General features: G+C 36.0%; 7 protein-coding genes across 9 annotated transcripts in view; all 7 read left to right on the forward strand.

Annotated features, from left to right (window-relative positions):
- The first annotated feature begins 14,152 nt into the window (after positions 1-14,152).
- Positions 14,153-18,682, forward strand: LOC121257703 (NAC domain-containing protein 62-like). Its single transcript, XM_041158865.1, has 7 exons — positions 14,153-14,589; positions 15,122-15,399; positions 16,145-16,441; positions 16,562-16,885; positions 17,087-17,473; positions 17,673-18,059; positions 18,145-18,682. Exons 1-7 carry the CDS (start codon positions 14,424-14,426, stop codon positions 18,436-18,438), a joined length of 2,133 nt encoding a protein of 710 aa, XP_041014799.1. The 5' UTR covers positions 14,153-14,423; the 3' UTR covers positions 18,439-18,682.
- A 5,016-nt stretch (positions 18,683-23,698) lies between these two features.
- LOC121258642 (NAC domain-containing protein 91-like) lies at positions 23,699-35,832 on the forward strand. The gene is made up of 7 exons (XM_041160185.1): positions 23,699-23,791; positions 32,932-33,150; positions 33,255-33,532; positions 33,860-34,132; positions 34,231-34,530; positions 34,630-34,962; positions 35,159-35,832. Exons 2-7 carry the CDS (start codon positions 32,985-32,987, stop codon positions 35,309-35,311), a joined length of 1,503 nt encoding a protein of 500 aa, XP_041016119.1. The 5' UTR covers positions 23,699-23,791; positions 32,932-32,984; the 3' UTR covers positions 35,312-35,832.
- Positions 23,783-27,372, forward strand: LOC121257588 (NAC domain-containing protein 91-like). The gene is made up of 5 exons (XM_041158655.1): positions 23,783-24,010; positions 24,115-24,392; positions 24,720-24,992; positions 25,091-25,390; positions 25,506-27,372. The coding sequence occupies exons 1-5, from the start codon at positions 23,845-23,847 to the stop codon at positions 25,920-25,922; spliced, it is 1,434 nt and encodes a 477-aa protein (XP_041014589.1). The 5' UTR covers positions 23,783-23,844; the 3' UTR covers positions 25,923-27,372.
- Positions 35,833-38,227: 2,395 nt separating the features above from the next.
- LOC121257589 (IAA-amino acid hydrolase ILR1-like 5) lies at positions 38,228-41,788 on the forward strand. Its single transcript, XM_041158656.1, has 5 exons — positions 38,228-38,722; positions 38,835-38,960; positions 39,666-39,980; positions 40,376-40,504; positions 41,040-41,788. Exons 1-5 carry the CDS (start codon positions 38,360-38,362, stop codon positions 41,415-41,417), a joined length of 1,311 nt encoding a protein of 436 aa, XP_041014590.1. The 5' UTR covers positions 38,228-38,359; the 3' UTR covers positions 41,418-41,788.
- A 3,858-nt stretch (positions 41,789-45,646) lies between these two features.
- LOC121258857 (heavy metal-associated isoprenylated plant protein 9-like) lies at positions 45,647-47,842 on the forward strand. The gene is made up of 5 exons (XM_041160384.1): positions 45,647-46,030; positions 46,148-46,331; positions 46,407-46,579; positions 46,706-46,796; positions 47,154-47,842. Exons 2-5 carry the CDS (start codon positions 46,319-46,321, stop codon positions 47,594-47,596), a joined length of 720 nt encoding a protein of 239 aa, XP_041016318.1. The 5' UTR covers positions 45,647-46,030; positions 46,148-46,318; the 3' UTR covers positions 47,597-47,842.
- Positions 47,843-50,664: 2,822 nt separating this feature from the next.
- On the forward strand, positions 50,665-52,319 carry LOC121257082 (heavy metal-associated isoprenylated plant protein 36). The gene is made up of 2 exons (XM_041157958.1): positions 50,665-50,928; positions 51,772-52,319. Exons 1-2 carry the CDS (start codon positions 50,805-50,807, stop codon positions 52,077-52,079), a joined length of 432 nt encoding a protein of 143 aa, XP_041013892.1. The 5' UTR covers positions 50,665-50,804; the 3' UTR covers positions 52,080-52,319.
- Positions 52,320-67,833: 15,514 nt separating this feature from the next.
- Positions 67,834-71,224, forward strand: part of LOC121256918 — a 6,766-nt gene continuing 3,375 nt past the window's right edge. The window contains exons 1-3 of one of the 3 annotated variants that reach the window (XM_041157712.1): positions 67,834-67,947; positions 68,217-68,855; positions 70,407-71,224. The exon at positions 70,407-71,224 is cut by the window's right edge and continues 996 nt beyond it. In XM_041157712.1, the coding sequence (XP_041013646.1) occupies positions 68,249-68,855; positions 70,407-71,224 (1,425 nt within the window). In that variant the 5' untranslated portion in view covers positions 67,834-67,947; positions 68,217-68,248. Of the gene's footprint in view, positions 68,025-68,216; positions 68,856-70,406 lie in introns of all 3 variants that reach the window. The other 2 variants (XM_041157710.1, XM_041157711.1) reach the window with 2 other exon arrangements.

The following is a 71,224-nucleotide window of genomic DNA, read 5'->3' on the forward strand; positions in this document are numbered from 1 at the left end:
CAAAATCATGAAGGCTCCATTTTCTCTGTAACTATACAGCCAAAATACACTGGGCCACATCCCAATTCCAAAATACATCAGAAACCAGTAAGTTAGTAACCACTAACCACAAACTAAGTCACTGACAATCGGCAATAAAAACCAAAATCAACACTCAAGCAACACCATCAAAATTGAAAATAAAAACCAGAGAGAGAGAGAGAGAGAGAATACCAAAATACACGACGGAGGAAGGCGTCTGAGGGGCTGGAGGAGGGGGGATGTGACGGAGAGGGGCTAGGGTTTTCCCACTTCGCAAAATCGCCATTCGAGGAGAGGGGGGGCGAACTGGGGAAGTGAAGGAGGGATCAAAAGTCTAAAACTAATGTTGAAAGGCACCGTTTGGATTGAAATTGGACCCAAACGACATTGTTTCAACAGACGGTGTATTAAAAAAAAAAACTGAGTTGCGCCATTTCACGCAACTCAGTTTCAAAATTCTCCCCCTCCTAGACTTAAATGGCGCTGTTTTGGTCCTGTTTTATACTAAACAACACCGTTTTGGCTTCTTGGCCTTGGCTTCTTAGTTCTTAGTGTTTATTATTGTTTTATTATTTTATACTAAATTTGCTTTATACTAAATATTTGTAATTGCTTAATTTGCTTTAGACTAAATAACTAATAACTATAGATTATACCAATATTAATAGTGATACTAATACATTAATAATTCAACAAAAGTAATATTAATAATACTAATTTAATACTATAGACTTATACATTAATGTTAATAATACATTAATAATACCCATGATTCATACTAATACATTAATATTTGTAATTGCTTAATTTGCTTTATACTAAATAACTAACAACTATAGATTATACCAATATTAATAGTGATACTAATACATTAATAATTTAAAACATTAATATTAATAATACTAATTTAATACTATAGACTTATACATTAATATTAATAATTGCTTAATTACAAATATTTGTAATTGCTTAATTTGCTTTATACTAAATAACTAATAACTATAGATTGTACCAATTTAATAGTGATACTAATACATTAATAATTTAATACATTAATATTAATAATACTAATTTAATACTATAGACTTATACATTAATATTAATAATACATTAATAATACTCATGATTCATACTAATACATTAATATTAATAATATATTAATAATTTAATACTATAGACTTATAGTGATTAGTTATTATGAATCATGATTAATATAAGTTATAACTATATAATAGATTAATAGTATTAGTATTAGACTATTAGTATATATATATATTTTTTTAATACCATATTAGAGTCTAGAAGTAGAGTCTAGACTATTAATATAATACTTGTAATAGTATAAATATTAGTATTACACTATTAGTCTATTACTATAAAATTATAAATATTACTATTAGTATAAAATTATAAATATTAGTATTAGTTAATAATTACTTAATGGTAAGTTAGTGATAGGATTAGGTTAATTGGTCAAATGAAAATTATATACTTAATATATAAATAAATTCTATATATATATATATATATTTTTTAATTAGGTCCATGTCCGAAAAACCACTGGACCGTGGACCGGACCGAATTCATTCGGTCCTACGAAATTCGGACCGCACCGGACCTGAAGCACTCTCGATTCGGTCCGGTTTGGACCGAATTGGCCAGTCCGATCTGTTTTTCTGGTCCGGACCGCCCGATTCTCACCCTTAGGTAAAGGTCTAAAGCTGCAGTTTTACAATCGTAGAACAAAAGCCACAAATTCAGTGTGACACCTAATCTATTTCTCGCCGCAACCCTAACTATCGAAGGTTACCGACAAATTATCTTTCTTTAAACTTTTGAAGAAAAAACCACTCAAATACATTAGTTCTCTCTGCGAATTGAAAAAAAATATATCAAATGAAGATGTGTGATGTTATAAGTGATCTTGGGTATTTAACCAAAGTCTAAAATTTTTAAACTTATTATGGCGACAAAATGTCTTTGTAACAAGTTCCTTGAATTGAAACGTCGTCTTCCCAATTAAAACAACGCTTATTATGGCAAAAAAAATTGTTGTTCGAACCCCTCACATTTATGTTCGAATGTGAAAATATTTTTAGCGTGGAATTTTTTCCACTAAAAAAATTTTCATGACACTGTTTGAACTCTAGAAATGTACCGTTTGAACTTTAATTCGATGCTCAAGGATTGGTGGGAGAAATTCCTGCCACCATTTCAACAAGTGCCAAAAACCCTAGCCATCGTTCAAACATGACTCACCATTGGAAAAGACATTCAAATGTTCATCTCCAATTCGAATGTAAGGTACTACCGTTCGAACAGTAGTATATCATAATATATACTATATACTATCATATTTTTTTATATGATAGTATATATTATAGTATATATTATAGTATATATACTACCATATACTATCATGCTATACAGTATAGTTTAGTATTGTATAGTATCGTATAATTTAATATTTTATTGTTTGATAGTGTTATATAGTTTAGTATATTAATTAAGGTATTTTGTTCATATGTAGTAGTATGAGTCGGCACATTTGGGAGTCATACTATCATTTTCTAAGTTTTATTGTGTGTAGTATATTAGTATATACGAGGTATCATTCGAATGGTAAATATCGATGTTCGAACAGAACCTCATATGAAACATCGGTTGAACGTTTCACTTTAACATTTGAACACATACGTTTGAAAAGTATAACACATCTAAACAATGTCTAAACTTCCCGATTGATCGCATTCTCTCTCTCTCTCTCTCTTTCTCTTTCTCTAAACATTCCATGTACACTGTCAAGTGCTCCTCTGCCTTTGAACCACAATCATCACTATTGTGTCACCGCTACCATCAAATACCACTTACAGTAAAGAAGTACACAACTTAATAACTTTTAATAGGTTTATTTCATATGATTTTCATTGATTTTATTTATTTATTTATTTATAGAAAATAGGAAAATGAATAGTTGTCATCGATATATCTCGTAGGTGGTTCGAAAATAGAAGGCCAGGATGCCTCTATGCACATCCCGACCTTGTATGTGTATTATTTGTGGAAAAGTGAAAGGAATCCATGGATTTTTTTCGTTCCAATGGTCACCGAATTGACTTAGTCATTACTGAGCTTGATCTAGAAACCGTTCGAACGATGGTTTATTTGTTTCACTCAACCGTTGAGTGATCGATCAAAAGCATTTGAACACATATGTTTAACATTCAAAAGCTTTTATGCTTTCAATAACGTTTGAGAGGTTGTGTAACCATTTGAACTTTTTTGTAACATTCGAACGCTTAATTATTTGTTCGAACGGTATAACAAAAAATAGTTTTAAATTATATTAATTAGTATATAATTTTTTGAGATTTATGTATGATATTTTATAACTAATTTTCTTAATTTTATTTTTTAAATTTTAGGTTGACAATGTCTTATAGGGGCCGAAAGCATGGCAGACCAGGATAACCCTCCAACGAAGCTATTCAAGAGAAGACTATTTTGTTGGAACGAGGTGAAGATCTTCGACTTTCAGGATCTTCTCTAGGAGGGTCGTTCCTTGCCAGCTATCTTCCTTGAGCATGGTTGGACACCAATCCTCAACCAGAAGGACAAAACATGAGACCTTGTTTCATATATCGACATCATCTTAGAGTTTTATAGAAAGATTGGTCGTTCCAGCTAAGATGACAATGATGCATACATTTTATCGGTTTAGTGAAAATTAAGGGCAATGTGCTTCAACTATGCATGGAAGACATGGTTAACAGATGAATGTAAGGCACTGGCATTGTCACAGTGAAGCACAGGTGGATGACGAAGAGGGATGCAGAGGTCTCGAAGGAGGAATGTGAGCCACGTGAGTTCAACAACAGTGGATGCCATGGAGCAATACTCAGCTTCAACACTTGAGCGAGCAACCGTGGATTGCTTTTTGGCACTCCATGAGATTTAATTAGCACTAAGAAAGGTGCAGAAGTCGGTAGTGAAGTGACGAGTGAGGAGGCAGTTAGCCTAGTTGGCGTCAAAAAGCATATAAGTAGAGGGTGTTGGATGCTAGGATACGAAGGCCAATTGAAATGGTCCCATGGACATATTGTAGGATGCGTTTGACAAGCTAAAAGTGAGCAACAGTGGGTGCATGCATGAATTGACATACAAAATTGACATTGTAGGAGATGTCTGGCCTAGTGAAGGTCAAGTACTGCAAACCACCAACTAGACTACGATAGTGAGTGGGATCGACATAGAGTTCAGTAAAGTGTGTAGTTCGATCCTTGAAAGGCATGTGAGTGGCAATGGGTTTTGCATTCACCCATGGAAGCTCGATCTAAGAGTTCACAGGCATAATGGGCCTGAGAGGGTAGGAGGCTGTGAGGAGATCAATGGACTTCGATGCCAAGGAAATGGTGGAGGAAGCGAAGATCTTTAAGAGAGAGCTCTGCTACTAGTTGTGAAATGAGCCATTAAATTCGGAAGGGATTATTACCTGTGACCACCATGTTGTCGACATATAGAAGCAAAACAAGAAGTCCATGGTTGGAGTGATTGATGAAGAGGCTAGAATCAGAGGACTTGTAGTAGAAACCAAGTTGGAGAAGGTAGGTGCCAAGTCAATCAAACCATGCACAAGGTGCCTATTTTAACCCGCAGAGTGCACGACTTAGTTTGCAAACATGGGATGGGGGGTTTGGATCGATGAAACCAGGTGGTTGTTAAATGTAGATAGAGGTGGTGAGAAAACCATGTAGGAATGCATTTTGTACATCAAGTTGCAGATTTCCCACCATTTAACCACGACTATAGTAAAAACAAGGCAGATTCTGGCTGGTTTAATAACAGGGGAAAAACTTTCATGAAAATCAAGGCCATCGACTTGATGAAAGCCCTTGGCGACTAAGCGTGCCTTAAGGTGTTCCACGGTACCTTCAGGCTAGAGCTTCACCTTGTAAACCCACTTAAAACCTACAACATTCATGTGTGGTTGATGGGGTACAAATAGGTGTTATTTTTTGCAAGAGCATCTAGCTCTTCATGCATGGCCACAAGCCATCCTGGATGATTTTGGGTAGCAATGATTGATCGAGGCACTGTAGGAATATCTGGGTGAGCAACATGAAAATGTATTTCAAGTTTGGTTTGTAGACCCCAGCTTGAGCACGAGTGAGCATGTTATGTCGTGGAGCAAGAGCTGGTGTAGCAGGTGGTGCAGATGAGACCACACGGTTTGGAGTCATAGGTTGATCAAATGGCACAACAGGAGTTGAAGATTCAAGTGCGGGGAATGTAGGAGCAAACATGTTGAGTTGAGGATCCATAGGTGCCATCAAGGGAAGAGCATGAGCAGAGAATGGAATGGCGAGCACATGTAAGCAGTTTGTGCTTGTGGAAGGAGAGGAAGGCTCCCAATCCAGAAGTGATGAGAGCTCTCCAGTGACTGTGTCATGGCCATAGAAATGTGCAGGAGATGCATAAGGGAGAACAAACTCATCGAAAACTACATGCCGAGAAAAGTAAATTCTGCCTGTGGGGGTATAGACATTTGTACCCTTTGTGTTTGATGTTGTACCCTATGAAAATACGGGGCAGTGACTTAGGCTCCAGCTTGTGAACACAATAATCACCAAGAAAAGGGAAGCAATGAGAGTCCAAAACTCTGAGATGGGTGTAGTCCCAAATGACGACCATGAAGGCGAAAAAAATGAAACTCCATGTCCAAGGCCTTGGAAGGCAAACAGTTGATAAGGAACATAGCAGTGGAGAAACAATCTACCCAAAACCGAGCTGGAAGATGGGTATGGAACATCATGGTCAGTCCAATTTCAGTACATGTGAAGTTAGTGAATTCATCCACAAAAATGGTGTAAAAGTAAAATTTTCTCTAGAATTCATAAGGGCTGGTCCCCATGCATCACTGTGAACCTTTTGGAAGGGAGTTGTTATTTTATTATCTTTTGACAAAAAGGGTGGCCTACATGACTTGCCTAATTGACAACTAACATAGATAGAAGAAATAGAAGGTTGTGACACATTGAAGAAAATCATCTTATTTGAGTGCAGTACATCCAAAATTTCTAGTGAGAGTGGCCAAGACGGGAGTGCAACAATGAGGTTCAGCCTTGCAAAACTGAGAAGAGAAGCAAGCTGATGGTGCTCCATCACAGGAATATAAGCAACCAAGTCTATGCCCCTTTGCTAGAATGTGTTGCGTCTCTTTGTCCTTAATTACAAAACCATCACCATCAAATGCAACCATGAGAGGATAGTCAGTGATAAGTTTGCTAATAGAAAGTAACTCAATGGTGGTTGAAGGGACAACACGTACATAATTGAATATGGGAGCCAATAGAATCTTTATTAGTGTGAGTGATGGGAAGAGTGGTGCCATCACCTACCATAAGGCCATCGAATCCATGATAGATTTGAAGATCATGAAGATTACCTAAATTGTTGGTGACGTGGTCAGTAGATGCTGTATCAGGAAACCAGATTGAATTCTAAGACTTAGCAATCTTCATGGCAGCAAGTACTTGTGGCACACTCTCAGCTTGGATGGAATAATTGAAGTTGTTGAAGCACTTAAGGGCAGTATGATTGCACTCATTGCATATTTAAAAAATAGGGAGATCATTCTTGGAGGGTTTGTGTGTAGAGGAGGAGCCAGAGGTGCCTTAAGTATGTTTGGAGTTTGAAGAATGGTTGGGGTGGAAACTGCGACCTTTGGAGTTAAAAGACTAGCCATGTTTCTTATGCTTGTGATTTTTCTAAGTGTAGTATACAATTTGAGGGGTAGATGGGGTATCAGGATTGTGACGTTCAATGTAGCTTTCTAAGAGGGTGACAATGTCTGATAGAGCATGGGTGGACGCATCTTGGTAGTAGTAAACATGACAATCTTTGCCCAATCCATTGAGGAGCCATCATGATTTTTTGTGGTCCAAGATAGGTTTCCAAATGGCGGAGAGGTCATCTCAGATAGATTTAAAATGTTGGAGATATGCTGATAAATAATCAGTACCTTGGGATATGAAGGTGAGCCTTTGCTTAAGAGCAAGACTGTGATTTGAAGAGTCAGGAGCAAATCCATGTAGCAGAGCATGCCAAACTTTAGCAACAGAGTCAAGCCAAGAACTTCCTTCGAGAGAGTGGCGGTGATACAGCCTTTAACAAGCCGATCAGATTTACGCCATTGAACAAAATTAGGGTTGTAAATGGACCCAATTGTGTCATTCTCAATAGAGATCGATGGTGGTTGAATTTCACCATTAACAAACCCTTGGAGATCATAGCTCTCTAGGATGTTGAGCATCTGCGTCTTCCATAAAAGGAAGTTCGTAGGTGTGAGATGGAGAGAAATGAAGTTGGTAACATTCTGATTGATAGGATAGGGATAAGCAATAGCGGTTGTGGGTGGGGTAAAGGAAAGGGAAGGGGAATGGGTGGCCATAAAAAAAAAAAAAAAATCTCTCTCTGACAATCACCGTAAGGCTCTAATTACCATGTAGAAGTTGAGAGTTTGATAATTCTGTCTCACGATGAGAACAAAGAGAGATATTGTATTGCATATATAGAGAAGATACAAGGTTGACTCTACATGCAAAAGAAACAAATAAAGAAAGAGTGTTGTACATGCATAGAATAAGAGATTATAGAGGATTTCTAGGGATACAATGAGCAGAGTATGGAAGTTATGTAATAATCATGTGGTTAGTGGTTCTCTTGACTTGCTGTCTTCGAATGCAAGGTTTTCAAGTAGTACTTGACCAATTTGAGTTCTCGAAATTGTAGTACTACTTGAACCTCAAGCTGGGTATATAGCTAGGGCTACAAACGAACTGAGTCGAGTCGGATTCGAACAAGGGTACTGATCTCGATTAACATGTTTACTCATTCGAACTCAAATAAAACTCAAATATTCTTATTTGAACTCGGCTCATTAACCATTAATGTTATTCGAATTCGACTCGAGCTTGAGCTCTAACTAGATTTTTGTTTTTTTTTTTTTTTTTTTGTTTTAATTTTTGAATCTTATCTTATGGTATAACTTTTTACAAAATAACTTATAGTTCTAAATTAAAAAAAATAATGCAAAAGATAAATGTAATAAACTAAAGTATTTAATACAAATAGATAATATCATAAATCAAAAGTTCTAGTTATATGATATATTATTATACAAATTATTCTATACACTTTGGGAATATAATATATCTACATATATATATATATATTAAATAAGGTAAACTATAAATAATTTAATAAGATATAATTAAGTATGTAAAATATAACTAACATGTAATAAATATAATATATACATATATAAAACTTATTACTAGCTTCAAAATAAGGTCAAATGAGTTAAGTCGAGCTTACACGAGTTTTGTTCTTGAGTCTAAATCAAGTCGAGTTGAGTTTATACGAGTTTTACTTATATAATATTTGAAACTATGTTAGTGTTTATGAACTCCTCATTTATTAAAAGAACAGAGTTTAACCCGAGTATACATGAGCCTAGTTGGAGCTGTTCACGAACTGCTCTGTTAATTTGCAACCCTATATAAAGCAATATTGGAAAATTACAATTATGATAGAAATACAACCCTAACCAATGAGGGTTGTAATCGAGCCGAGCTGAGCTAGTCTTTGGATTGCCGAACTTGGCTCAACTAAAAAAACTTGTGCTTGAGCTCGAGCTCGAGATTCTTATCTAATCTTTGTTTAAACTCAGCTTGGTGAGCTAAGTTTTCAACTCGAACTCGATCCAAAAAGGTGCTCAAGTCAAGCTAATCTGAGCTAGAATTGTTTATTTTTCAATTTTTGAATAAAATCTAATAATTAAGTGATTAGATAAAAATAAATAAATAATAAATAATTTTCTTGGAATTTTTACAACTAACAAGTAGACTTTTTATTGAATTAGAAAAGTGTAAAAGTTTATAAATAATTAATATGTAACTAGTTGATATTTATCCATAATAACCATATATTATATGTCTACATAAATTACCAATACATATAGATAATATGATAGTATATATCAACATTTCATATCGACTAACTATTGTACAAATTATAAAATAACTATGAAGTATATTCAATATATAGGCATAAGTAATTAGGTTACATACTATATATATTTAATTATAAAAGATCCTATGAAGTATTGACACGGGAAAAGCGTTGTTCAAGGCAGGCCACCTTAAACTTAGGTCGGGACATGAAAATACACACGTTGCCCTCACGACCCTATATTCGATAGGTATGAAAAACCCCAAGCTGTCAGGTTAGGATATTCTTCACCCCCATTGTGCAACACCCTATGCCAAACAACGCAACAAGATATCAGTATCCTCTAAGCGTTGGGGTGAAGTTGCGATTGCGACAGGACGAGGCTAGCCTGATGAAATCCGAAACATCTCGAACAGGGCAGCAAAAAGGAAGTCGCAACCCGTTCCAGAATATCATGGGATACAAGGCCACCTTCTTAGTGAACCCCTCCGAGTCCATGACACTCTAACTAGGTCCTAGCACCTCCGAATTAATGTTGTTTGATATCCCAAATGAGTTATGAACGACGTTCAGGTCTAAGCGAGAGGTGGATGTAGTCCAATGGTACCTATCAAAATACTGCAAAGCGTCATGGGGCGTGCATCCCAAATCTTAAAGGGGAGCTTCGGGACGTGGTAGATGTGATTCTAGGGAGGAGACATGAGAATCATTTTTGGGGCTATTCCCTAGGGTTTGAATGTCGTTGAAGAGTGAGTGAGTAGGAAGAAATGACGATGCAGAAAGGGAAGGATTGCCAGCCTGGGTCAAGGATATAAATAGGTCTTTTGAGCCAATTGGATGGCTTCCGAGGGAAGGATGACAAGTATCAAACAAGGTGGGGTGCCAGGAACGAGGCCTATAACTTCCGCTGCATGATGGGACATGGAAGACGAATCGTTGCATGTTACCCTAGGCGTAGGAGTGTGAGTTAGTGCAAGCAACAAATGTGAGGGTATGGAAACGTCGCAGGACTGAAAGGGTAATTCCCATCGCTTACATGGTAAGAATTAGCGAGATAACTAGAAATGATATCTCTCCCCTCATGACTGGGCTTATGTGCGTAGTGTCTCTGGTCCTGGGATCGTGAGGATAAAATACGGCCCAATATTTTGAGGAGAAGGCCCCAGCCCAAGTAAAACTCGATAAGTCCTGCTACATTAAATGCGCTGGCATGGAGTGCGAACATGGAATCCCCACAAAAGAACCCATTGCCGACAAGTGATTATCGCATGTAATGTGGTAGTATGGCAGTCTGAGCAGACAAGACCCTAACGAGGAGGATATAAATAGCCTGAAGCTAGTAATGGAAAAGTTGAATTACTCTGAACTCACTCTCTGCTCTTTCTGTGTTATCTCTAGTACTGAATATATTCTGACTTTGACATTGAAGGTGTCGTGGATACATCCGACCACCACATTCTTCTCTTTCACAGGCACACAGTGCGGTTTGAAACTCGTGGTTACAAAACACGCTTTAACATGATTGTTTCATATGGAAAGCAAATGGATGATGCAAAGATATTTGGGCTTCATTTTCAATGTTGATGGCGATGTACACTATGCACGTATTTAAACAAAAAACCAACTACACACAACCCAACAATATTGTTTTGTAGGATTAGTTTCTTTGAGTTTAAACATAGCTTTGTTTGTTTTTACAATTCCTTTCAATTTATCTCATCTCATCTAAATATTATAACTTTTCTAATTTCACACTAAATAAAATAATTCAACCTTTTCAAATCTCAAAAAAAAAAAATTAAAAAATATATTCTAACAATATTTTATTCAACTTGTAATCTTAACTCATCTCATCTGCAAAAACTTCTAAATTAAGACAATTTATTGCATTTTTGTCTTTTATATATGTGATCTTCTTCTAATTCTATGTGTGCAGATTTAAAATTCATGGTCGAGTGCTTATATTGTTTTTTTTTTTTCAAAATAATTCATGATCCATCCGAAAAAACTTTTTTTTTAATTTATTTTTTTATCAATGGAGAGAAAAAAATATATATTTTGACATAGAAAGTACCTTTTAACAATTCAAGAGATTAATTAACTATCGTGTATATATATATACACACACACATAAATATTATAACTATGTGACACTAAAGGGTTTATATATTAGTTACTTATAAGTTATTATGAAAATTATCGTTTTATAATTAGCTAGGTATTTATTATGAAAAAGTTATTAAACAATTCAATATGGTAATTAAATTAATACCAAAATTTTAAATATTATGTGGACTATACAACAGAAGGTGTATTAAGAAAAACTAACAAATACTTTTAAAATTTTTATTTTTTTTAACTCTATCTATTCACTTTCGCAATCTCTTTTAAAAGAGGCAGCTTCAACGTCATGATTCGATCGATACCTTTATCAAGGCTTCCAAAAGATCATCATATAATTTACATAAAATCAAATTCTACCTAACTAATTATTTAAAAGATTCCAAATATTAATGTACCATTAATTTATTCAAATAATAGATAATATAAACTCCTAACAAATAATTAATTAATCTAAAATTATCCTAACTAGATCTTCAAGAGTACCAATATATATATACTAGCGCATGAAACTCGCGCATGATCAGTACCTTGGCCGAGCGTACGTCATGATCAGTGTGCGTCACATACCGACTCAACTCTACCAATATTTGATGATCATGATCATGAAATCCTTGGCAGCTAGCTTTAGCCTTAGATTTCTCAAATCAGCCCCAGTACCCCACCCACCATATTGCAGTACCATTGTTGGCATAGGCATGCATGCATGGTCCTGCGCTCTGGCCGGCCAGTACTACGTTCACACGAAATACTACTTGGAATCGACTCTACAATAATACACATCTCGAGGCTGTGCTTCAAATTACAACATATATATAGCATTTTTTGTGCTAGTGATAAATTAATTATCCTTTATTCACTATAAAATAAACGAATATTTGTAATAAATTATTTATGATAAAAATAGATTTATTTTAACATAAAATAATTATTTTTATAAAAAATAATTGACCGCAAATAAAAAATTTCTTCTGGTAATTGGAAGGTGAAATCATGCATATATGCAGGTCAAGCACCATATATAATTTCTTGGTCAAAAGTGATAATTAACAGATTATTATGGGTCAGCTAGGGTTAGACTGTTAGTGCAGCTCATGGTAACAGATTATTATGACTTGAATAATGTTATATTACATCATGACAAATCGCAGTATTTGGAGAAGATTATATATATATTCTTTGTGGAATATGGATTATTCTTCTAATGGCCGGAGGGACCCATATATAATTATCTGCTGGTTATATTCCCTCACCTCTAAAAGACAAATCAAGAGTCATTTGAATCTTGAACTCCTCGAGATATTGATACTCGACACTATTTAAAAGAAAAAAAAAATCAATCAAGTTATATAAAAATTAATTGCTAAAGACAAGGGGTTTAAAAGGTATATTAACCAACTTGGTATTTTTATTTACATGAACTTTTTAACTTTTTCTAGAGTAATTTGATAGAATAATTAATGCAACTTGCAGTTAAAGCTGGAGACCAACTTTACATATTAAATAATATTTTAGCCAATGAAATTGTGTCACATAAGTACTTACTGAAGTAGAAAATAGGATGATCAATTGCCTAACTTTCTTTGTTTAAAGTAGAAAAAGCTCTAGCTAGTTGATGATTGAATTTTGTATAATGCTTCATTTACTTTTACATTCTTTTCAATTCATCTATCTAATTATTATAATTTTTTTTTAAATTTTTATATAAAATAAAATAAAAAATTTTATTTTTTAAAATCTTAAAATAAAAATAATATTAAAAAATATATATTTTAATAATATTTTATTCAATTTTTAATTTTTCTTTCATCCTATTTATAAAAATAGACGATGTGCAAATTTTATAATGAAAGACCCCAAGATGGTTAGAAAGTGCTAGCTTTAGAGCATAAACGACAATGAACCCCATTGAAACAAACCACCCCATGGTACAGATGGGTCCTCCCTCATGTCCTCCCCAACCTGATTTAAAGCGGAAAAAGATTCTTAATTTATTGCTAGCTCTTTTTTTTTTTATTGAGAGTACTCAACCTCTTTTACACTTTTCTTTTTGCGTGTTCACACTGTAAATTCCCACAATAACAAAAGAATGTTTGAGTATGAATGAACCCTAAAATAAATATTTGAGTCTTTGATCATCTCTTTCTGAATTGAATTATCTAATTTAATTAAAAAAACAAATAAAAGAATCAGATGATCTCAATCACTTAAAATTAATTATTCAGAAGCTTCCATTAATACTACCATGCATTAATATGTATGCATGTACGTATGTACCAAAATGCATGCATGGTTTTCATTGTTATTTTTACCCATATTTCTCACAGTAAGTAAATAATATTTCACAATTTTTTTAAAAAAATTATGTTTTTCTCTTGATATTTTATATCTATTTTTCATATTATTATATAAATCTCAAACTGCAAATTATTTTTCTTACTTCTTTTCTTATTTTGCCAAAGATTGTATTAAAAAAAAGAAGAAGAAGAAAGAACAAAGAAAGAGCGCGCGGACACGGGGAGCGAGAGCGATGTTCGGTTTCCTGTTTTATTTTATTTTTTTTAACTCGAAAAACCAAGTCGGGGCACCTCGGACGCGTCGCATTCCTGCTCAGATCCCACCACCATAGCAGACACCACTCTATTACGTGGCGGAATATTATTCGCTGAGTTGCAGAATCCTCATCCCCGAGCCCCCCTCCGAACTCGGGGCACCTCGGACGCGTTGAATTCCTGGGCGGGCCCCATTTCTGCAGCTGTACCACGTGGCGAGATCTCATTTGTTTGTTGACAAGCCGCATACGCAAACTTTCTTGCCACGCCTTCCCACTCTACCCCCTACCAGTCGACACTCTGACACACAATCCTCCACCCTCACTACTTCAGCATTATCGTAGTTATCTGTAATTATCAGGGCAATCATTCTCACGCGGTATATACGAACCAACGGCGAACGCAGTCAAGTGTGTATAAAATTTTATTGCTGGGGTCGAGCTAGAGTCACCTACTCTCTCTCTCTCTCTCTCTATCTCTCTCTCTGTCTGCTCAGTGCTTTGCTTAACCCGCAAAGCAAAGGCCAATTGCCCAGACCGCCCTCCAGGCTCCAACCCCGAATTGAATCTCTCTGATTCCTCCGATACCCTCTTTTCTTTTTCACTTTCTTGTGGTTTGTTACAAAAAAGAGCTCGCTTTTCATTCTCTGCTCTCCCTCCTTCCCTCCCCTCTCTCTCTCTCTCTCTCTCTCTCTCTCTGTGCGCGCGCGCGTATGCGATGGCTGTGATCTCGTTGAACTCGCTGCCACTGGGGTTCCGATTTAGGCCGACGGACGAGGAGCTGGTTGATTACTACTTGAGGTCCAAGATTAATGGGAACAATGAAAATGTTTCGGTTATTCGTGAGTTAGATGTTTGCAAATGCGAGCCTTGGGATTTGCCTGGTAAAATTCTTGTCCTCTGTTGCTATGATGGCACGCCAATGTTCTTTTATTTTTAATATTTCTGATATTTTCATTTTTGGGTTGGTTAAAAGTCTTGGAGTTCTTGAATAAGAGACTGTATCGATCGAATTTGGTATTCTTTCTTTTTTCCTTAGGAGTGAAGACATAATTATTGTCTACGTGAGAACCTTTGTGTGAGTAACATATCGGAACAATCTGGTACTTTAAAAAATAGTGGGGGATTTCGAAGAGTTATTAAGTCATTTGTCAACAGTTCGTCCGACAATTTATTTTTTTCTTTCTGGACCTTAAATTTCGACAAATTTAGAGTTTTCTACAACATTATTATGCTATGTGAGCTTAATTTGTATTTGATGAACGAATTTAAGTCTTTTTTTTTAATGAAATTCAATTCACTAGTTTTTGGTATATTAAGGTGTTGCAGGACTGGTTATTAATTCAGTGTTTATAATTTTTCCTTTTGATTTTCTCTTTCTGGGTATTGATTTGGTGCTTAAATTCTTTGGGCTAGATTTATCGGTGGTAAAGTCAAAGGATCTGGAGTGGTTCTTCTTCTGTCCACAAGACCTGAAATACCCGAATGGACGTCGATTGAACAGGGCAACGGTTGCTGGGTACTGGAAGGCGACTGGCAAGGATCGGAATATCAAATCCAGAAAGAAGTTGATCGGAATGAAGAAGACCTTGGTTTTCTACACAGGTCGTGCTCCTAAGGGAAAAAGGACAAATTGGGTTATGCATGAGTACCGTACTACTCTGAAGGAGCTTGATGGCACAAACCCTGGTCAGGTTAGTGATATTGACTTGAGATTTCTTCTTGAGTAAACTCTCAACTGAATTTTTTGTAAGTTGTTTCTCGGGATTTTTAAAACCGTTCGTGTGGTTAGTGGATTTCAGTCTTGCAGACACTAATGCGATTTCATTTGTGATTTGTGACTGAATCTGTAGAATTCCCTTTTTGTCAACCGAGAGAAGGACTTCCTAATTGTTGTTAATTGATGATTTAATCGAGGTTTTCTGATTTTCTAAGAGGGAGTCTGTTAGTGCACGTCCCGTAAAAAGTGGTATCAGCTATTTTCGTATGATCTCAGAATACTCAATTGCTAGTGTGACTTGGATGGATGATCCATCTAACCTTTAAAATGTGAAACAGATAATTTGCAAGGAAGCACGTGGTTTGGATCTAGATTTTGTGCATATGACCAACAAATGACAATTAAAAAGCATGCACTGGTTCCTTTTTCTTTTTCCATTTCTTTCTTTGTTATTATTATCTCCTTAATGTTTTGTATGATTCTTTTTATTGAAATTTAAGTGTGCCTTTATTATGAGTCGGCTTTATAAAAGGTGCTTCCTTAAACACCTACTATACGTCAAATGGCTTTGGTGAACAACCTCCTGCATTTTTTTTTCCCGTCTTCAGAGTTCTTTTAGTTGTCTGTCAACGCACATTCTCATATACTAGTCAATTAGAATTTTGCCTAGACAATTAGTTACATTCCCCTAACTCAGTTTGTCGATGCAATTTATGCAGAGTGCCTATGTCCTCTGTCGTTTATTCAAGAAATTGGATGAGCGTCTTGAAGGTTCAAATGGTGATGAAGCTGAACCAGCTGTTTCAACTCCTACTGCAGCCAAATCTTCTCCTGCAGATACACAGTCTGAAATAGCATCTCCATCAGTGGGAGGGCAAGTTGAAAACCATCCTGCAATTATTGACTGTTGTCCTGCTGAGAATTCGGATGCAACAACGTCTGACACCATCCCACCTATCAATTGTAACAGCAACAATGGTGCAGAAAATTATTTTACAGACTCACCTGTTTCTGAGGTGAGAAAGAAATTGAGAACCTGAATTGCAGTGTTAAAAATTGTACATTTTGTTTTCTTGGAAAATGAGACATGAGGGTAACTAAGTATTAATCCTTTTTGCTCATGTTTTTTACATCAGGCTGATCATCTGCTGGAGCGCCTTAATATGTTCTATGATCCACCAGGGCTACTAGATGACAAAATCTTCTCCCCGATACATTCACAAATGCAATATGGGCTAGGATCTTCTTGCACATATTATGCTACCCCCAATGATCTGAAGAATAATTATACTGGGGTGCAGTCTCAGTATGGCCCTAGTGAGCCAGATGCCTATACGGATGAGTTCCTGGCTTCTGTGCTTAATCATCTGGCTTATGAAGACCAGACTCCACTAAAAACAGAACCGGTTAATTACAATGGATCATACAGTGGGTCAGATACAGACGGGGTTAATGCAATGGTAAGTGGAAGCTCTCAAGATACAATTTATTAATTGGTCTTGCAATTTTATCCACTATATTTTGATTAGTATCAATTATGGCTACATGCCGTGAGTTGCTGTGGTTCTGTTTGGATACATTTGTATTCAAAATGGTTTTTAGCGTCTTAATTTTCAACTAAGCTGGTTTTTTCATAATAACATTGAATTTGGGCATGACAGCTTGACCTTCAAAGTTCTCTATGCTGTGAAGAGATCGTCGAGAGAGAGGCTCCTTTACAGGTGGGAACAACACCGGAATATTACAGTAATGCACCTTTTGAGCATGATGTTGATGAGAACAGGGGATACGTGGCTTTGTCACATAATGAGTCTTATGAGCAGATAGCTTTCTCATCTGGCGGCACAGGTGGTGAGGTTAGTACTGGTATCAGGATAAGGACTCGCCAACCGCAGAATCAACCATCTATTGCAAACTCTGCACAGGGAAGTGCTCCAAGAAGATTGCGATTGCAGTGTAAACTTCAAGTGCAGCCACTTCATTGCGGCCCCATGTCTCAGGATCGGAGCAGACCAGAAGACCATGAATTAAAAATAGCTGCAACTGAGGTAAGGAGCTTGTTATATGAAACTACTGTGCATCTCTGATGTTATATGCACGGATTGTGAAGTTGATTAAAAGGCCAACATGCAGGTCATAATTTGCTGTGGTTCTATTTGGATACATTTGTATTCAAAACAATTTTTAGTGTCTTAATTTTTAACCAAGTCTGTTTCTCCATAATGACGATGAATTTGTGTATGACAGCTAGAGCCTCAAGATTATCTGTGCTCTGAAGAGATCATCAAGAGAGAGGCTCCTTTACCAGTCGGAACAACGCCAGAGGATTATGGTAATGTATCCTTCGAGCATGATGTTGAAGAGAACAGGGGAAATGTGGCTTTGCCACAGAATGAGTCTATCGAGCAGGGAGCTCTCTCAGCTGGTGGCGCAAGTGGCGAGGTTAGTACTGGCATCAGGATAAGGACTCGCCAACCTCAAAATCAACCATCTATCGGAAACTCTGCACAGGGAAGTGCTCCAAGAAGATTGCGATTGCAGTGTAAACTTCAAGTGCAGCCACTTCATTGCGGCCCCATGTCTGAAGAGTGGAGCACACCAGAAGACCATGAATTAAAAGGTGCTGCTACAGAGGTGAGGAGCTAGTTATGTAAAGCTACTGTAAATCTCTGATGTTATATGCACGGATTGTGAAGTTAATTAAAAGGCTGATGTGCAGGAGGGAAAGGCTTCAGAAAAGCATGGTCCTGCTGGTGGTTCTGCTGCTGCTGCTACTGTCTGTTCTACGAGTGAACCGCAAAGAGTCCTTCCTGATTCTAGTAAGATCTCTCAAGAGGAGCCACTTCTATTGAAGTCGAAAGGCAAAACTTTGGCAGGCATTAATGACCTTTCTGTGTTTTCGGAGACCCCTTCTCGTCGCTCAATCTGGTCATTTGCTTTGGTGTTCAGGGTAGTGGCGGTTGTAGTATTGTTCGGAATCTTTGCCAGCGTATGGAAATGTCTTAAATTTTGATGCTACTTTGGGGACATTTCTTTCTGGGGCTGGGGTAACTATATAGACTTATCTCGGGATAGTTTGTTAGACTTGTTGATATTAGTAATTAGTAGTTAAAAAGAAAAAAGAAAAAAGAGGGAAAAAAAAAGAAAAAGAAAGTTGATGTATGCTTAAACTATGTCCTTCTTTGTATATATATAAACCTTCGCGCGCGGCTTTTTTCTTGGTATTATATGATATGAAAGTTTACTTTGCATGTGGACATGCAGAGAATTGTTTTGCTTTCTTGATGAGGATGTGCTTTTAAACATGTCAATGACTCAATGTAGTGCGGCTAACTACAATTATGGTACTTAACCAAAAAAAAGGGTACAATTGTGGGGATGTTTACAGATTGCTCATGGTGGAGATTGTTGGATGGTCTGTGGGCATGGCCAGACATCGTTTATGTTGGGAGAAGGTGTGTATTCAGTTAAAAAGACAGATTTAAGTGATAAAAGGGTTTGGGTATTGGTGGTACTCTCTTCGGGTCTAATGTTCAAATCCTTAATGCAGATAATGTTTAGAGCCGGTTGGGATTTGTGTGATGATAATGCAAATATGTTCTACTTGCATGATGTCCGGAATTTTTTGTGAGAGAAAAAGTATCATTTGCAAGGTAAAAAAAAAGGACCAACACAGGCATTAATGGGATCAGGACATGGTTTTGAGGGTGCGGTGCTGCTAAAATGAGTGGTGTACGGCTTATATTAAATGATAAGAAAGAGGAAGGAAAGGGTTGAAGAAGAGAGAATAAAGGGTCATTAAAAGTGGGGAGAGAGGGAATGGTAGTCATAAAAGTTGACAGAATCTTTATAGTTATAATTCTTGAAGCAAAGTAAGGGTTTCAATGCTATCTCGTTTGTTTTTACAGATGAGATGAGTTGAAATTAAAATAAAAAATTAAATAAAATATTGTTAAAATATTTTTTTAATATTATTTTTATTTTAGAATTTAAAAAAATTAAATTATTTATTTTATTTTATGTGAAAATTTGAAAAAATTATAATAATAATATGAGTTGAGTTGAGAGGAGTTTTAAAAACAAACGAGGCAATCTTAATGGTGTCACAAGACTATGATAATCTGTTTAAACTAGTTAGATTTTGTTAATATTAATAAAAAAAATCTATTTATCATTATTTTTACTATCATATTCTCAGCATCCTTAATCTAATATTCAATGATTAGTCTATGAATAAAATATAATAAATAGTTTCTAATTATTTAATACCACATCATAAGTGGTATGAGAGTAAGAAGGAAGTGTGGTTTGTAATATTACTAAAATAAAAAAGCGATAAATATTGATAACAAAGCAATAAGAGATGGGAGAATTCCAAAGAAAAAAAAAAGGAAAATATATTGAAAACAGTGAAAATTGAAAACAATAAAGAACAGAAAAATGATAAAGGGGGAAGGAAAAATAAACAAGAATGCTTTAAAAAAAAGGGTAGGTACTATGTGCATTCTACTCGATTCGAATTCTTCTATCCCCTTGAATTCTCTCGGTTGCTACTTTTCCTTTTCTGTCATTCTTCCCTTTTAACAACTAAATATAAAAATAAAATAAAAGCTGCTGTTACAAATATAAAAAGAATATGCCGACAATACATTTGAAATTTCGGTATTTTTCTGTCATGAATTTGAGTTTTAGACTGTTAAGTGCCGAAACCCTAGTCTTCATCTGTCAAGTGTCGAAACCCTAATACTCTTAGATCTACTCTTAGATCTAAGACGTGACTTTGAGTTGTTTTTGCTTTTTTGTTCTAGATCTACTCTTAGATTTAATCCCATAATTTGTATTATATTTTTTATTTATTTGTAAATCTTAGAATCCTTGATGTGCTCTGATATCTGAGTTTTTTTTTTTTTTTTGGGTTGTTTTTTGACTCGTGGAGATCTGGTTTATGACTTTGATGTTCTTAGAAAATCAGTTTCTTGCATTATTTTGTGGAGATATGCTTTTCAAACAAAAAAACATAGTTTAAAAAGATAAAAATATGGATTTTTTTTTAAGGTTTTCAGTGCTAGCATTTTTCTGGTTGAATAAAGTATCTCCTTCACATAGGTGCTTGTTCTATTTTTTGAATTTACAAGTGTTTGATAAAATGGTAGTCTTTATGTAAATAAAACAAATCATTTGAGATTAAGTAGACAGCTATGCTTGTAAATAGATATATAAGGATATTAGCAGACAATGTCATTTTCCTCTGCGATTTGATTTGGTGGGGGTTATTGGTTCTGCTTCAAATCCTGATGATAAGCCTTTACAAAAGCACTTTATGTTTGTTTAGAAAATTACACTAATTAGCTCCAAACTTAATTACACATTTTTGTTTAATTAATTGCAAACATCCTTAAAAATTTATTCAATTCTTTCGTCTGGTGCTGTTGCTAATTAAATGTCACCATGCATTGAGCAGCTGCTTTTTGAGGTATGCATGCATGTCTAGCCCGATTGATTTGCTACAAACAGGGATATGTTTGGTTCTATCCCTCCATGAGTCATTAATTAGTTGATTGCTAGCCCTAATTTCTAGAAGGATTAATTATACATCATCCCTAATTTCTTGCATACACACAGTAATATTGTAGAATATTATGAGTAATTTTGCATAAACATAGTAGCATTGTTTGTGCTTTTTTTGTTTTTGCTCAAAGGTAGACGCATGAAGGCAGAAGATTTCATATTGCTTAAGCCTTTTGCTTTGTTTTTCTCTCTAGGAGTCTTTTCAGAGTGGATTGAGATGGAGTCTGTGGGATGTTGTGGGGTTACAAGTTATTTATTTTTACTGATTTCTATGTCAATACTTGGTCATTGAGCTGCTTTTATATATTGTGTCTATTGTCAATAGCTTGTGTTTGGTGTTCCTTTCCATAGTTTGTGTTTTTCTCTGTTGAAATATATTCTTACTCTTCAGTTTGGGTGGCTGCAGAAAATATACTAGGAATTCAATGTAACGGTTGTCTTCAGTTGGGTGGCTACATTGAATAAGCTTGAAGTTTTATTTGGTGTGATTAAATCACATGGAAGACTATGTTATTGATATGTAACTCATATCTTGTAATTTTATATTTTGTAATAATGTAAATGTAATGGATTGCATGCATGGTAGTTTTTTATTTTTATATATTTTATTATTCTGCACAATGTTAGTATTATGCTTTTAATATTAGCTCTTAGAAAAAAAATTGACATAATATAGACCTTTATAAAAAAAAAAAAAAATTATGATTTTAAAATTATGCTTTTAAATACAAACTTCTATAAAAAAAAAAATTACACGTTTAAAAAATTATGAAAAACAGACTTCTATTCAAAAAAAAAAAAAAGGTGTTCAACTCGGAACTTGGAATTTGGGTTTTAAAAAATCCAGGTTCAATCGGATTTCTGCCCGGGTCTGACTCGGCCTGGGTTCCGGCCCGGGTTTGAAATCCAGGTTCCGGTCTGGGTATACCCGGATTCCCGAGTCGGAATCCGAATAAATAGTCCTATATATTTCATTATAATTTTTTTTAATATTTAAAAGTAAAAATAGAATACAGTATTGATACACTCTTTCGGTACACTATTTCAATCTATTTAGCATATTCCTAAAATAAAATAAATTGAAGAAATGAAAAGAAATTCATAACTCCCGTCAATTGGAATAAAATGTAAGAGAAAACAGATGAGAAGAGGATAGTGTATATTGATTTTTTTTTTATCAAATTTAACAGATCATATCAAACTATATAAATTTATAAAAAAAAATTTATAAACATTTTTCGGTTAGAAATTATGATGTAGATAGCATTTGTCAAAAGGCGTATGACTATGCACAGAACTTTTGGCTCCCTTGTTGAGGAGGGTACAATAAAAAAAATTTAAGTAAATCATTACTTTTGGACAAAAGATTAAAAAAATAAACAAATAAAAAGTAATTCTCAGAATCTCACTCAAGTTGGCAAGTTGCGTGGAGAGAGATTGTAGAATTAGAAAGCAAAAACGACGTCGTGGAAAAAAACCAATTTGGCAATCAACATTAAGAATGAAGTTGGGCCAATGGGGGAAACGAGGGTGGACATTGTGGGACCTACAGGTACGTACTGTTTTAAAACCGTCTGCATGTTGTAATGTATTATTCTGTCTGTTGACCTCAGGTCAATCCTGTACGGAAGCCAACTTCATTCGTCAGCCTTCCACACTCATCATTCTAACTTTTTTAATAAAAAAAATTAGGATTTATTATTAAAAATGATTTTTTTTTATTTGTCTCGAGGAATATGTAAATATGATAGTTTTTATTACTTTTAAATCACCTTTTATAGTTTTAAAATTTAAAAGTTGATAGAAAATATGACGTAATTATGGTGAGATGAAAGTTTAGTTTATAAAGTCCTTCAACAGATGCATTATTTAAATTATTAATTAATTTTGAAAATCACATCCCAAACTAATTTGTTTATTCAAAATTTATTTTTTTAAATCTACTAAAAGGCAATTTTCTTCTTTCCCTTTATAATTTTGAAGCAATAATTTCATATTTTTTAAGGGAGAAAAGAGGGAATATTATAATTTTTTTCAAAATAAATCCAGGAATGTAAATTGATAGTTTAGGCAGCATATTGTTTTGATAAATAATTTAGTTTAAAATAAATAAAAGGAAAAAAAAATATTGTATTTCCACACTTTCCAGCTTCATAGAAAGAATACTGTTTCGTTGAAATACTTTCAACTCATTTTATTTCATCTCATCATTATAATTTTTTTAAATTTTCATACAAAATATAATAAATAATTTAATTTTTTTAAATCTTAAAATAATAATAATAATATTAAAAAATAATATTATAATAAGATTTTATTCAATTAATATAAAATTATCTAATTTCATATCATCTTATCTTATCTCATCGTTCAAACCAATCCATTTAGGTTTCGTTTGGAAGCTCAACTCACTTCAACTCATCTCAACTCATCATTACAACTTTTTCAAATTTCAATATAAAATATAATAAATAATTCAACTTTTTCAAATTCTAAAATAATAATAATATTAAAAAATAATATTTTATTATCTCAACTCAACTCAACATCCAAACACATCCTAAGAGGCTTGGAAAAGAACGAAAAAAAAAAAAAGTGTTGCAAGAACCATTTTGATAAAAAAAAGTCTAAACTTGGAGGACTAAAATGCAAACTTCGTCAAGAAGTTAGCTTGGCTTGTATAAAATTGGACCAACTGCATGCTGTCGCAACTCATAACTCTCCTCCATTCTTCCTCACTCGCTTTTCCTCCAAAGAGCTCTCTCCTGCTGTTTCCTAATCTCTCTGGATAGTTTATGGTTTTCTCCGTTAAACGTTCTCCCGTGTGTGCGTGTGTGCGTGTGTGGGGGTGATGGATGCTTTGTCTCTGAAACTACCTCGAGGGTTCCGATTCAGTCCAACGGAACAAGAGCTCATCGACGACTTCTTGAGTTCAAAGATTAATGGGAAGAATCATGAAGATATTTACTTCATTCGCGAAGTTCAGTTCTGTAAATGGGAGCCTTGGGATTTGCCGGGTAATTGTAATATGCAATTATAAGATTCCCTCTTCGTTTTGCTTACTTTGGGTCTTTGGCCCTCAAAACTTTGTGCTTATTCTGGTTAATTTCTTCAAGTGTAGATATGTCTGGCATAGTGTCCAAGGATCGGGAGTGGTTCTTCTTCTCGCCAACGGAACAGAAGCATCGGACTGGGAATCGATCGAACAGGGCAACCGAAACTGGGTACTGGAAGTCCACCGGTAAAGATCGGCAAATCAAGTCTGGCTCGACTTTGATCGGAATGAAAAAGACTCTGGTGTTCTACCTAGGGCGTAGTCCTACCGGGATAAAAACCCCTTGGGTAACGCATGAGTACCGGACAACCCAGAAGGAACTCAACGGCACGAACCCTGGTCAGGTTGGTTTTTTGGTCTTCCCTTTTGCCATGTTTCTTTGCTTGTAGCTTTTGTTTCACAGGCTGGTTTGTAATATTTTGTGTATGTTTCTTTTGCGATTATCTAAGATCATTCTGCCACCCAAATCAGGTGGAATCTTTAGATTTGTTAAATTCTTATTGTGGTTTCTTAATATGCTTAGCTGGTAATTTTTAGAGCTCTAACCATTCTTATTATACACAAATTTGCATATTCTCATCTTGCAGCTTTGTAGCATCGCATTTTAAGTCTTTGATCAGCTGATGCTGTCACGTTCCCTTGATTCGTCTCTTTTGACTAACTTTATGCAGAATCCCTTTGTCCTGTGTCGTTTATTTGATAAACAAAAAGAGAGTAGCAAAGGTCCAAACTTCAATGATGCTAGACCTGCCACTGGTCTTGAAGAAGCAGAGTCTGATCTAGCTGTGGCTTCAGCATCGGAAGTGCAAGCTGAGGATAATGGAACAATCAATGAATGTTCTAATTATGAGAATTCTCATGGGACAATATCTGACACTACAGCACTTGTTGAGAGTGATGACAACAATTCTAGTGCTTGTTTCGCAGAATTTATACTTACCAAGGTGAGAATGGATTTGATTTTCAGCTTTAAAAAGTTGTTTAAGTTTCTTTGAAAAATTAATTAAGTAATTATGTTATTCACTTATGTTTATTCTATCAGGATGATTTGCAGCAAGAAGAAGAAATACGAAGGGTCCTGAATCCATTAGATTGTGAACCATTGTCCTCATTAATTTCGTCCTCCAATAAGCCTGCTGTTTCATCCCCTGCAATAGCTAAATCTTCTCTCAGAGAAGCAGAGTCTGAGCCAGCTGAAGCTGACAATTACCTCAAATTATGTTATCCTGAAGACAATTATGATGGGATAATTTCCAACGCCCTTGCATATGCTGAGTGTAACCAGATTAGTGATAATGTTTATGCCGCAAAAAATCAAATGGCAGGAGCAACAGCTACTGAGGTAAGGAATCGAGTTCCTGCTTAAAAGTAAAATGTTCCATATTTCAAGGCCAGTCAAGTTCCTTGTCTCATTTGTGTTTTTATTTTTTTTTATTTTTTGGGTTCCTAACATCAAGGGTGACTTGCAATCGGAGGATGGCTTGGCTATGTCCGATCTCTCACAAGGGTCAATAGATTGGAACTTACTCTTCCAGTTCTTCCCCTCTTCACCCTCGGATATGCACAAAGAGTCAGATCCTTTTTGCATATCAGACGCTGTCACCAATGACTTGAACAGCAGTCATGGTGGGGTGTGTTTACAATATGATCTGAATGGTTACCCTTATATTCCCAATATGTCTGGCAGTCAAAAAAATCTCACTTTTGGCTGTGAGACTGGGAAAAGCGCAGTCTCTACTAGGGACAATGGATCATGCAGTGGGTCAGATGTGGAAATGGAGGACTTTCTGGTAAGTTCAAGCTCTCAGGTACCTTTTATTAATAGGTTTTGCAAGTTTAGCGAAGAAATTTTGTGCGTTGTTGTATCAGCTTGAATGCCGTGAGTTGATACATTTTAACTTGAGCAATGGCTTCAGCTTGAATCTTTTATTTTCAGAGTTATTGGTCTTTTGATAGCTAATAATGTATTGTTCCTGTGTACAACAGCTTGAGCCGACATTTGAAGATTCTGAAGAGGTCAACAAAAGAAAGGCTTCATCAGGGTTTTTAAATCCAGAACCTATATCATCGATGGAAGGGTCTGGGCCTTCAAATCAGATCATAGGATCTGATTTGACTCCAATGAATTATTGGTATTAATAATTCTTTGGAAGATGAGTATTAACATATGGAATACTCATCGCTAATTTGCTCAGTTTCTGAAGCAATTCCAGTACCTAAACACCAAATTAGTATTATTTTGTTAAGCCAATGCCAATTATGCTTTTTAGCATCAATCCTTGATTCCAAGGGAATACTTCCTTTGGAAATTATTCGAAAATGTTTTCTGCTGAACCAGCATTTCCCTCCTTTGGAAATCTGGAAGTTATTAAACACAAACCTCATACCAAAACATCCGCAAAATACCCCAGCCAAGTAGTCCATGACTACAATTACTTTTTCACGAACCCAATGCATTATTGGCCAATTTCAATTTCTCCTTATTACATTCAAGTTCTATCCATGGCTAATAGCCATAAAAAGAAACTGTTTCCCTATTAATGGTTACTCTGTCATGAACTTTGAGGAAGACCCTCAAGTTTCATGGTCATGTTGAGATTATACCAGAATCTTGTAAAAGAATCTGGTTCTGAGACCATATTAAATGATTATCAGAAAATTAAAATTAAGGATCTGATAATCATATGGATGTTACCCTATCAAATTATTATACAAACCTAATATAAATGAGGTTCAATAATCATATGTGGAAGCCACCAAATCAAGTGACTATGAGAGCCTGAAAAAAGAGGTTCTGATGATCGTTTGGAACCTGAGTAAACTGGATGCTACGGACACACTCCCGCAAATTCAAGATAGCGTGGTCTGTTTGTGGGATCTGGGATTTTCCTGGCTTACTGGTCAAGAGTTCATGGAGTATTTCTCTGCAGAAATCTAAGAGGGGAGGAAAGCATCACCGCCACCGCGTAAGAGAGCAGGAAGATTTACAACCATGGTAAATTGGAAAAGAATGTAATTTAAGCTACTTTATTTTGCTTGTAAGAAATGTTGGTTTGTACTTTAGCAACAGACATATGACTGTAAATAATGTTGTGTTAGATAGAAGGGTTTGGCTTTGAATACCTTATCGGTTTCTTTCAGTCAAGAGTTCAGGAAACCGTAGAAGGGTCTGAAACTTGTCTTAAGTTGAAGACAATACTCTCTACTCGCTATGTATAAGGGTAGAAGTTTCTTTGATATATTCTCTGCCTATGTTGGATTGTATTCTCAGCCTATGTTGGGATGATTTACTATTACCAATGGATTGGATTGTGTTGGATTGTATCTCTGTCTATGCAGCAATCATCTCTGTTCTTGTATGGTTGATAAGCATTTGCATGTAAAGTTGTTATACAGAAATGCAAAAATAATCAACTTCTGCTCTTCATGTTGAGTAGGCAGAATTCATCACACTAATTTCTGTATTTCTTTGCATATTTGGTCTCAGAACACATGTGAGAACTTCCTTCTTCCTTCTCAATGGCCACACCCTCTGCTCCATCTTCCACCACACAAAATCTCAACCTCCATTAAACAATTCCACCACCAGCCCCAATAATCACTCACAAACCTCAATCACCATGCTTAAAACTTCCCTGACATTTCTCTCTTATGGAGAGCACAGCTGGTCCCATGGCTTGTGGACAAAGCACCCTTCCGGCTATATTATCAATGGTGGTATGCAACCTACTCCTCTCTAACATCTCTGCCTCCAGTGATGCTAACTGGCCCGTCCTCCTCATTAGTTGAAAATCCGTCTCTCCAGCTTGTGAAATGGGTTAGAAGATTATTTAATGGCTGTATCCATTGCATGCTAATATATTCCCAAGTTTATGCTCAACAGTAATATAAGCACTTCTGTAAATATCATCATCAATAATTTGGACCAGCTTCGTTTTTTTTTTTTTTCCTTTTTTTTTTTCTTTCTTAATATCGAAAATCCATAGTGTCAAAAAGGGTCTCACAATCGCTCTATTTAATAGCCAGCTACTCCCATAATGTATGTCTTTTATATTATTATTTTTGTATTTGTCCCTTTCAAGAACATGGACCATCATTTTTCTTGTCGAAAATCTATATAATGCTGTCAAAAAAAAAAAAAAAAAAAGAATATATATATATATATTGCCAAATATGGTATTTCCTTTAATTTATTTGTGTACACATATCTTCGTAGATATATTGAATATTCCTACATGCAATCATAAATTAAATAAGTTTAATTAGCACATTCCTTTTTAAAACAAAGTATGATCCACCATTAAAATATGTTTTTTTTACATAGATTTCAAAAAAAATTTTTTTATTTTGAATATGTAGAATTTATACACTCTAAAATTGTATAAATTATTTCATATATATATATATTCATCCTAAAATCATAAATTGAAACTTACTAAATATAAAAATACTAAGAGAATATTATACATATTTTATACGTAATTTTTGCCAAAATATCCTATTTATTCCCGGCCTGAATTGTTAATAAAAATAAAAAAATTTCTTGGTGCCTACTTATTGAACATTTGGAATGAGAGATCAGTGGTTCGAAATTCGAAAAACCTTTTACTTTGGTATTGGAGAAATTGCTTTTGGATAATTATATATACAGCTATAAAAATTATGAATTGAGTTAAATCTATTTAATAAAAAATTTAATTTTATGATCTAACGTAAATTTGTGATTTTAATTTTATAAAATCATCTTTATTTGAAATTAAAAAAATAATTTTATAATCTAACATTTTACATAAAAACACGTTACTTTAATTTTATAAAATTATCTTTATTTGAAATTAAAAAAATAACTTTAAATACTTATTTGATATTTCACTTGGTTTTATTTTGAATTGAGTGTTTTTTATATATTTTTTTTATGGGTATATAATGTAGCAGTTACTATAAAAGAAAACAGACGCACGAGTCAACAGTATCACCACCCTCATCGTGCTGATGTTGAACTGTGAGAGATGCATAGGTATCTGCAATTTCCTCCGGTGACAAAAATCAATTTTCCTGGCAATTGAAGCCATAGTCGTCCATGGAATTGCAGGCCAAGATGGATACCTTCTTCCATTGAATCTGTTTTAAAACCATCCGCATGTTATAATGTATTATTCTGTCTGCACGGAAGCCAACTTCAGTCAGTCTTCCACACTCATCATTGTAGCTTTTTTAATTAAAAAAAAATTAGGATTTATCATTAAAAATGATTTTTTTAATGTGTCTCGAGGGAATATGTAAATATGATAGTTTTTAGTACTTTTAAATCATCTTTTATCTTTGGTTAAAAAAAAAATCATCTTTTATCTTATTCTGAAGTTTCTGGTGAGGAAGAATTTCATCCTTCACCTTCGGTGGAAGGGACTTTTGCCTAGGGCAAGCTTGTAGCAACCTTAGTTACTTGTTCTGAAGTTTAGTTTTTCTCCAACCGTTTTGTAACACTTCTGTCAACACAAGTTTCAAACTTCGATCTATTACAAGATTGAATTCTAGCTTCAAATGGATGAGGAACTTTCAGAATTATGGAACAAATTTTCCTTAACGGAAGAGAAAAGGTATGAGATAGTTATAACTGACCAAGATATAGAGACAAACATGGAGAGAGGGAAGTTATTGCTGATAAAAAGATTAATAAGGATGCTTTTAAGAATACGATGTTAAAGGTGTGGAAATTTTGTGCTGGAACAAAGATTATTGAAGTAGGAGACAACCTTTATGTGTTTGAGTTCCAAACTGAGGCAAATTTGCACAGAATTTAGGGAGGCCAGCCTTGGTTGTTAGACACAAATCTGGTTTGTTTAAAAAAGTTTGATGGTGTTACTCCACTTTTTGAAATGAACTTTAATTCTACTACTTTGTGGGTTCAATTGCATAATTTACCTCTTGGATGCATGAATAAGGAAATAGGAGGTAGAATTGGATCCACGATAGGTAGAGTTATTGAGGTGGAGGCTGATTCTGATGGGAATTGTTGGGGGAAGTAGATTAGAGTGCAGGTAGAGATGGATTTACTTAAGCCTTTAATAAGAGGGAAAATTGTGGAACTGCTTGGCCAGAAAAACGTCATTCAATTCAAATACAAAAGACTTCCTAGATTTTGTTTTAAATGTGGGGCTATTAAACATGGAGTGCAAGGATGTGTGGGGATGTATAAACAGCAGGCAGAAAACAAAGAATACATGATACAACAGTATGGATCATGGCTGCGAGCTTCAAGCTCTGCTGCAGTTTCAAGATATGGAAGTACATCTAGTCCGATGTTTCCTACTCTACCAAAGCAAGGCAATTGTAACAAGGTGGAAAATATGGCACAAAAAGAAATTATGTCTGTTGAGGTTGATCCAAGTAGGGAAATACTACAGCAGGATACAACATGAGAGGATAAAGAAGAGAGTACTGTAGGCAACCTTCAAATTATTGAAATATCACTACTTAATAGGGAGGTAGAATCAAAAGTAATAGTTCTCAACAATGCAAAGGATGTACTGGATCAGTCAACAACACAATCTCCATAAGCAGTGATGAGAACCAGTCAGCCAGCTCAGATAGAAACCCTGCAGGATCAAAACATTTTGTGTGAATCACAGAAAATTCCTGAGGTATGTGCAAATAGATGGAAGAGAAGGGCGATGGGACAACAAACCAATGAACTGATGCAATCTTCTTATTATGCTACAAGGAAGAGAAAGAATGATGAAGAATCTGGTATGTTTGCAATGGAAAATCAGCAAGATGGTAAGGGCAAGAAACAAGTTTTATCATTTGCTTTTGATATATCGGCGAATGTTATTAATCATTCTCGCTGGGAGAAATGAGGCTCTTAAGTTGAAACTGCCGAGGGCTTGGCAACCTTCAGACAGTTAGAGATCTTAGCCTGTTGGTTAAGATCCATAAGAGATGGGAGAATTCTGGTAAAGAAAAAAGGAAAATATATTGAAAACAGTGAAATAATGTGAAAATTGAAAAGAATTAAGAACAGAAAAGTGACAAAGGGGGAAGGAAAAATAAATAAGAATGCTTTAAAAAAATAGGTAGGTACTATGTGCATTCTACTCGGTTCGAATTCTTCTATCCCCTTGATACTCTTGGTTGCTACTTTTCCTTGATGCAATTCTTCACTTTCGCAACCAAATATAAAAATAAAATAAAATGGATTGTTACACGTACAAAAAGAATATATTGACAATATATTTTATTTTAATTTTTTTAATATTTAAACATAAAAATAGAATACACACTATCGATACACTCTTTCGGTGCACTATTTCAATCTGTTTAGCATATTCTTAAAATAAAATAAAATTCAATAAATAAAAGAAATTCATAACTTCCATCCATTGAAATAAGAAGAGAGAACAAATGAGAAGAGGATAGTGCATGTTATTTTCTTTTTTTTTTATCAGATCTAGCAAATTATATCAAACTATGTCTATTTATAAAATTATTTTTATATAAATATTTTTGTCGTGTAGAAATTATGCGTGTTAATAGCATTTTTGTCAAAAGGCGTGTCACTATGCAGAGAACTTTTGGCTCCCTTGTTGAGGAGGGTGCAATAAAAAATTAAATAAATCATTACTTATGGACAAAAGAAAAAAAAAATAATAAATAAATAAAAAGAATTCTCAAGTTAAAGAAATGTTGTGAGGAAAGCAAAACGACGTCGTAGAAAAGAATCAATCAACATTGAGAATGAAGTTGGGCCAATGGGGGAAGACAGCTTAAGCCTTAGGAAACGACGGTGGACATTGTGGGACCCACAGGTACGTACTGTTTTAAAACCATCTGCATGTCGTAATGTATTATTCTGTCTGTTGACCTCAGGTCAATCCTGTACGGAAGCCAACTTCATTCCTTAGTCTTCCACACTCATCATTGTAGCTTTTTTAATAAAAGAAAATAGAATTTATTATTTATTTTTATTGAGTTTTACTTTCTCTTAAAATTGTATAAATTATTTCTCGAAAAGCAAATATAAACTAACGATATTTACTATTCTTCTATTTTATTTTCGTAGAATTATGTAAGTATGATAGTTTTTATTACTTTTAAATCATCTTTTATCTTCTTAAAATTTAAAAGTTGATAGAAAATATGACGTAATTAAATTATGGTGAGATGAAAGTTTAGTTTATAAAGTCCTTCAACAAATGCATTATTTAAATTATTAATTAATTTTAAAAATCACATCCCAAACTAATTTGTTTATTCAAAATTTATTTTTTTAAATCTACTAAAAGGCATTTTTCTTCTTTCTTTTTATAATTTTGAAGTATAATTTCATATTTTTTAAGGGAAAAAAAGGAAATATTATTATAATTTTTTTAAATATTTCCAGGAATGTAAAATGATAGTTTAGGCAGTATATTGTTTTGATTAATAATTTAGTTTAAAACAAATAAAAGAAAATAAATATTATATTTCCACACTTTCTAACTCCAAGAAAAGAATATTTAGGATTCGTTTGGATATAAAAACAGTTTTATTTTATCTAATATCATTATTATAAATTTTTTAAATTTTTAGATAAAATATAATAAATAATTTAATTTTTTAAAAATCTTAAAATAATAATAATAATAACAAAATAATATTTTATTTAATTTTTAACTTTTATTTAAAATAATTTCATTTAACATTCAGCGAAAGTAAAAAAACACTGTTGCAAGAACCATTTTGATAAAAAAAGTCTAAACGTGGAGGACTAAAATGCAAACTTCGTCAAGAAGTTAGCTTGGCTTGTATAAAATTGGACCAACTGCATGCTGTCGCAACTCATAACTCTCCTCCATTCTTCCTCACTCGCTTTTCCTCCAAAGAGCTCTCTCTGGTTAGTTTATGGTTTTCTCCGTTAAACGTTCTCCCGTGTGTGCGTGTGTGCGTGTGTGGGGGTGATGGATGCTTTGTCTCTGAAACTGCCTCGAGGGTTCCGATTCAGTCCAACGGAACAGGAGCTCATCGAATACTACTTGAGTTCAAAGATTAATGGGAAGAATCATGAAGATATTTACTTCATTCGCGAAGTTCAGTTCTGCAACTGGGAGCCCTGGGATTTGCCGGGTAATTGTAATATGCAATTATAAGATTCCCTCTTCGTTTTGCTTACTTTGGGTCTTTGGCCCTCAAAACTTTGTGCTTATTGTGGTTAATTTCTTCGAGTGTAGATATGTCTGGCATAGTGTCCAAGGATCGGGAGTGGTTCTTCTTCTCGCCACCGGAACAGAAGCATCGGACTGGGACTCGATCAAACAGGGCAACCGAAACTGGGTACTGGAAGTCCACCGGTAAAGATAGGAAAATCATGTCTGGCTCGACTTTGATCGGAATGAAAAAGACTCTGGTGTTCTACATAGGGCGTAGTCCTACCGGGATAAGAACCCATTGGGTAATGCATGAGTACCAGACAACCCAGAAGGAACTCAACGGCACGAACCCTGGTCAGGTTGGTTTTTTGGTCTTCCCTTTTGCCATGTTTCTTTGCTGGTAGCTTTTGTTTCACAGGCTGGTTTGTGATATTTTATGTATGTTTCTTTTGCGTTTATCTAAGATCATTCTGCCACCCAAATCAGGTGGAATCTTTAGATTTGCTAAATTCTTATTGTGGTTTCTTAATATGCTTAATTGGTAATTTTCAGAGCTCTAGCCATTCTTATTATACACAAATTTGCATATTGTCATCTTGCAGCTTTGTAGCATCGCATTTTAAGTATTTTATCAGCTGATGCTGTCACGTTCCCTTGATTCATCTCTTTTGACTAACTTTATGCAGAATCCCTTTGTCCTGTGTCGTTTATTTGATAAACGAAAAAAGAGTAGCAATGGTCCAAACTTCAATGATGCTAGACCTGCCACTGGTCTTGAAGCAGCAGAGTCTGATCTAGCTGTGGCTTCAGCATCGGAAGTGCAAGCTGAGGATAATGGAACAATCAATGAGTGTTCTAATTATGAGAATTCTCATGGGACAATATCTGACACTACAGAAATTGTTGAGAGTGATGACAACAATTCTAGTGCTTGTTTCGCAGAAGTTATCCTTACTGAGGTGAGAATGGATTTGATTTTCAGCTTTAAAAAGTTGTTTAAGTTTCTTTGAAAAATCAATTAAGTAATTATCTTATTCACTTATGTTTATTCTATCAGGATGATTTGCAGCTAGAAGAAGAAATACGAAGGGTCCTGAATCCAGTAGATTGTGAACCATTGTCCTCATTAATTTCTTCCTCCAATAAGCCTGCTGTTTCATCCCCTGCAACAGATAAATCTTCTCTTAATGAAGCAGAGTCTGAGCCAGCTGAAGCTGACAATTACCTCAAATTATGTTATCCTGAAGACAATTATGATGGGATAATTTCCAACGCCCTTGCATATGCTGATTGTAACCAGATTAGTGATAATGTTTATGCTGCAAAAAATCAAATGGCAGGAGCAACAGCTAGTGAGGTAAGGAATCGAGTTCCTGCTTAAAAGTAAAATGTTCCATATTTCAAGGCCATTTAAGTTCCTTGTCTCATTTGTTTTTTTTTAATTGCTAACATCAAGGGTGACTTGCAATTGGAGGACTGCTTGGCTATCTCCGATCTCTCACAAGAGACAATAGATGGGAACTTACTCTTTCCGTTCTTCTCCTCTTCACACTCAGATATGCACAAAGAGTCAGATCCTTTTTGCATATCAGACCTTGTCACCAATGACTTGAACAGCAGTCATGGTGGGGTGTTTTTACAATATGATCTGAATGGGTACCCTTACATTCCCAATATGTCTGGCAGTCAAAATAATCTCACTTTTGGCTATGAGACTGGGAAAAGCGCAGTCTCTAGTAGGGACGATGGATCATGCAGTGGGTCAGATATGGAAATCGAGGACTTACTGGTAAGTTCAAGCTCTCAGGTACCTTTTATTAATAGGTTTTGCAAGTTTAGCGAAGAAATTTTGTGTGTTGTTGTATCAGCTTGAATGCCGTGAGTTGATACATTTTAACTTGAGCAATGGCTTCAACTTGAATCTTTTATTTTCAGAGTTATTGGTCTTTTGATAGCTAATAATGTATTGTTCCTGTGTACAACAGCTTGAGCCGACATTTGAAGATTCTGAAGAGGTCAACAAAAGAAAGGCTTCATCAGGGTTTTTAAATCCAGAACCTATATCATCGATGGAAGGGTCTGGGCCTTCAAATCAGATCATAGGATCTGATTTGACTCCAATGAATTATTGGTATTAATAATTCTTTGGAAGATGAGTATTAACATATGGAATACTCATCACTACTTTGCTCAGTTTCTAAACCTATTCCAGTACCTTTACTCCAAATTAGTATTATTTTGTTAAACCAATGCCAATTATGCTCTTTAGCATCAATCCTTGATTCCAAGGGAATACTTCCTTCCTTTGGAAATTATTCCAAATTGTTTTCTGCTGAACCAGCATTTCCCTCCTTCGGAAATCTGAAAGTTTTTAAACACAAACCTCATACCCAAACACGTCTCAGACTCCACAAAATACCCCAGCCAAGTAGTCAATGACTACAATTACTTTTTCACGAACCCAATGCATTATTGGCCAATTTCAATTTCTCCGTATTACATTCAAGTTCTATCCATGGCTAATAGCCATAAAAAGAACCTGTTTCCCTACTAAATGGTTATTCTGTTTTGAAACTTTGAGGAAGACCCTCAAGTTTCATGGTCGTGTTGAGATTGTACCAGAATCTTGTAAAAGAATCTGGTTCTGATACTCAATTACCATGTTCCTGAATACGCACTGATTCAGGCCCCTAATTCACCAACCAGTTCAGTAAGAGGAAAAGCTCCAAGCTCATCCTCAAAGAAATCTTCAAAGTCTACCAAAGAGAATGTCTTAGATAGACTTGACAAAAAAGATTTAATTAAATTATTTGAACAACAACTGTCAAAGTCCCTGAGCAATAATTCTGAAGACGAAAAGAATTCAGAAGCATCTTCAGAGGCTTCATACAGTAACATATTTGGTCATGATCGAGAAGATACCCCAAGGTTATCCGATGATCGACCACTATTTGAGTTCAAAGAAGACTGGCCAAAAGAGTCCTCTTTGATTACATTTGTCGACTCATGTCAAAAGCAGCAGCCCACAGAGACAGCTGGAAGACACAGAGAAGACCGAATGATATTTTGTCATCTTATGCCGAAAGCAGCCGCCCATAAAGACAGCTGGAAGACATAGTGATGATACTTTTGTGCCCGTGCTTAAACAGTTCTCACTGTTCACTCACGGATTTACTTTTACTGTTTTACTTTAATAATTGTAAACAGGAACTCCTTGTGCTATAAAAGGAGAACCTCATTCTGTGCTTAGGCTGAAATCATCATTCGGAGAAACCCCTTCTATACTTTCTCCCTATCTTGAGAACTCCTAATTTTTGTAAGTGCAAATCTGCACTACCTTATTTTGCTTGTAAGAAATGTTGGTTTGGACTTTAGCAACAGACATATGACTGTAAATAATGTTGTGTTAGATAGAAGGGTTTGGCTTTGAATACCTTATCAGTTTCTTTCGGTCAAGAGTTCAGGAGACAATACTCTCTACTCGCTATGTATAAGGGTAGAAGCTTCTTTGATATATTCTCTGCCTATGTTGGATTGTATTATCTGCCTATGTTGGGATGATTTACTATTACCAATGGATTGGATTGTGTTGGATTGTATCTGTGTCTATGCAGCAATCATCTCCGTTCTTGTATGGTTGATAGGCATTTGCATGTAAAGTTGTTATACATAAATGCAAAAATAATCAACTTCTGCTCTTCATGTTGAGTAGGCAGAATTCATGACATTAATTTCTGTATTTGATGTGCATATTTGGTATCAGAACACATGTGAGAACTTCCTTCTTCCTTCTCAATGGCCACACCCTCTGCTTCATCTTCCACCACACAAAATCTCAACCTCCATTAAAGAGTTCCACCACCAGCCCCAATTCACTCACAAACCTCAATCACCATGCTTAAAACTTAACCCTGACATTTCTCTCTTATGGACAGCACAGCTGGTCCCATGCCTCGAGAACAAAGCAATCTTCCGGCTATATTATCAATGGTGGTATGCAACCTACTCCTCTCTAACATCTCTGCCTCCATCTCTCCAGCTTGTGAAATGGGTTAGAAGATTATTTAATGGTATATCCATTGCATGCTAATATATTCCCAAGTTTATGCTCAAACAGTAATATAAGCACTTCTGTAAATATCATCATCAATAATTTGGACCAGCTTCGTTTTTTTTTTTTCCTTTTTTTTTTCTTTCTTAATATCGAAAATCCATACAGTGTCAAAAAGGGTCTCACAATCGCTCTATTTTATAGCCAGCTGCTCCCATAATATGTCTTTTATATTATTATTTTTGTATTTGTCCCTTTCAAAGAACATGGACCATCATTTTTCTTATCTAAAATCGCTGTCAAAAAAAAAAAAAATATATATATATATATATATATTGCCAAATGTGGTATTTTCTTTAATTTATTTGTGTACTCGTATCTTTATAGATATATTGAATATTGCTATATGCAATCATAAATTAAATAAGTTTAATTAGCACATTCTTTTTTAAAACAAAGTATGATCTGCCATTAAAATATATATATATTTTTTTTACATAGATTTCAAATTTGTTTATTTTGAATATGTAGAATTTATACACTCTAAAATTGTATAAATTATTTCATATATATATATATTCATCGTAAAATCATAAATTGAAACTTACTAAATATAAAAATACTAAAAGATAAAAAATATTATAAATATTTTATACGTAATTTTTACCAAAATATCCTATTTATTCCCGCCTGAATTGTTAATAAAAATCGAAAATTTCTTGGTGCCCACTTATTGAAAAGTTTGAAATGAGAGATTATATAGTGGTTTGGAGTTCGAAAAACTTTTTACTTTGGCATTGGAGAAATTACTTTTTAATATTTTATAATTTAATGTATCACATCAACAACTCTTAACTTTAATTTTATAAAATTATCTTTATTTGAAATTAAAAAATAATAATTTTAAATACTTATTTGATATTTCACTTAGTTTTATTTTGAATTGAGTGTCTTTTATGTATTTTTTTTTATGGGTATATAATGCAGCAGTTACTATAAAAGGAAACCGACGCGCGAGTCAACAGTATCACCACCCTCATCGTGCTGATGTTGAACTGTGACAGATGCATAGGTTTCTGCAATTTCCTCCGGTGACAAAAATCAATTTTCCTGGCAATTGAAGCCATAGTCGTCCATGGAATTGCAGGCCAAGATGGATACCTTCTTGGTCTTCCAAACTCTTCTTCTTGTTGTGCTCCTGACGCTCACTTCCTTTTCTCCAATCCAGAGCTCCCAGGACCCTGATTACGCTGAACAGCTTCAAAGCTCTGCCCAGCAAGACAAAGATTGGCTGGTCTCGATAAGAAGGAAAATCCATGAACACCCAGAGCTCGGTTTCGAAGAACACAACACCAGCGCTCTCATCCGCAGAGAACTCGAACGGCTTGGCATCTCTTACTCCTACCCATTTGCCAAAACCGGCATTGTTGCGCAGATTGGCTCGGGTTCACCCCCTGTTGTCGCTCTTCGAGCAGACATGGACGCCCTGTCTTTGCAGGTAAATGAGCGATATCCAGAATTCCACTTTGTTTCATTTGTTCGAGGCATTTTCTGTTTTAAATGTAGGGTTTTGCTAGTTCTGGGAATATTTCATAGCGAATGTTGTGTAGGAGCTTGTTGATTGGGAGCATAAGAGCAAGATTGATGGTAAAATGCACGGGTGTGGACACGATGCTCACACGACAATGCTACTTGGAGCTGCTAAGTTGCTTAATCAACGGAAAGACAAGCTCAAGGTTGGTATTATATTGTAATATCAGGATCTGATACTTTCTTACGTTAATACATATGTTTTTCTTTTTGGTTAAAAAAGAATGTTTTCTACTATTAGAATAGCAGCCAATAAAATTAAGCGGGGAGTTATTTTTGTTGCCAGTCGTAGGCATCTCAAGGGGCTTACTGACCTTTGTTTAGTTGTCAAAGTGCAAGAAAATTTTGGAAGGTAATTATCTAGTGTACTTGTTATTTTTGATAGAATTAGATTCGCATAAGAGAAAGGACGATTGAATAATCATTTCACTATTGTAACTATAGGTTGAGGAAACAGATGAAGAACATGACCTTCAAGAAACCTGGATGATGCTGGAATTCCTACCAAATATCCCATTTTAAAAGAAAAAGAAAAGAAAAAGAAAAGGAAATAAATAAATGAATAAAGAAATACAGATAAAGGCTATTGCGCCTTGAATTTTCTTCTAAATGCCACAGACCAATTGCATATTTTGTTGTTTCAGTGACAAAACTAGTTAAATTTTAACATACCCCCTTTTTTTTAATAAGTAAACGATCCTATTAACATAGCCCCTTAAATTCTATCAATTTATAGCTTCCACCAATCTGTTGACATTCTTCAATAATTCTAGAAGAGGTGGTACTCAAACTTGCCCAACTAAGCTTGTACACATGTTAATCTAAAACCCCTTTTTTGTCTGATATTGAAGGGAACTGTAAGACTTCTTTTCCAACCTGCTGAGGAGGGAGGTGCTGGTGCATCTCACATGATAAAAGAAGGTTCCCTTATTGATGCTGAAGCGATATTTGGAATGCACGTTGATTACACTCTACCCACAGGTAGTATAGCATCTGTTTCAGGGCCTGTTGCTGCTGCTGCATGCATCTTTGAAGCAAAAATAGTAGGAAAAGGTGGGCATGCAGCAAATCCCCACATAACTGTTGATCCAGTTCTTGCTGCATCATTTGCAATTTTGGCATTGCAACAGCTCATCTCGAGAGAAACTGATCCCCTCGATAGTCTGGTATGCCCTATGCTCAGTCTTTTCAAGTAACCCTCTTTAGAAGAAGTCCCACATTTTGGATGTGCCCTAGTCATGGTTTATGTACTTGTTGGCCTTTCCACCTGGTACCTTAATCTTTTCGGTTGGATGCTTTAACATCTCAAGTTTTAAAGCCTTCATCCACAACGGTTTATATCTTCCTCTATTCTCCTAATCTTATCTTTCAACTCCCATACTGTACCTTTGGTACATTTTCATCTCCATTACTAACTGTAAGAGGAAGTCTCCATGCCGCTTGCTTGTTGTTTTCAAAATCATTCAGGTGTTCAGTTATGCAAGAATGAAGTTTATGGTGATTTTAAAGTGTATATAATATCGAGTGTGATATAATGGTAATAGTTAGTTTCTTGCTGAAGGTGCTATCTGTTACTTACGTGAGAGGTGGTACTGCATTTAATGTTATTCCATCGTATGTTGAATTTGGGGGCACTTTGAGGAGTCTAACAACTAAAGGCTTGCACCAACTCAGGCGCCGGTTGATAGAGGTACCATACTATATACCTTAACACGTTTCACCCTTGGCTTTATAAAAGAAAGATTTTGCTGGTCCATCGGTCTACAACACAACTTAAGAAATGAATCTGTTAAAAATATAGATGAAAACCCTTTGTAGAATAAATTTTTTCGGTTATTTTTTATATTTCCTCAGTTAAATTCTCCATGCTGCTCTGGCTGCTATTTCCACATCTCATGGGAAATTGACCTTGATACCGGAGATAACATTGCCACTTTTCCACCTTGACACTATTATTTGCATTTAAATAGTGTTTCAAGATATACCCCTAGATGCAACTAATTTGTTAGCTTTTTGGAATTGTCTTAATCTTCCAACCACATTTATCCCCCATAGCATCTCTTCTATCTGCTTATAGCGTTATTGGCTTGGGCTTCATTCTTGTGATATTAGTAGCTCAAGGTGTCCATGGCAAACATATATGTTTCAAAGATACATATATTCAGTCAAGTGAAAGAATTGGTTTCTAAGTTTGTGATACCCATATAATTGGGGGCTGGTTATAGGTTATTGAAGGACAGGCAGCTGTATACAGATGTAATGCATATATTGACATGAAAGAAGAATATTTTCCACTATATCCTGCTGTTGTAAATGATGAGAGATTGCATCTGCATGTGGAGAGGGTTGGAAAACTTTTGCTTGGTCCCAAGAATGTCAAGGTTGACAATAAGATACTGGCAGGTGAAGACTTTGCCTTCTATCAAGAACTGATTCCTGGAGTTATGCTTAGCATTGGAATTAGAAACGATGAATTGGGTTCAGTTCACTCCCCACATTCTCCTTACTTCTTTCTTGATGAGGATGTCCTTCCAATTGGTGCTGCATTACATGCCGCCCTTGCTGAGATTTTTCTGAGTGAGCACCAACACGTCTTGGAATAAAGATTCAGAATATGGTGTGGATAACACAATGCTGATTCGATAATGCTGTGTGTTCCTAAACTTCGTGGATTCAAGGAAAGAATGCGCATATGCTTGTGAAGAATTTTAGCTAAACTTCATTCACTGTATATTACACTCTTCGCGCACACAGACCATATCCAGGTGGTTGCAAATACGGTAGTTGCTTATCAGAGGCCTCTGTATTTTCTTTGTATTGGATATCCGGGTTTGCCCAAGCTGGTTATAGATTGATTGGCAACTTTGTCTAGGTATATAATATATTATGTGAAATTGTGATTCGGGTGCCAGTGGCCCTTTGGCACCCACCTTGTTGCTTAGCGAAAGTGTTTCTGGTATAATTTTATCCCCCACTTTATTGTTCTCTAATTTATTTGATCAGACAAAATGAGAACTTTATCTGGGATGTCTCCTATCCCCTTGTCAATCGGCCTGATCTAGACCTAACGGTCTCCAATCCATTACAAAATCAGAAATGGGGGCTTGCATTCCCACAAATGTAGCTGCAAGGATTGCCACAAACAGTACATTCCACAATTTTCCAGGATATAAGAAGGGAACAATCTTATTCCTAATCTCATGATATGGGTCTCCTCTTGCTAGTTTTTATGTGTAAGTTTCCATGTTGCATATCTCTGGTGGGGGCAAGGGCACCTTGCAGATTGGGATAACCTACAGAAATATTGCTATTACTACCACTAACACAGTGGACCATGGTGTAAATGGCCCAGTATTGGACAGGTGGAGATCCACCCAACCTGTTCTCTGCCATGCAATGTGCATACATTGCACCCAAAGATCGAAATCACTTTCCAAGTCCAAACTCTTAAATCTCCCGTACTGTATCAAAACAAAGGCAAGTTTAAGACCACAAATTTTGACTAAAAACAAGCAATAATTAAGAAATACAGGATTTCCTTTACACAAAACAGGGCATGTTGTCTTTCTTTTCCACAATCTGTATATCTCTTGGACTGTACTCTCTCTCTCTCTCTCCACACATCAAGATTTGTAGTTCCATTTCAGCCAAGACATCCAACGTGACATTATTTCTCTTACTTTTAAAGAGATTTTATTTTTATATGACAATTGATTGATCTCCAAATTTCGCTGTAACCCTTTATCCAAATATTCCTTCTTCTTTACCATAATCTCTGGACATTGACATTCCACTGTTATCATAGCAGAAGTCGACAATTTCATCAAGTTAATGATCACTGTCGACCTAGCTAGCTTTCAAACCTTAAGCGGCCAGCATTATTAATGTTAGAGACGATGCTGCTTTGATCAGTTGTCAAAGAACATCACCATCTTAGCTCTACCAAGAACACTTCCCATAAATATAAGATAAAACAGAATTATCAGTACGAAATTGTGCATGCCATGTGCCATTGTGGTTATAATGAAAAAAATACTTCATGTTATGTTCGTTTCTTGGCCTGTTTAGTAATTACATATTCTTTCTTGGCCCACAATTGTCCTGTCCTCGACACTAATTGCCACATCCTTCAATGATACAGAAATGATTCATAATCCCTACGGTGTATACTTGAGAAAAAAAAAATGTATTTTTCCTATCAACAAAAGCTCGTTCTCCCAAGCTGAGACATATAAAAAAGAGTAATGTTAGGTATAGTTGTGGAATGTGTAAGTGGTGCCATGTAATCGTTTTGAAAAAGAGTGGGGTCTATTATTAAAAAATTAATTTTTTTATGTAGGTCCCGTATTTATTAACTTTTTTCAAAGTGATTACGCGGTGTTTGTGCACTCACAACTGCAAGTATAATTTCTCTATAAAAAATACAATTAATAATATATTTTGAGGAGATCATCATCGATAATTATAGTTGAAAGTTGTGACCATGACTCACATCATGATCAGCTAGAACTTGTATAGACCAACCAGTGGTCTAATGATCTTTCTGATCTTCAATCCTTCACCTTTTCTCATGCAAGAAATTAGAACTTGCAAGCAATCCAGTACTATAGCCAATGCCAGCAGTAGTACTCATGTCCTTTTGATGGTATTTTTGGAGAGAATTATTTGCAGGTTCTGCAATCATGTATGTGGGTGGGAGAAAAAATCATGCATATTTGGCTCTCAAAATATGAAAGCTAAATAAAGGGGTGGTTGAGTATGATTGCAGTACTTTGTCTCCAACAATAAATAAAAGTTTTTTGAGTATGGTCATGGCTTTATTAACTAGGCTTATAAAGCAATCAGTACCAGCTGCCATGAGAATCTGATCCTAATCAGCTGTGGGGCGTGCCCATGATCTATCAGATTGATCGACTCATTTATTCTAAATTTAATTAGCATATTCATCAATGCATCCATGCATGCAAAAGATGAATTAAAGATGATCTAAAGGAGGTGAACCTAAATTCTGATCTGAAGTTTGCCTTTGATCTTTCTGGCTGGACTTTTGTCACACTTTCGCATCAGAATTAAAGACGATATGTGTGTGTGTGTGTGTGTGTGTGTGTGTGAATTGGTTGGTGAAATTTCGTGTCTTGCCATGGAAATTAAATTTTTTAAGTGGTTGAGATCATGTTATCCCAAACCTTTTTTCAAAATGAGGTGATCTGATCAGTTAATGTCCTACGTACGTTCATGATGACTAGCTGATTCATACGCATGTCATGTTAACCTGTCCTTTCAAAGTTGGGAGGCCCGCCCCCGGGGGGGGGGGGGGGGGGGGGGGGGGGGGAGGGGTGCTCTTCTTTCGGTATTTTGTAGGTCAATTTCTTCATTTTGGTCCCATTTTTCTCTATCAAAAATCAAACTTTTGAGGAGAAAAAAGAAAACCAATCCCGAAAGTTGGTGCAGTTTGGTAAGCTGGTGGCGATATATCATGTTTAAGGAAACCATATTATCCCATCGCTAGCTATAAAACTACGTACGATTTGAGAGAAAGAAACACAGATCAGCATCATGCAATGGTAAAGCCAACAGGAAGCTGCTGCTTTACGATAACCCAAAATGCATGACATGAGCAAGAGAATGGAAGTACGTAGTATTTTATGAAAGGGAAAAGCAGATAGCTAGCCGAGTTGATTGAGCTGCTTTGAGGTATGAAGGACAGCATACAGCAGCCCACGTGATATCAACTTTCTATGTGTGTATGCATAGATTTACACGTAAAACCTTACACATCATGTTTTCAATCCCCACGTTTCATCCATCCCAACTAAAAAAAAAGTCATGGAAAATAATGTACTAAAAATGCTTAATTTGCTTAGCAACTAATTATGTGAAGGGGGAAGTAGTAGATGCTAAATATTAGATGAAAAGGTTGTTCTTCATTTTAAATTTTGTTACTAGAAGTGTTACAGAAACAAAAAGATCATATAAAAGTAAACTCACAAGCTGATATGATTTCATATATGATATGTTAGATTTACTCATGTATAATAAAAGTAACTTTATAATTTAACATATCAAATCAAACAATGTCAGTTTATGGATTTAAATTACTTTTATAAGATTTCTTTGTAACTTATTTCTCTTTTGTTATCCACAGTGACATATAGCTTGTTTTCTTTATATAATCAGTATTTTGGTACACAGCTAATGTGATTTTGTTTTCAGAGTGCATAATAGACTCTACAATTGTTACTAAATTATAAATTAGTAATTAGATACGGCCAAGACCGTCGAGTTTTAACTTTAATGCTGGATATATAAGGTTAGTTCGTGCAGTCATTTAAAAAAAAAAAAAAGTGAGACACATAGTAAAAAAAGTAGGATTTTCAAATGAATCCAACTTTTCTTAAATGATATGTATAGAGCTTGGATTTGTACGCTCTAGACTTGCATTGATAGTTTCTTTAATGAAAAGTATTATAGATTCCATAAAAATAAATTTGTAAATTAGTATATTTTCATATGATACATTAAATATATTCTACGTATAATAAAAATAATTTACAATTTAGTGTAGCACATCAACAAGACACGTCCGTTTATTTTGCATCTCATCTTCAATATTAAATAATTACCTTAGGTCAGAGTGTCTGAACCTAACTTTCCATTGGGTGTACATGCATGCCTATTTTCACGTAAGATGGCTACACGTCTGACGCTTCACCACCTCACGAAAATCCACCGGTCGGTGGGTGATGGAAAGTATTACTATCTTTTTCGATGGCCACTTTCTCTCTTTTCCTCTTTGGACTCGCCCATTTTTCTCTCCTCTTCTCTTCTCTTCTCTATAAATCTGCCAACCCTGCTACACTGCTCTTTCCCTCTTCTACCGTTCTACCCTAGATCTTCAGCCTTGGGGTTCGAAATAAACTTCAGAAACTAAATATTAAACTAAGCACCTCTTTGTACACTTGGTGGCACTGCATGTGCTCAGGAATCCCACAGTTTTCTGCTTTATTTGCTGGTCCTCCCACCGTCCATCCATTATACTTTCGCCTTGATCTGCATATATATATAAATATATATATAATCACTCTCATTTCATTCTTACCCTCCTCTCCCTCCTTCTCCTTTCCTTTCTCGTCCTTCAAATTCTTCCCTATATTTTAAACAACTTGAGTTTGATATCTCATTCTTGATTGAGAGATATGGGGAAGAAGCTAAACAGGTTATATTTTTGTATTTTTCAAGTGTTTCTAATTCATTCCCATGCGTTTTGACTATTTTCGGGCTGCATTTAATTTGTTCTAATATTGGTTGATTGTTTTTTATTTGTATATGGTAGGAACAAGCTAAGGCAGAGGCTCAGCCAGAGGAGAAGAAAGAAGAGAAAACAGAGGAGAAGAAGGATCAAGAGAAGCCAGAGGAGAAGGAAGAGCCAAAACCACCATCTCCTTTTGTCTTGTACGTGGACTTGCATTGTGTTGGATGTGCCAAGAAAATTGAGAAGACCATAATGGGAATTAGAGGTTCTCTCTCTCTCTCTCTCTCTCTCTCTCCCCCATTTTATTTGTATATTTAATCCTGTTTATGGATGGTATCAGGAGTGGAGGGGGTTGAGGTAGACATGGCTAAAAACGAAGTGACCATAAAGGGAATAGTGGAGCCTCAAGCTGTGTGCATGAAAATCATGAAAAAGACGAAAAGAAGAACCAAAGTCCTATCCCCATTGCCAGCATCTGAGGGTGAACCCATCCCAGAAGTTGTTGCTTCCCAGGTCTAATGCAGTATCTTTACTTAGAACTGAAGAAAAAAGTTCAAAAAAAAAAAAAAAAAAAAAGAAGTTCTCACTTTTTTACCAATATTTTTAACTCACATGCATGTATGTGGTTTTTTGCTCTAGGTTTCTGGATTAATAACAGTGGAACTCATTGTAGACATGCACTGTGAGGCCTGTGCTGAACAACTTAAGAGGAAGATACTCAAAATGAGAGGTACTATATATATAATATATATTAATGTGTAAAGAAATCATAAAAATAGTTGCATATACATCGATCATTTCTCGAGGATTGATTAATCTGGCTCTGTCTGAACTCTGATCATGTGGGCCGGATGTAATCATCTGGCTCCTAAGAATTAGTAGCTAAAAATTTTAGCAGGTTTCCATGTTCAACATGAACACCATTAATTTGCTTCTTCATGATCTACCATCATTATAATGAAAATCCAGGCCTAACTTTTGCCATTTCAATGCATCATCTATATATATATGCTTCCGAACAAATTCATGTGACATACGAAACTTGATGAAATTCATTAATATTATAAATGTCGTCTGCTTATAATAGGAGTTCAAACAGCCGTGACGGAGCTCAGTACTGGAAAGGTCATGGTTACGGGGACCATGGAAGCAGAAAAGCTTGTGGACTATGTCTATAGGCGCACCAAAAAGCAAGCTCGAATTGTACCACAGCCGGAGCCGGAGCCGGAGCCCGAGCCCGAGAAGAAAGACGAAAATAAAGAAGCCGAGAAGCCCGCAGAAGAAGCAAAAGCAGAAGAAAAACCACCAGAGGATGAAGAAGCTAAGAAAGAAGACAAGGTGGGCGGTAAGGAAAGCAAGGAATTAGAGGCAAAGAAGGAAGGAGGAGAAGCAGAAGACAACGTAGTCGTTGATCATGAGGAGGGTATGAAGAGAATGATGTACTATTACGAGCCAGTCTATGTGATGGAACGAATCCCACCTCCTCAGCTCTTCAGCGATGAGAACCCCAATGCATGTTGCATTTCATAATTAATTAATTATATCATCATTTTGTTCATTTTTCTTATGATATCAAAATATGCTGTGAGCCTGTGATCATATATATGATAATGTAAAGTGTTCGACATGAGCAGCAGCTAGCAGCACCAGTACCACCAGTACTACTACTACTCGTGATGAGAGTTTTTGGGAAGTTCGGGGTACTGTATGCATGTGAGGTCTCAAATCATTAATGTAATTAGATGCAAAATGATTAATAATATATATCATTCTGTATATCTTTATATGATATCATAGATCATACATGCTAGCTTATATATATATATATATGATGACCATGCATTCAATCAATCTGATTATATAATTAAGAAAATTAATACGTCCTTAATTTGTCTTTTTTCTTTGGTTATTTTGAATTAAGAAATGATTGTTGTAGTTGTGAGTGCACAAGTACCGCATAATCATTTTGAAAAAAATGAATAAATATGGGATCTACATAAAAAAAATTAAATTCTTAATTGTGGACCCTACTCTTTTTCAAAACGACTGCACAATACTTGCATGCGTATTCCACGACTGTAAGTAGCATTACTCAATACAGACAATTTAAATTATGACATGGGCCTAGCTGGCTAGTCCTTTATGAATGCAGTTGAACAGACAGTATGCAAATGTTTGATGCATATATCCAACTATATATATACTCATGTCATCAATATTGTATGGTACTGCCGGCCAGAGATATGGCAGGTTACAGAAGCAATCACCAAAAATCCCATGTGATATATATATATATATATATATGCTTTTATAATTTGTAAGCACACCTTAATATATTATAACATACACTAATTCCCATGATTATTATGAAGGCCGCCAGGATGCAACTTTTGTTTAGAATGTCAAGCTATTTATATAATCTACGTGGGGGAATGGTATTGAAGACAATACATGCATGACATACAAAGTTGAAGACAATACATGCATGCATGCAAAAGTTGTTTCCTTCTTCACTGTATTTTCCATTAGCTCTTTCCATCCCCCTGCATCTTTGGTTGGTTTTATCCAATTAACAGTTCAAGCTCAAGGGTAGTGGTGCAATGGTTCTCCCTTAATTTCCTAGCTAGCTAGTTCCTCTTCCCTAGCTAGTCATTTCATGATCTTTTTCCTTCCTAATTTGCCTTTTGCTTTTTTTTTTTTTTTTTTTTTTTTTTTTTTTCTTTTGAAGATCATCCAGACTTGATATGGAACTGCTAGCTAGCTAGCTAATTGTAGTGTACTCTGCATTCGCCTCAACCAGAGATTCATCTTATAGGCATGATAAGATCATGAAATATTGCTGTTTGAGCCAAGTAATTATTAACGTAACTGGCTTGACAAGTTTTTCCATATATAAAACTTTTTGAGATGGATTAATCTTAGGAATGATCAATGCAGGGAGCGAAATTATATAATTAATTCCAAGATACAACTTGATTGTCGACATAACTTGAAAATATATAGTTTAATTTGGACAATTAATGAATATAATATTGATATATATATATATATAATTCACTGTGAAAAATTAATTGAAACATGAACAATATGGCTGCCGGTCGACATGTGCATGCAACAAGTTAAGTGTGGGCACGATTGAGTGATCGATCTATGAATATCTACACAATATTCCGAGTGTCTCTCTTTAAAAATTGGAGTAGTAATATTCAATTCGGTCAGAGAATCTCTAATCTGTTGACACTAAATATATATATATATATATATATATATATTTATATCCATATATAGACTCATCATGTACGTTGATATATATGCATGGTACGTTACATGTCATAGCTAGGAAAAAAATCTCTTCAGGAAGCTGGAAATTTGTGTTGTATGAACGTACAAGTTCTGATCAATATGACTAGCTACTACAGTCACATAGAGATTTTATAAAAATAAATTTATAAATTAATTGATATGCAGGTTTAATTTATATGATATTATACGTTAAATGATCTATTTTATAATAAAAATAATCTAACAATCTAATGTATAAAATTAAATTACGTTAATGTATGAGTAATTTCTGTGAAATTCATGTTCGATTAAAGTATTTCTCAAAAGAAAAAATTTAGTTGTAAGCGATTCTGAGCACTAATACGCGCATCCATTTAATATGATTGGTCAGAAAGTAAATTTTATTAAAAAAATATTAATTTAAATTTAAAATATAAAGACAAGAGCATTAATACACATATTAATACATAAACTTGCTTATACACAACAAAACTTTCTCAAAATTAACAAACTGTAGGCAGGGATCTGCATGTCTAGCTAACTCTGTGCAAATCTAATGAAAGAATGCATGTGCATGGCGGGATAACCAATGAGCGCAGAAAACGAAGATGATGATGATGCCTCGATATTTACTTTAGCATATATAAAAATTACATGAACTTCAGATACATAAAATCGAAAAAAACATCATCATGATCGTCATCATCATCTTAATTTAAACTTGATCATCATGATTTCCCTTTAATTCTCCTTCGTTTGCTAGTGGTAAACAGAAAGAACTTTAATCGATATTATACAATATTTAAGTTTAGATTAATCTCAAGTTTTGGCCATGCAAGTTCCAATACCACAAATTAATTAATGCAGCTAGATGGCTAGCCAACTTCATCCATAAGGAAAGGAAAACAACGCACATGGGAGCCAACATGATCTGTGACTATCGATCGAATCCCCATGAAAAAGGTACTACTGCTGAATACAATGCATGCATGCACTTTTGCTTAAGTAGCAGAGATCGATGCATGCTGACACAGCTTCGCACTCATCCAAGTCATCAGCCCCATATCCATTGGAAACGAGAGTTTTTTTCAACAACAAAAGCCTCTTTTTTAGCATAATCCTCTTCACCCGTGCCTGATCAAGAGGTCATGAACTACGTGGTAAAGCATAATTAATTAGCAACATCACCAAGAAAAACCAATCAAAAGAAAAAGGTAAAGGAAGGACAGGAAAGAAGGCCGGAGCTTAGGGTTTCTAGGGAATCTAGCTAGCTAGCTAGGATTATCGATCGTAGACTTATATATATATATATAAGGCATTATATATCTGATCAGATAACGATCAACAAACTTATAGTTGATCAGAAGAAACAAGATTTCTAATCGATCGCTTTCAATATCATTATACAGATCGAGTATTAGTTATTTTGGGTGTTAAGTTGGGCAAGCTGTCATTAATGGCGGACATGCAAATTGTTCCTGCTTCCAAGAATGTGGAAGCACAGTACGTGGAGATGATGGTGCCTCTGTATTCTTACGGGTGTGAGAAGAAAATCAAGAAGACCTTATCCCATGTCAAAGGTAATTTATACACTGGATTTGATTCTTAAACATGATCTAATTCATGATATTGCTTTACCTACGAAAAATATTACAAGGTGATGATGAGTTTTATGACTTGAAGTTAAATTAATGATCTATGTTAAGATAATTAATATAAATATTAGAATTTATTTACTTCAATCAGTTTGGACAAATAGTGATTTCATGTAGTGTTAATAGAGTAGAGATTCTAAATACAAATCTTAACTCTATACTTCTGTAAAATAATTAATATGAGGAGTCCTACAACTATAAACGGATTACATAAAAATAATTCCACAAACTAATGTGGCTTTATGTGATCTATCATATCTGCTTTACAAGAAAACTAATTTTACAATCTGACAAATTATCGTGTTAAGCCATATCAGTTTATGAAATTATTTTTATATAATTACTTTGTGGTTAGAGTATTTTTCATTATATATTTTACGTGTTGGGACAAATGATGATTTCGCATATAAATTGAAAAAAAAAAAAAAGGGTATGTTTTGTTAGTAATTGAAATGGCCTAGCTACTTGTGCCTAGGCTTGGACTAGGGATGGGCATGAATATAATTTTCTAAAAAGGGCCAAGCCCAAAGGCTTTAGAAAGACTTCCATCTATTTTCATTCTTGGGTAGACTTGCCCAAAATTTGGTAATTTACCAAGAAATAAGACAATATATATTTTTATTTTGATTTTTATAAAGATTTTATAGCCTAAACTGATCTTCCATAGAAGTATATTAATTACTCTTATATAATTATGATAAATATATGGTTAATTTAAAATTATAAATGAGTACTAAAAATGTACACTTGATTTACGGTGCATGGCAGGGATATACTCAGTAAATGTGGATTATAATCAACAGAAGGTGACGGTGTGGGGAATTTGCAACAAATACAATGTGCTGGCCACCATTAGAAGCAAGAGGAAAGAAGCTCGTTTCTGGAATCCAGAAGACAACAATATCACATTATTGGAAGATGATGAAGAAGAATCATCATCACGGCCATCACCTAATTCACATGAATATTCTCGGCCAAGAGATCACTTCAGGCTTTCTTTGCCCTTCACCATGGTTCGATCTCTAAGCTGGAAATTAGCATGGAAGAAGGTCTTCACCAGATCCAATTCATTCTAAATTAGCAAATTCATGAGTCTAGTAGGATCAGGAACTAGTACTGCTGCTTAATTTTCCTGTCATTGATCCAACCAACCAAGCCATCGATCGAGTCTAAATTTGGCAAAATGCGCCATTCATGCGTATCTGATCATCTGTAAATATTTCAACTTTTTCCAGCATTAGACTTTTTTCTTGTTACTTTTTCATTTGAGACCCTCAAATTTAGACATGAATTTGAAGAGATCTTTCATTTTTGCCTAATCCTATTTGATTTTATTAGATCCGTACAAGCTGATCTTTCACCTGCTTTGAACTTAATCCCAAAAGGGTCAGCATGTTAGGCAGGCATGCGCGGAGTCGCCTATAGTATTAGTGCACAAATGGCCGTATTCATAAGTCAAGCATGTTAGGTGGTTTATCATAATTGAATTTTTCGTGTGAAAGTACCGAACAACGAATAAAGATAAATGATATTTGCAGTTTTAAGGTGTGCAAGTTTTACGTATTTTCTTTAAAAAAAATAGATAAATATGAGATTTATATTTTAAAAAGAAATTATTTTTTTAATGATGGGCCTAACAATTTTCGAAAGGGAATGCACATAGCTTGCCTTGCACACTTTAGAATCATTATATCTAATATTACTCATGAATAAGTACGAGTTTGATTTTGTATTAATGGCGAATGAAATCAACATAGTCTCAAAAATTGAATTAAATCGAGAATAAATAGGACATAATGATGTGAGCAACTTTCACAATCAAACTTTCATGATCGATCTAAAAGCTAGCACTTCCACATGAAGATAAGAGCTGGGAGTTTCAGCTTGCTTTTTAACGTTACTAGATAAGGATATAACAGTACTGTGAACTTTGAGTTGTATATGTTAGCAAGACGCGTACGACAAGTTAAGTTGTTGCTTGTGCTGATCATCAATCGTGATTCTCCAAAGTTTATGGCCAGTTTGTGTTCATGAGAATATACCATCTAAAAACAATCAATAATTGTTTATGTCTGTATTAAGAATCTTTATATGGCTGATCTGTTTTGTAAAGATTTATACAGAGTGCATGTTTGAGATTGTGATGAGAAATATAGCTTATAGTTTTAGGACTTATCTAGCTTATAACTTAAATAATAAATTCTACTATTAAAAATTTTTTTACTGATTGGTAAATTTATTTTTAAAACACTTTTAAATATGTTACGTTTATTTGGAAACAAATTAGAAAGTGATTTCTAATGTAAAAATTACGATTATTTAAATTTTGAAAGATTATGACCATATATATCCTTGAAAGTTGCAATTATCTTAAAGTTGTATGTGAATTTTCATCTATTGACAATCTTTTCAAAATTCGAATTATGTTTCGCATTATCCTAAAAAGTACATTTAAGAAAAATCATCAAAATGATGTTTTTTCTCAAATGCATTTTTCAACTTATTTGAGATAAAAAGTGTTTTAATATGTAACATTCAAACAACCTGTTTTTTTTTTTTTTTTTTATCAAAGAGCTTTTAAGACTATTTAAACTCTTTTTAAGACTCCTACCGTAACCCCAAATAGGCCCTAAATATTGCTAGGCTAAAACACATTTTGCTCACATTTTAGAATCTACATTCACACACACACACACACATACACACACACACACACACACACACACATATATATATATATACTTGAATCGTCTTTCTCTGGTGAGAGAGATCGATGAAGTTGAAGAGTAATTCAAAGGTTATTCATTTTTCATTTTTAATGTTCAAACTCAAAATATACTTTGGAAGACATCACAAGGTTATCGCATATTTACTAAATATATATATGTGTGTATAAGTTTCTTTTATTTTCAAGTCGGTTTGGACTAAATATATATGTGTGTATAAGTTTCTTCTATTTTCAAGTCGGTTTGGAGAGTACAAATATGACACATCCTTACAAATCAAATCATGTTATATATTCGCAATATGGAAAATGTAGTCTTAAAACTTAAAAGTATAATATTCATTTATGTCCCTAAGATCATCAGTTAATAGGTTCAATATTGGAAATTAATATGATGATAATGCCACCATAGCATTACATTCTTTTTTTTTTTTTTTTTAAATAAAAAAAAGGTGAAAAGGTGATTACACAATTGACACAAGACAAGAAACATTTGAATCAGCAAACATAGAACGTGGTGAATTATTGTAACCTTAATCATTATTACTACCATTGGCGCGTAACCTAACCTAGAACAGTACAAATTGCATGGGGACCATGTTTCCTCTTTTCCCCAATGCCAATATATATCATAAAGTAGTACTATTATCGATCCCACACCATTGTATAAATTTGGCTGCGTTTTGACATGATCGCCACCAAAATCAATTTTCTATATTTCAAAGCCATTGCTAGCTAGCTGGACTAATTTGAAGCTTTTGATCTTTGAATTGAGGTTTCAAAGCCTGCAGCCAGTGATCTTGCTTTCTAGAGGTGATTTCACCGGCCACCTAGTACTACTTAAAAGAAAGAAGGAAGAAGATGATGATGGTGGCTATTGCGGCGGAGCTCTTGAGGGAGTATGCAGCGGCGCTTACAAGGGTGACCGAGAGGCTTCTACCACCGCGGCATGGCATCATACATTTTCATGGTCTTAGAAATCTTCGCCTGAGTTCTCCAGCTTCAAACCAAGACTCCTCCTCCTCATTCGTTCTTTATTTTTAGTTTCTCATGATATCTAATTAGTTTTAGTCATGAGTACTTCCCAATCTTCAATTCTTCATGTATTTTTTTTTCTTTTTCTGCAATCTTGATGCATGCTTTTGGGGAGGTTTTAGATTGGGAGTTGATCACAGGTAAGAACAATACATGATCAGATTTTCTGATTATTATCTCAGATTCATTCCTTATCACGAAAGTTATAATAATGCAATGAATGAGCGCTTGTGCCTTTCCTTTTCCTTTGGAATTTTGTTTTCTTTCTTCCTTAAAAGTGAAAAGGGTGCATGGTGGCATCAGCAATCTTTAGAGACGAATATCATGAAATGAAGTACTACAATATATACTCTCTAATTGTCTAATATCTTAAGAGTTTTTTTTAGTATAAACCCCATATATATGAACATTAAATACTATATTTATTTTATTCTGAATTGAATTATCCAATTTGATCAAGTAATTAATTAAAAATAGTACAACTAGATATAATTTTAGTGTGTGCAAATCTCGTACACTCACTTTAAAAAATGTATAACTCAGTACTATGAAAAAGTTGATTTTTTTTTTTATATATATAGATTCCACATTTGTCTTATTTTTTATAAATGAGTATCCGAAACTTATACACTTTATGACTCTAAATATATATATATATATATATATATATATATATATATATATATATACACATATGGGGGAATGATGGTAATTAGTAAAGTTGTGGGATCTCTCTAATGAAATTAGTGTCACTATTAACAACACTAGGAATTTATTTGAACCTATCTTCTTTGATTGTCGGCCTACCATCAAGATCAATTCCTCGGTTGGTAGAATAATTACAGCATATTATTATAGGTGTTGTTAGTCAAACTCAATCACTATTATTCTCTTTGATTTCCTCCTCCGATCCCTCAAAAACTATTAGCTTCATGGAATGATTATATAGAAAAAGATAAGAAAAAAATAATAATACTAATACAAAATTTATTATATAGAAATATATTTATATCAATTAATTATGAGTTATATATAATCAAGAATAAATCGTCCTGCAGCCTTTTGATGTTGAGAATTTAACTGAAAAAATAAATAAAGGATACATTTAATTAGTTGGTGCTATTAATAAAGCTTGCGCTATAAATTAAGCAATGTATATCCTATGAACGCATTCCCATATATATATATATATATATATATATATATATATATATATATATATATATATATATATATATATATATCTAGCATTAGTAAGTGTGATTGATGAAAATTACAAAGTTTAAACAAATACTCTCTATATATTTATATCTACCGCGAATAATGCTTACTATATAAGAATTATTCCCGAGCATTTGATTATATTTTATTAGATTAATACTAGATACAATCTTAAGTATCCAAGCATGCGCACTATATTTGAAAAATAGTGTAGCCCACAATTAGAAAATGGGATTATTCTTGTGAGTCTTAAATCATTTGTCCACTTCTTTTTAAAGAAAATATGTAGAACTTGCACGTATTAAAAGTGTATAAATCATTCTCATTTTACTAACAATAAATTAACCATGACTCCTAATATTCAATATCAAAACAAAATATTGTTTCACACAATCATGAAAGTCAGTGGTCAAGCCAGTTGTTTTAGTGGCCAATACTAGTGGATGAGTAATACTAGATATATTCACGAGTTGTATAAGTGTCACACATTCTTTTTAAAAAACTAAGTAAACATTATAGGATCTACATAAAAATAAATGTGCAACGATTGTACACTCTATAACTGTAAATATCATTTCTCACTAGTGAATAGTTCAGCTTTTTATTTGAAATTTAAACAATTCGATCAGTGGGAGATCGCGTTTAATTACAAAAATATACTTGTAAAAACAATATTAGAAAAGTAGCAGAATGTCTATTTAATATTTTGAAAATCGATATTTATACAATTTTTTCATTACCCATTTTACAATGGATACTAATCTGGAAATTTATTGTCTTCTCTTCCTTAAAAGTGAATAGGGCAGTGGCATCAAGAAACTACAAAGATCATGAACATAATAAAATGCCATTGTGAGAAAAGGTAAGATCTGATTATGGTGTGTGGGATATTTGATTAAGAGAAATTGATATGGCTTCTTGTGATATTTTAGATCTATTAATTTACAATAAAAATAAATTTATAATCTATCGTACCATATTAAAACACGTTAATTTATGAGTTTATTTTTTTTAAATCTCTTTATAATAAAAATATTTCTCTCTTATTAAACTTTACTTAGAGAAATTGTATATACCTTTAAAAAATTATATATGAGCTAATGATGGGAAGTGGTAAAGTTGTGGGATCCCTCTAAATTATATCATTATTGGCTGCAACATGGTTGATTTATTTGAACCTATCCTAGTCTTGGTTTTGTTTGATACAATAATTACAGCATTATTATAGCTGTTTTTTGTCAAACCCCAATCACTATCCTAATTGATTGTCCTGCCCCTTAAAAACTATTTGCTCGTTACAAATGATTACATAATTCTTCACGCGAAAGATAGATAAATATATAAACTGGATCTAACAGTTTTTATAATTGCTCGACAATACTACTAGAAACCTTTTGATGTCAAGAATTTTACTACAATAACCAAAAAAATGTCTATCCTATGAATTAATCATTCCTATAAACTTGGGTATAGAAGACAAAACCAATATGAAATACCGCATCATATATTTTGATGAAAAATGCTAACTGTACTTGTTAACGTCGTGTTACGCATATCTTTGGGCCAAGCTTTAGCAACTCAGGTTTTTAGAAATGGGCTTGCAAAAGATAAAGGAGAGTGCAACTAGGAGTAGACGACCTTGGGGTCGGGGAACCTCCGATGCCAAAGTTAGTAAGTATTCTTGGAAGTTTGTAAATGAGTATATGAGTCTAGGGATTAGAGAGCTTCTTCGTACCTGGAGCTTGCTATTTATACCATGGGTTGGGGGTGCAAATCGTTTTTGTTTCCACAAAGTTCGTGTCTTCCTTTCTGTTTCCATTGTCAGAACTTCTTTAATGCGGTGTGGCTCTACTACGGCTCCATAAATGTGGCGTGTAGCTCGACAGCAGTGCCATTAATGGGGTATGGTTTCCTGACTTTGCATCTAGTCTATATGGGTCGTAGATGATCTGATGCCAATGGATCGAGGGCCCTCCGCATTTCCCGCTGCGCTCTGTGCAAGTCTCTCAGTTCTGAAGGCAACTACAGATTGACAGGCTAATATGTCTTATCGACTATTTGGCGCCTCTCCCTGGTAAATATTCCACCACCTAAGCGGACTTGGGGGCCATTGGGCCAAGGTCCAGTGGGCTTTGAGAAGTGAGGAAAATCCCCTCAAAGTTACCTCGCCAATTCCTCTCGGGCGGGTCCGAGGGGAATTCTTCCTTCATTCCATAACCCTTTACTTCGCTAGATTACCCGGCCCTCTTCGTCGTGTGATGAGCAACTATTCACATTACACCCATGTGGCCATATGGCGTCAGTTACGTTTTCGCACTAAGTGGTGCCCCTTCGATTTTTGAGTCATGACTTCGTGTTACGCAGCCATTAATTTTGCCTATCGTATCAACAGATATACTTTGCAGTAGTTGTAATAATCGAGAGATTCTGATACTTTTGAAGGGACACGTGGTTCTACGTAGAGTTATGGCACCTCAGGAGTTCAAACGTCAACCCCGCCTATATAAAGACCCTCATCTACGCTAGGAAATCCATTATACTCATTTTGCCTTTTACTTTGCATTTTGTGCTCCTTGTTCCGCTGTTTGAGTTCTTTGTTCTTTCATTCCTCTCCAATTTTCTCCCGAAATCTTCATGCCCTATTGGACAGGTTGGGTCCTCCAATGGTGCTCAAGCAACTGTGGGCCATGGTGGTTCCATTCTGGATGATTTCGCCGGATATTCCTGGCGGTGACCCTCGCTAAATTGGAGGAGTTGAAGGTGGCCTACAGGGTCCTTTCGAAAGAAGAGTTCGTGGTGCCTTTCCCTACCCAGGGAGTGGTGGACTCCGAGAGTTATGGAACCAAAGTCGTGGTATACCCCGCCATGTTCTCTTGCGGTCTTAGATTGCCATTTTGCCATAAGGGGTGAGAAGCTTCTTTGAGTTAGCGCTTGCTCAGCTTCTTCCCATTGCATGGAGGATTCTTGTTTCATGTTGCGTTATCTAGCACCGCGCATTGGAGGAGGCTGGGTCGGACTTCTCGGATCTCACAGCTCGAGAGTTCTTCATTACTCACAACATTGTGCGGAGGGTCGTCATCTCTACAGCTTCCAACTGGTCCAAGAATTAGTTCGGTTGGAGGCGCAACATGCTGTGGTGAAGGGATATACCCGCTAACTCTTCTTCTTGACGGGCGATGGATGGGAGTTCCCGATTGGACAGACCCTCAAGCGCCTGTTTCATGTGCACGCCATCTAGGGTACCTTAGATGGGGACACAAACCGCCACCCTAAATCGACCCCAGAGGAGGAACTCAGGCTCCAAGTTGTTCGAGCCTAGGTGAAGGCACATCCAGGCAACGTTTCTTTGCCGATATCTGCCCCCTACAACCAATTTGCGCTCTGACTCGAGTTTTCCCGTAAACTCAATCACGTTGCTTGCTTGTGGTCGCTCCCCTAGTTTGTCGATAGAGGGGAGGGGAAAGAAGTCCCGGAGGATCTCACCGGCCCGCTCCGACTTTGATAATGTCCCATCCCTCCGGGGGAACCGTCAGTTATGGCGCTTTTCATCCTAGTGGCCCCAAGGGCCCTCGAAATGATGGTGATGATAGCAAGTTCTACTCGCGCCTCGTTGCCGGTCCAAGGTGTCGCTGTCGAGGTTGCCCCCGTCATTGAGGTCACCCCCTCTGGAGGTGTCGAGGTGGTAGAGACTGACATTCTGGTTGAGAAAGCTATGGCGCCCAGTGTACCTGACGAGGGGAAGGGCAAGGAAGTCATTGAAGAAGTTCCAGCAGATCTTCGGACTACCGATTTGCCTAGCCACGCCGACCGACTTTGCAAGATGGAGGGTAGACTTTAGAGGCTATTCACAGGTGTAAAACTTTACTTGCAAATTCCTTAGACCCTTCTTTGTTTCTTTTCTTCGGTTCTGACTTTAATTTCTATGGTAGGGATTGGAGCGTCTGGCGGCTTTCATCGTGGACAGCCAAGAAGAGTTGAGAAATGATAACCAGGCTCTTCAATCGTTGGCTCAGTTGGCCTTAGGTTGTGCGGCCGTGGAGTGGACGCAGAAAGAGAAGGTCGAGGAAGCCCTTGCCGACCTGATAAGATCCTAAGGGGAAGTTAGTGAGCTCCGTATTGAGGCCTCGCTTAATTCCAAGGTGAGGGAAGTGTTGTAGCAGTCCCTTCACAAGTGCCAGACAGAGCTTGAGCTGCTGCAGGCCAATATCCAGAAGCTACATCAGCAACGAGATACAAACATCTAGTCGATCAAGTGGCTTAGAACTCAAGTTGAAAATACTAACGAGTCAGCGACATGAGGAGGAAAACCTTGGAGGAGGAAAGGCAACGAAGGAAAGATGCAAGGGCCGCCCAGGAAGTAACCAGGCTAGTTCTTGAAGCTCGTGAGGTTACCATTCGAGGTCTGTGGGAGAAGCTATCTTATGTTCGTGGTGTCCATGATGATGCGTGGGACTTCGGTTATAAAGATGGCTTATAACGAATGAAAACTCCCATTCTTCAGAGCCCCCAGTTCAACCTCAGGGTTATGAATGTGGGGGACTATTCCCCACATGAGGAGTCTTTGCAGCTTTATGATGTATCTTGTTTCTTGTAGCTCTATGTCGTTCGGATAGTCTGTTACTAAACCTGCTCCCACTCATTGACAATTGCGAGGAAGGTAAAAACTTTTTACTTCAGGTAGCTAAGGACTAACCCGCACTCCACCGCAGGAAGGATAAGGCAACTTTTAGGCCAACATTTCCCCTGTTGCCCCGCGAGGCGGTAATTCAGACAGTGATGTGGCTGATCCGCTCTTTCATCGTGATGGGGGTCAAGGTAAGTTATTCGAGCCACCTTGGGCCCTTCCCGCTATCCCAGATGAGGAGCTGAGCCACCTGCTCGCCTATCATCCTTCGTGGGGAGGTAGGTTGTTTGGGCAGTTCGTTTTGGACCCGCTCCCGCCCATTGACATCATAGGAAATGGTAAATTTGGGTCAGGCTAGCACTAATCTCACACTTCGTCATAGCAAGAGTCGGGATAAGTTATTCGGGTAGCCACAAAACTGATCCTACTCTCCACTATGGGAGGGACAAGACATCATTTTGGCATACCTTTCCCTATGGTATCCCGCAAGGAGGTAAGTCGTTCTAACAGTTTGTTACTGAAGCCGCTTCAGCCCATTGACGCTACGAGAAAGGTAAGTTTTTCTCTTCAGGAGGTCAAGGACCGATCCGCACTCTTCTGTGAGAGGGATAAGGCAACCTTTTAATCCTACATTTTCCTTTTTGTCCCGCAGGGAGGAAATTGCTGATGGAGTTCCCGTTTAGTGGAGTTTACTTTACTGATGGAGTGTGTCAATTTGTTTGGAGGGGAGAGTTCGCTTGGCGAGTTATGTTGTGCTCCTTAAATTGGCCATTGAAATACAAAAGTTTCTTAGGGCTCGCAATGGGTGCATGAAAACATATAAAATTATAATAATAAACCGGCTTAGCAATAATATTTTCGCAGATGCTCGACATTCCACAGGTGTGGAAATTCGTTTCCTTGGGAGTCCCTAAGGCGGTAAGAGCCCGGACGACTTGTGGCAATGGCCACATAAAGGCCCTCCCATCTGGGGCCTAGCTTTCCCTCATCTATTTTTATCGTGATCCGATAGGCCCACAGGACGACAGGAAGTTCTTCTGCCCATGCCTCATTTTTATCATCAAGTCGTTTCTTTTGCATTCCCATCAGTATTTTATTGGTTGCCTTGACTTGTCCTTTAGAATGGAGATGCCCAGGGGATAAGTATTGGAACTCGATCCCCAGTTCCCGGCACCAATTGAAGTAGTGGTCAGAATTGAACTGCCTCCCGTTATCCAATATGATGGTGCGTGGGACACCAAACTTGCAAACTACCGACTTCTATGGAAACAACGTGATGTTGTTCGTTGTGATGGTTGCTAGGGCTTCAGGTTCGGCCCACTTGATGAAGTAGTCCACAGAGACTACCACAAATTTGACTCCCCTTTTGCCCGGGGGAGGGGCCGACTAAGTCGATTCCGATTGGGCGAGAGGCCAAGGCAACATGATTGATGTCAACTCCTCCGACGGACAATGGGGCATCCTCGCATACTCTTGGCACTTCCACTACTTCCGCGCATAGTCCTTAGCGTCCCGCAGGGCCTGAGGCTAATAATAGCCTGCTCTCATTGCCTTTACGGATAACACTTTTCCTCCCGAATGATTTCCACAAATCTCTTCATGTATTTCTACTAACACTTACTGTGCTTGTTCAAGGGAGGTGCACTTTAAAAGAGGCGTCGAGTGACCCCGCCAATATAGGACTCCCTCGATCATGGTGTAGTATGCTGCTCTATTTCTAATCTTCCTTGCCTCCTGTCGATCCTCGGGTACCTCGTTGGTTTCAAATATCTGATTATGTCTCCAGCCCAGGGGCTCTGGACCGTATGGTGTCAACTGCGCCAACTTGTCCTCTTTCTGATTTTCTGTCCTCGGTACTTGCTGGATTTGGAAGTACTTGAAGAGGGGGCGGTCGACCTCTACTAATGCCAGATATTTCTTCAATTTTTTGCTTTTTACAACGAACTCCCCTTGCACTTGATTCACCACTACCTGAGAGTCAACCCATACTTCGATCTCGGTGGCGCCTAGAAGCCTGGCCACTAGTAGCCCTGAAAGTAACGCTTCATACTCCGCCTCATTATTCGTCGTTTTGAACGCCAATTTGATGGCGTAATTGTTTTCTTCTCCTTCGAATGCAATGATATGCACCCTCACTCCCCCTCTAACCTGACAAGATGAGCCGTCAATGAATACTTGTCAGGGCTTTACAAAAGGTGCATCATCGTTCTCTTTTGGGAAGCCAGTGAATTCAACAACAAAATTCGCTAACACTTGCCCCTTTATGGTGTTTCGTGGCGTATAGTTAATGTCGAACTCGCTCAATTCTATTGCCTAGTTCATAAGTCGGCCCGAGGCGTCCGATATTTGCAACACCTTTTTTAGAGGGGTTTCCGTAAGAACTCCCACTGGGTGAGCATGAAAGTATGAACACAACTTGCGCATAGTTACAACTAGTGCAAAGGCCAGCTGCTCTATGCGGGGTTATTTGGCTTCAGCTCCCAGATACAACTGGTTGGCGTAGTAAACCGGCCTCTGGACCCCTTCTTCTTCGCGTACCAATGTTGAGGAGGCAGCTTGAGGGGAAACCGCCAAATACAGGGTTAATGTGTCTCCACATAGGGGTTGGCTAAGGAGCGGTGGACTTGTGAGGTAACCCTTGAGGGTTTTGAATGTCTGGTCACACTCGTCATCCCACACTTTTTCTTTTCACAAGACTTTGAAGAAGGATAGGCATTTGTCGATTGATCTTGATACGAACCTATTGAGGGCGGCTATTCGCCCAACCAGCCTTTGTACTTCGTTAATGTTCCGAGGTGGGACCATGCTGAGAATGGCTTCCACCTTCTCAAGGTTGGCTTTGATTTCGTACTCGGACACTATGAATCCCAAAAACTTTCCCAACCCAACACCGAAGACGCATTTCACTGGGTTCAGCTTCATATGATACTATCGTAGTATTGCGAAGGCCTTCCTCAAGTCGCTCAAGTGTTGTTCTAGGCTTCTGCTCTTAACTAGCAAGTCGTCTACATAAACTTCCATGTTTCTTCCTATCTGATCTTTGAACATACGATTGACCAATAGCTGGTAGGTGGCGCTCTCATTTTTAAGCCCAAATGGCATCGCCTTGTATCAATATAGGCCTCAGTCGATGATGAACGAAGTTTTCTCTTCATCCTCGGGGTTCATGTGAATCTGGTTATACCCAGAATAGGCATCCATAAAACTAAGCATACGATGGCCCACCGTGGAGTCGACTATCAGATCAATGCGAGGGAGAGAGAAGATGTCATTCAGGCAGGCTTTGTTGAGGTCGGTGAAGTCGACGCACATTTTGCATTTATCGCTCGGCTTCTTTACAAGCACTACATTGGACAACCACTCCGGGTAATAGGTTTCTCGAATGAACCCTGCGCCCAGCAGATGATCCACTTCCTCGGCTATGGCAACATTCTTTTTCACACTAACGCTTTGACCTTTTTGCCTTACTCCTTTGGCCTTTGGATCTATGATAAGTTCATGCTGGATGATCTCAGGCGTTATTCTAGGCATATCTTCATAGCTCCAAGCGAATACATCCTGGTGCTCAACGATGAGTTGTCGCATGGCGCTTCGAGCTTTAGATGTCATTTCGCTGCTAATCCTTACTCTGACTTATGGCCGATCTGGGTTGAGGGTGACAAGCTCCAATGGTCTGATTGATTCTGCCTTCCGGAGCTCCTGCTCATCTCGAACTTCGCTTATGACCTCCGCGCAGTTTGGAGCTAGCGGCAAGGTGCCAGCACCCCCTATAGGGTACACCTTGCTTACCCCACCGTTCGTTGGCATCTCTTTGCAGGCATGTGTATTGCTTATTTCTATTGTGCCCTTCTCACTCCCTTATACATGACTCTCTTGCTGATTAATCTCCATGCCATTGATAGCACTAGCAAGCTTCTAAATGGAACGGGTTGCCTCAGGTGTGCGAAGTACACGTAAGATCTATAACAATGCCACATACGACACCACTATTAATGTCTTATTTCGCACACCTTTGGGTGAAGCTCCAGCAACTCAAGTCTTCAAAAATGGGATTACAAAAGATGAAGGAGAGTGCAACTAGGAGTGGACGGCCGAGAAACCTTCAATGCCAAAGTTAGTAAGTATTCTTGGAAGTTTGTAAATAAGTAAAGGAGTCTAAGGATCAGAGAGCTTCTTCGTACCTGGACTACAAAAGTTGTCTTTATCTCCACAAAGTTCGTGCCTTCCTTTGTTTCCGTTGTCAAAACTTCTTTAATGCGGCGTGCCTCTGCTATGACTCCATAAATGTGGTGTGTAGCTTAGCAGTAGTGCCATTAATGCGGCGTGGTTTCCTGACTTTGCGTTTGGTCTATATGGGTCATAGATGACTTGATGCCGATGGATCGAGTGCCCTTTGCATTTCTCACTGCGCTCTATGCAAGTCTCTGGGTTATAAAGGCGGCTGCAAACTGTCAGGCTGATCTGTCTTGTTGAATATTCGGTGCCTCTCCCTGATAAATGTTCCGCCCCCTACGCGGACCTGGGTGCCCTCAGGTCGGCCATTGGGCCAAGGCCCTGTCGGCTTTGAGAAGTGAGGAAAATCCACTCATAGTACTTTAAAAAAAAAAAAACTTACAAAAAATGTACTTATCCACGTGTTAGCTATTGTTATATTAAAAATTATGAAATTAATCACACAAGCTTACCATAAAATGATAATTAAACTTATAAGACCCCCGTAAACTCATACATTCTCTTATCATAAAACAAAAAGTAACTTGGGTAGAAAAGAGAAGAAGAAGAAGAATGAAAATATTATAGATAAATTATTTTAGAATTAAATCAATATGATAATACTACTTCATGAAAATTTTATTCTATTTGAATTCTAAATTTTTATATACATTCCTCCCCAAAAACTCAAGACAAGTAGCTTACCCACACCAAACTCACCCTTCCTTATTTGGCTTCTCTCTTCCTCTGCCCTTCCTAGTTTCTCCACAACCCGTAGTACTCTCCTCCCCTCTATCTCTATTTTCTTTTTGTTTTTCTTCTCCATTTTACTAAGACTAGATTTGCCAATACATTTTGCCACCCTCGCCATTGAAAGCATTGCCCCACCTTCGTCTGCCCATAATTACTATTAGTCCCAGCACCTAACACGTGGCATGACTCCATATGCCCTTCCTAGATTAGATCTCAATCTCCTTTTGATGCTGGACACTTCTAACCAATGTTAAGATATAAATTAAATAATAAAATCTTTCTATTTTTAATAGCTTAAAAAAGGGCGCTCTCACTCATAAAAAAAAAAAAAAAAATCCTAGGCAAACTCTCTTTCTCTTTCTCTTTCCCGTAAAAACCCTCCAGATCTGAGTTTCGCAGGAGGTGGAGGAGAGTTTCCTCTTCCTTCTCCCTCTCATTCCCTCATTTCTCTATCTACCCACTTTGTCTATCAAGGTAGTTATCTTTTATTAATTTTGTTTTGTTTCCTTCAAGGTCGAAAAAGACAGTTCTACAGTTTTCCGTCAACTTTCAAAAGACACACACATCACAACAAGACTCTCTGGCCGCAAATCGTTCGGAGGATAATGGCGGTTTTACGAAAATCATCGCGCGTGGTCCTCACGTGCCATTCCTTCCGGCAGTTTTTCTCGCCACATGCGTCAAATCATTGGAATCTCCACCATTAGATCTTTTAGATTTAACTTTTGTAGCTGAAAAGAGACAAGCATAGTGTCTTCACGCGCCATCATAGATTCTGAAGACTACTAGAGTTGATCCAAATTGTAATTCATCATTTTTTGCATCTATCTCACTACTTTTCTTATTGTTTAGTAAGAAATAAAAAAAGGTTCGTCTTTTGGGCGTTTGTCTGTAGAGATTGACACCTCTCTTTCTATGAAGGGTGATGTTAAGCTTTGTTTAGGCAAAGTGTTATCTCTTGGACGTTTGTCCATAAAGAGTATCGGCAATAATGAAGACTAGACTAGTCATGAAAAGAAGTTATGTACTGGTAGAGTTTTAAATACATTAATTGGCTTATGAGGTAATGATTGATATGTGTATATCCTTATATGTATTAGGTCATGGATGTAAGGTTCTCTAATTAATGAATGATGACATTTTTCCTTAAAAAAAAAAAAAATTAAGCAAAAGAGAAAATGTAGCTTTTATTATTTAATTTGCATTTTAAAAGAGAGGCTCTTAAACATGTTATGATATTTTCGTATGTTTTTCAAATTTTCTTTGAGTTAAGGGACTTTTAGCTTGAGACCAGCGTCCAATCGCCACCCACCATCACAGCCATGCCCTACCTAAAATCTCTTGATATCCATCTCTGCCTCCCCAACAAAGCAACTTCACATTTTGACTGGTAGCCCATGTGTCCCACACGCCATTGTATCCCTGATGTCTTTTTTAACCAAAAGCTAGATATTTCTTTTAGAAGTTCACACCACATATTATATATAATTTTTTATTTTTATTTTCTTAACAAATGTGTGACACATGAATAATGAATAAAAAAATTTAATTAATTTAAAAAGAATAAAAAATAAAAATAAATAAATAAATATGATATATTATACACCGAGATAATGAATAGCAAAACTATTATTTAAGAATACGAGATAAGATATCATTAACAACCCATTCTAATATGGATAATTATGGTGTGCACCCTAATATTGATGGACTCTCCTTCAAACCACAAAACTGTCGGCCAAGAAATTATTGGACCAAATTCTTTAAATTCTATTTGCTAGTTTGTTTTTTATTTTTTGCATTGTAATGTTTTTTGAGATGTTTGCTGTCCTCACCCCTCTTATTATATTTTTTAATTGAGTTATTCTACTCATTATTTATACACTATATATCTATTAAGAGAAAAAAATAAAAATAAAAAATAAAAGTGTATAATATAGAGATGATAAATAATTTTTTTTCATTAATTTAATCTGATGTATTAAAAAAAAAAACAATATTTCTCAAAAGAAAAATTCTAGACATAAGCCTCACATCCTAAACACCCATTTAAAAAATGTCATTTTACTTTATTATCCATATAATAAAAATGATTCTAGACATGTTTATAAATAAAATATAATAAAAAATAAAATAATATATTTTTAAATAGATGTACAGAATGTGAGGTTTACGAATAGCACGGTTCTTCGAGAAATTAAAAGCAAAATGTATTTGATCATTTTGACCAGGGGCTTCTTGGTAATTGACATCAAAGTAAGTGAGCTCCACGTATGTGGCTCCTCCTCTTTTCTGATTGTGTTTTCCTGGAACAGAGACCACGCTGCTCTTTGTATCTCGCTCTGTCTCACTCCAGTCTCCGGTCAGTCTTCTAGTATGAATCTCCGTAATCCTTTCGGTTTTCTGTACGATTTACCAGCACAACATCTTCATCGAATCATTTTTATAAAGGTTGCATTTTATATCTCTTTAGAGGACAATACACTAACATGCTTAAAGCTCTTTGATCAGTATTGTTCTTGATCATATATATCCGTGTACTTCCTTTTGTTTTTGTCTATTTTTTTCTTATATTGGCTTTGATCTATAATTCCCTTGGCTTGATTTAAAACTTTCTGGATTTTAATTATCTCTAACGACCAGAAAAATTAGAAGAGAAAAAGTAAAGAACGTCGATGGATAATGGGTCGATGGATTCTGGGTCTCATGGTCATGAAGGATCTGCAGCATCTTCTTCAAATTTATCGGCTTTAGCCCCACCTTTTACGGTTGTGACAAAACCCATTGTAAGCCCGCTTGGGGATTGGACTGAATTCTCTTATGGTGTTCCCTTGAGTTCTTCTCTGCACAATTGGCTCCCTTCCGACTATCCTGATTCTGGACTTGGTTTATATTCAAACCACGCTACAGAATACGATCCGATGCTTTCATCGGATGCATATGGTTACGGTGCCTCTCATGATATTCATTCACCCTATACCCACTCGTCTTCAGTGAACCCTATCGCCTCGGTTTCGGTCGATGGCGTGGCAACTAGTACTGTTGAAGCCCAGCTATATTATCCCTCATATATCCCGCTCCCAATTGAAGACCATGATCCTATGGTGTTTCCAGATGAAACTAGTTATGATTTGTCATCGAGTTCCCATGTTGTCACCTTGGATGGGTCCTCCTCCAAGAACGATCATACTCAATGTGGTTGCCACCTTGAAGGGGGTTTCTGCTCAAAGGAGTTGACTGTATCTGGTTCGTCCTCCGTTTTCATGAATGATGCGAACCTAGGTATCTCTACCTTACCTTAAAATAAATATGATTGTTTGTTTCATTATTTGGTTATTGTGCTTTTGAATGCTACAATTTTCCAATCTATCAGTCTTATTATTATGGTTGAATGTCGTCAGTCAATTTGTTCTCATCGAGATTTTTGTTATGAAGTCTGGATTCATTTTTATACAGTTTCAAGATGTTACTGAATAAATCTTTCATATTTTTGGGGTATGTGACTGTTCTCCTGGTCTCCACTTGGATCGAATCTTTTACTTGGATGCTAGTTTTAGCCTCTTTATCTTTATTAACTAATTTTCTACTTAACTTTAAGATTTGTTTTCTAAAACCTGCGGACAACACATGCTTCTGTGACATCCCTAATTTGGTGAACACCATGATAGAAAACCAACTCTCACTCAACACCCACAATTTTTCTAACATGCTTTGTCAATATTTCCCATTAAACCATTAGCGCAATAAGGGGATTATGATGTAGGGCATTTGGAAGGACTTTTGTCAATGTTTTTGTCATTTTCGGAATTTTTAAGTTTATGAGTCTCTTCTTGATCTTAGGTTAATTTAGGGATTCCGTGGTTAATTTAGAATACTTTTGTGGTAGGCTATTAATTTGGATATGTTTTGGAATATTATTACTTCGTTATTGAGTTGAGTTGAGATTCAAAGATGAGTTGAAATGGTTTTAGATGAGTTGAATAAAATATTGATAGAATATTATTTTTAATATTATTATTGTTTTGGGATTTGAAAAAATTGAATTGTTTATTATATTTTGTGTGGGAATTTGAGAAAATTGTAATGATAAGATGAGATGAGCTGAAGTGAGTTTCCAATTCAAACAAGGCCTTAATTAAGTGTATCAAATAATATTTCTTTGAGATTTTTTGTTTCTAAATTCTTTTTTTTTTTTTTTTTTTTGATAAGTGATTTTTTTTTCTAAATTCTGATGGAGTCCAAAGCTTTTCTTGTGGAAAGGTGTACTTAATGGTTAGTGCTGTAGTCATCCTTCTTCGGCTATCATGCTGTGTCAGCTTAGGTGCACAAACATTTGACTTCCTATTTTATTTTGGGTCTTGAGCTTGATATATTTCCCAATTTTGTTAAGGAGCACTTCATTTCAAGGATACGGGAAAAAAAGGTCAGAAAGAACATGGGGGTGGGAAGGGTTAGTCAATTCGTCTGTAGAAGGTTAGACTGAGAAAGAGATTATGATAGATTGGTTTAATGATCGAAGTATTTTCTTGCTATCCTTTTGTTTGTTTTTTAACTTGATCTTTGCGTCATCCTGTTTTATCAGTTAGTATGTCTTAGAATGGACTTTCCTTATCCTTTTGTTTAAATGTACCGGCCTCACTCATACTCACTCATGATTATCTTGCTGTTCTGTGTAGATATGTTATTACCATTTGTATGTTGTTTGTTACGGAAACTTTAGCCTTGGGATTGTTAGAAAAAGAAAGGAAAACAAAAAGATACGCAATGAGTACATTGTTATAAGGGTCATCTGATTTTTCTCATTAAATTTTTATGATTATTTACCATGCACAGGAGCTCAAGCCTCCAAAGGTTCATACACATGTGAAGAAGGTTCCAATATCATTGATATGTTGGATCAGGAAAAGCACAGTGGATGTTCAAATATGGAATGGCCTAGCAATAAATCCTTCCCAGTCAACAATCTGCCAACCATGCCCATTGATTATTCAAAAACATCTACCATAGGTGCCCCTTCGCTACTTCTAGAAAACCCACCTAAAAAACCCTCCTTTGAAGAAGTCACAAAGATGTACGAACGTCAAGTGCCATGCATTGCTTCATATGAGAAACACACTAGGCATTGTAATGCTAGTATGAGCGGCAGTGCATACTTCTACAGGTCTGCACCGGATGTCGACACCAGCATGTCTGCACCAAATACAGGTGCCCCTTCGCTACTTCTAGAAAAGCCTCATAAAAAGTACTCCTTTGAAGAAATCACACAGATGTACGAACGTCAAGTGCCATGCATTGCTTCACATGAGAAACACATTAGGCATTGTAATGCTAGTATGAGTGGCAGTGCATCATGCGTGACATCTTCTCCTTCACTTGTCATTAGACCTCCAGATGTCGACACCAGCATGTCTGCACCAAATACAGGTCCACTTGAGGATATGAATTTTGGGACCGATATGACTGATCCAAATGTTTGTGGTAATAGTCCCTCCTACGTAAATGAGTCCTTTCCCTTGTTAGGCTCTAAAAACAAAGTTCGGTTTGATACAAGCCAACTCAGAATGCACCTAGACACAAATGATTCTATTAGTATGGAATCATTATCATTAAAAAATGAAGAGCTTTCAAAGAAGAAAGAAATTTCTGAGGAT

This window comes from Juglans microcarpa x Juglans regia, chromosome 3S, assembly GCF_004785595.1.
Source record: "Juglans microcarpa x Juglans regia isolate MS1-56 chromosome 3S, Jm3101_v1.0, whole genome shotgun sequence".
Taxonomy (NCBI): Eukaryota; Viridiplantae; Streptophyta; class Magnoliopsida; order Fagales; family Juglandaceae; genus Juglans; species Juglans microcarpa x Juglans regia.

Coding starts and splice junctions, on each gene's coding strand:
- LOC121257703 (XM_041158865.1), top strand. CDS start 14,424: ATGGCTGTGATCTCGTTGAACTCGCTGCCACTGGGGTTCCGATTTAGG. Junction 14,590..15,121: donor CGAGCCTTGGGATTTGCCTG/GTAAAATTCTTG, acceptor TCTTTGGGCTAG/ATTTATCGGTGGTAAAGTCA. Junction 15,400..16,144: donor ATGGCACAAACCCTGGTCAG/GTTAGTGATATT, acceptor CAATTTATGCAG/AGTGCCTATGTCCTCTGTCG.
- LOC121257589 (XM_041158656.1), top strand. CDS start 38,360: ATGGAATTGCAGGCCAAGATGGATACCTTCTTGGTCTTCCAAACTCTT. Junction 38,723..38,834: donor TGGACGCCCTGTCTTTGCAG/GTAAATGAGCGA, acceptor AATGTTGTGTAG/GAGCTTGTTGATTGGGAGCA. Junction 40,505..41,039: donor TCAGGCGCCGGTTGATAGAG/GTACCATACTAT, acceptor GGCTGGTTATAG/GTTATTGAAGGACAGGCAGC.
- LOC121258857 (XM_041160384.1), top strand. Junction 46,580..46,705: donor CAGAAGTTGTTGCTTCCCAG/GTCTAATGCAGT, acceptor TTTTTGCTCTAG/GTTTCTGGATTAATAACAGT. Junction 46,797..47,153: donor GAAGATACTCAAAATGAGAG/GTACTATATATA, acceptor TGCTTATAATAG/GAGTTCAAACAGCCGTGACG.
- LOC121257082 (XM_041157958.1), top strand. CDS start 50,805: ATGGCGGACATGCAAATTGTTCCTGCTTCCAAGAATGTGGAAGCACAG. Junction 50,929..51,771: donor GACCTTATCCCATGTCAAAG/GTAATTTATACA, acceptor GGTGCATGGCAG/GGATATACTCAGTAAATGTG.
- LOC121258642 (XM_041160185.1), top strand. CDS start 32,985: ATGGATGCTTTGTCTCTGAAACTGCCTCGAGGGTTCCGATTCAGTCCA. Junction 33,533..33,859: donor ACGGCACGAACCCTGGTCAG/GTTGGTTTTTTG, acceptor AACTTTATGCAG/AATCCCTTTGTCCTGTGTCG. Junction 34,531..34,629: donor CAGGAGCAACAGCTAGTGAG/GTAAGGAATCGA, acceptor GCTAACATCAAG/GGTGACTTGCAATTGGAGGA.
- LOC121257588 (XM_041158655.1), top strand. CDS start 23,845: ATGGATGCTTTGTCTCTGAAACTACCTCGAGGGTTCCGATTCAGTCCA. Junction 24,393..24,719: donor ACGGCACGAACCCTGGTCAG/GTTGGTTTTTTG, acceptor AACTTTATGCAG/AATCCCTTTGTCCTGTGTCG. Junction 24,993..25,090: donor CAGAATTTATACTTACCAAG/GTGAGAATGGAT, acceptor TTATTCTATCAG/GATGATTTGCAGCAAGAAGA.